This window comes from Microtus ochrogaster, unplaced genomic scaffold (assembly GCF_000317375.1).
Source record: "Microtus ochrogaster isolate Prairie Vole_2 unplaced genomic scaffold, MicOch1.0 UNK3, whole genome shotgun sequence".
NCBI lineage: Eukaryota > Metazoa > Chordata > Mammalia > Rodentia > Cricetidae > Microtus > Microtus ochrogaster.
Genome location: NW_004949101.1, coordinates 17,701,080 through 17,755,745, shown reverse-complemented (window position 1 = coordinate 17,755,745; position 54,666 = coordinate 17,701,080). Strand labels below are relative to the sequence as shown.

Below are 54,666 nucleotides of genomic sequence, written 5' to 3'. Positions count from 1 at the left end.
GGTGAGGATGCAGCCATATGGCAGGAAGGCGAGCTTTAGAGCGAGACTGTAGAAGCCCAAAGTACCAGAAAAAGCATACTTAGGCTCTGTCCAACATCTGAAAGAGACAAAAAAGAAGAAGAAATAGTTAACGCCTTTCTGAGTCAAGACTCAGCAATGCAAACAGACACTGAAGAACTTATGGCAGCTAAAGCGACTATCCCATCTCTCCACCCTTGTCCCAGCATGTCAGCTTTAATTTGTGCTTTCCCAGCAGCAAGTCCCACCCATCTGAGACCTCAGCGTATGGAGCATAATGTCAGAGAACATACGGCCAGTAAGTGGACAAAGACGGGGGCACCGAGAAGCATCTGGAGATTGACAGCCTGTGACTAGATGGCCTCTCCAGTGGAACATGGATAGAAATTTGGAGCTGGAGGAAAGCTCAAATCCAACTTCCTCCCTCTTATAGTAAGGACACAGACCCAGAGATGGAGAGTGACCTCCCTAAGACCGCACGGTTACCTACGTCTATGCAGAAGGATTTTTGACATTCCAATCCAGATGGTTGAGGTGTCACACTGAACATAAACGGCAGGCTAGCGAGTACAGCAGGTTCACCAACCAGAACGGGTCTCCACAGCAAGGCCTGCTCCTCCAGTGTTCCTTGTTCATTTACAGCTTGGGTTTTTGTATTGCTGAGTCACCAAGATCTCTTTCCGCCTAACATTCTGTGCCGGTTCTGGAGTTAGGTGCTCCAGGAATCATGGCGTCCCCTTATCCAGAGTCATCCAGACTCATCCAGGGTCAACAGAAGTCAAAGGGATACACTCATACATGTCAACTGCTTCTTGTACGAGCAGAAGGGTAAGAATTTTGAGGATGTACTTGGAACTAGACAATGGCTTGCTGTTAGTGATGGATGGATTAGTAACAAGAGGTATCTCAGATTCCCAAAAGGCACGCTGGCACCTCGCAGGGCCGGAAAACAATCTCCTCACTCCTCCCCACAGAGGGTTTCCCTAACCCCAGGCCATGGTCTTGTCCATGCAAACTGTGCTCTGCTGTGAGGTTGCTACCATGGCTTGTTTACCCTGGCACCTGGCAGGTGTACTTTCTTAATGACCAACAAACTGAGCATCATCTGTGGAAATAGGCAAACAGAACAGGGGTGAGGAGCCATGTGCGTGAAGCACCTCGCTTTGGGTTACCTTGCTACTTGAGCACACCTCCTCTTTCCTTTTTATACCCAAGGGGATGTGAAAGATGAGAAATTTCCAAATTATTCTGTAAAGCACTGTGTGTGTATGTGTATGTGTATGTGTGTGTGTGTGCATGTGTGTGTGCTTGTGTGTGTGTGTGCGCGTGTGTGTGTGTGTGTGTCTTGTTTCACATAGAAATAATCTCCTCGGGTGACGTGGCGCATGAGACACGCTACACTTTTGGAGACTCACATGGACTTCATAAAGACTCAGAGATCCTACAGTGGAGACCTGATTGCATTTAATCAGCGTCCTCCAACCCTCATTGGCCCTTCCTCTTCAGATCTAAGAAACTGGTGTTCTGGAACCACTGGATTCAATAACTCTGAGTTGGTTTTGTAAACCATTCTCTCTCATCTAGAGGTAATGGAGAGTGTGGACTTTAGAGTTAGATAGATCCAGGTTCAAACCCTCACTCTGCTCGGTTAATAGCCATGTGGCCTTGGGCATGGCCCTAAAGTTCCTCCCTGGGGTTTTATCTGTAAGGTGGGTTTGGTGATGCCTACCTGTTGGGACTGCAAGCTATTGATGGTGTTAAATGAGGTAACAGACTCAGGTATCCATAGCAGCGGTTGACATGCTCTAGGCCCACAGTAAACACCTGCTGCCCTGCTCATTACTCATGCTCCTCTATGCCCATCCCTACCTCTGAAGCTTCAGCCCCAGCTGCTGTCAGGGGAGACAACAGCGGGGAGGTAAGTCAGGGCCAGGCCCTCACGTGACCCTTTGATGTTCGCTGGGTTTCATGGACCAGGTGCTTGGTGGGGAGACCTAGGTGAAGGGGCCAAAGGGCAGGTGGCAGAGAACCCTGCTTTTGTTTATCAACCAAGTGAGTCATCTGTGCTAGGCAACTAGGCACTGTTGGCTATGAAGAGAGGTTACAAGAATGCTATCCATTTGTTCCATAATGAGTGCCCACAGCCTACTACTGTGATAACAAGCTGATTCTCGGAGCCCGATGTAAGGCAAAGTCTTGTGTTTGCCCAGGCAAAGAGCAAACATTGGGGAGGAGCTGGATTAGGGCTCTGAAAGGGTGAGATTAAGAAGGCTACTAGCGACTCTGAACAGACAAGAGTCATAGTGGGAGACACTGGGATACAAAGCCACCGTTTGACAAAGGCATCAAAGCCTTGGCTTGGTGGCAGGCATGACTATTGAGGGGACAGACACTAGGAGTTTGTCTACAAGGGGGGAAGGACAGATGTTGGAGCTTGGGTCTTTGTGAGTACGGAACAAGGCCCGGCAGACCGATTCTGCTTTTGTAGGCCTCTTCTTCCACTCCCTCCCCATCACAGGGCAAACTGAAATAAAAGAGCATGGGTTTTGAGGACAATAGTGGCTTTGAGTCTTCCTCTGTCTCCCATGCCTTTGTATTCCTGGGAAAGTTGCTTAATCTCTCAAAGAAATGTAGCTTCTTCCTGCGTGAGATGATAGTGGCGATCCCTACCTTAGAGAACAGTTGCAGGGATTGGAGGAATCCTAGCCAATGGGTCCTGAATTGTGTGAGCTTTCAGATGGGAATACCTTTCTGTTCCAGACATGTTTGTTTTCATATGCCTTAGCAAATCACTAACAAAGCAAACTCTCTTGTGTTGTAAATAACTGGTATGGGTTTAAAGTAGATATACAAGTTGAAAAAAGAAAAAAATATCCAAAGGAAAGTATTTAATAAATAAGGACACAGCAGGTGTGGACATAAGGGGACACTCAGGCAAATGGCTTAAGCCTGGGAAGCTCAGAATTCACAGGAAGGCAAGTGGGGGCTGGAATACGGCAGGAAGTCATATCCCCTCCTGTGCTTTCATGGCCTCGAAAGGGAGAGAAGCTGGGGAGAAAATGGAAGTGCTTACATCTTCAGTGTGCAAGACCTTGCTTTCCTGGCTGAAGCTATCATGTGTATAAATTGCCCCATTACTTCCATTTTCTCCCATCTATAGGTCCTAGGTTCCCATCAGGACACTCCCGCCCCAAGTCCTCTTACCTTAACGGGGGTACACTCTAACAGCTTGTACCAAGTGAAACTCTCCGTCTCCGACATGTCTCCTGGAGTTTCAGGTGGGAAATACTCTCCACAGGAAAAGGGAGGGAGAGAAAGAGAGATCTGGAGAGAACAAGAGAAAGGAGGAGAAAACGGAGTAGGAGAAGGAGAGAGAGGAGAGGTCTAGGGCCAGCAGGTCAGATCACGGCTCTCGGCAGTGGAGATGTCTCTATTTGCTAGGGTTCTCTGTCTCTCTCTGTTTCTCTGTCTCTCTCTGCCTCTGTCTCTGTCTGTCTGTCTGTCTGTCTCCCCTTACCCCCTGTGAAGGAATGGACATCCAGAGAGGGGCAGCAATCTCTAGAAGCCGGGAAAATAACAGTGCACCTCAACTCAGATGCCTCAGTCTCCTGTCCTGTTGTTTTCTGTTGTGGCAGGAATTCCCAGCCCTCGAAGGACCAAGTAGTTTCCTTTAAAGTGGGTACATCTGTGAGAACAAAAGTAAAGCAAAAGCCATGGGCCAGAGAGCTCCAAACCCCAGATTCTGTTCCCTGGAGGCCCAGCCCTCGCAGGATGCAGAGTAGTGAACAGTGGAGGAGTCTGCTACCTGGACTGGGACTTTGCTACCTGAGCAGAGAGAGAACAGGACAGGACATGACTAAAAGGTACAGCTCCTGCTGTTCCCTCCAAGGCTTAGAACATTTCCTTAGGTCCTTAGATACATGTGTTTTGTTCTCACCCGCATTATGGCCTGAGAAGACATTTCAGGTTATTTCCTGGTCATTGTGGTGGGAGCCAGGTGAGTTTTCCACTTGGTTGTTCCCATGGTCACCTCTTACGCTGTGACTTCTGTTCTCAAAGCTTTCTTCCACCTGCATTATTGTTTGAGAAGATAATGCATGGGCTATAGACACTGTGGACCCCCAGGTCTGTACCCCATCTCTCCATTATTACTAATAAGAGCCTAGTTTTCACTGCCAATGCGTGACGTGCATGGCAGCAATCTAAGAGGACAGCTCTCTTTCCCAGCCCCTCACACCTGAGGGGGAGCAGTGACATGAGGCTGCAGCAGAGCTGCAGTTTCGCCAGAAGTGGCCGAGGCATCCTTCCAGCATAGCTCGTTATATAACCAGCTGGCAATGTTCTCTGCCCTTCCGCCTTCCTGCCAGAAGCGCAGGGTGTCACCCAGAGGTGCGCTAACCATAAGCTTGAGGCCAGGTAAAGCCAGATAGAACTGGAAGCAATCCTCTTATAACCATGTGCCAGCTCTGGGTAGCCTGTCTAAACGGTTCATTTAGAAGGAAGATAAAACACTTGTGTGATTAAGATCAATTCTTTGTGACTCTGTGGTATGCAGTAAAATGAAACTCCCCAAGCGCTCTGGGCACGGTGGCATGTACCTATACTCTATCTTGGTAAGCTGAAGTAGGCAGATCAAAAGTCCTACTCCAGCTGGGCCACATGGTGAAACGCTACTTCAAATATTGGAGAATTAGCAATATATCTCAATGGGAAAGTACTTGCCTAGCGTGTGTAAAGTCCTGGGCTCAGCCCCCACTACCACAAAAGCAAATGGCGAAACCAGTGGCTGTAGTCTTCTTCATCATCAGGTTCCTAGATCCTGTCTCCAGAGGAAACTACAATTAGCATCTTCCTGTAAGTCTTTCCAGGTATTGCTAAATAGTACACAAGGGTAACTACATCGATGTCCGTTTTTTCAAGGCTCTTATTTGAATGTAGAATCCTAAAACTTAGGAGTGGGGTTGAGTGAGGATACAAACTACATTCTGATCATCTTGTTCAGAGAGCCTCACTGGGAATCAGGCATGGGGAGGGGTGGCCGTGTCTGCTGGCGATTCCCTGAGTCTGATGAGAGATGCCGCTGTGGGTTTGCAGACGAGATGATGTAATGGCCGAGGAAAAGGTTAACCCCTCCCAATTAAAACCAAACCTGCATACCCCGTGGTCTCCAGGTGTGTTAAAGATAAGTCTTGACTAGACCCCAAGTCCCCAGTTAACTAATGCACAAGGCTTCTGTGTTCCCTAACTGTTGGGGACATAGAATCTGAGCCAGAGAGAGGACTGGGAAAATCAAGAAAATGCTGGGGTCTTGCTAGAAGAAGACAGGAGATTATTTATTCTGAGTTGTAATAGACTTAAATTAATAATTCCATTTCCTTTCTTGTTCCCTCAGCAGAGGCCCTGAGAGTATTGCCATATTGCAAGGAGCAAACCTCATTTGGATTTTCTAGACCTTTCTTTTATGTCAGAGAAGTGGACAAAGCCATTTCTAGAACCATCTCCTTTCTTCCTGCAGTCTAGTCTGGTAGACAAGGTTGTGGCCTCACCTACATTACTTCTCCGGTTTAAAGTTGTTGGCATCCTGCCATGGAGATCCTTGTTGTAGCAGAAAAAGCTATCAGCCCTCTAAATTCTACGACTCCCCTATTTTATGGCTGTCTTTACCAATACATGAAACCTAAGACCTAAATATGCCTGGGAATTCCTGCTTTGCCCCTGCGGAGTAAAGAACCTTTAGTATTGAGTCAGTCTGATGAAGACGAGGACTCCTGGTTAAACGCATCCAACGGACAATAGATTTCCCAACCATAACATAATGCACTGTCTGGCAAATCAGCTCAGTGAGAGAACTTGTCTAGTGAGGCAAGCACCGTTCCTAGCACCAAATTCATTGCCGAAATTTCTTTAGTGCTAAATTCTTTAAAGACATTAATGGCAAATATTGTAGAAAATAATGGATCCTGCCATGACATTTTGTATATGTGCACAATGTATGTACTTTGATCTTCTTCCTTTTTGTCCTTTCTGTCTCCCTCCCACTTCTCTGTCCTTCCTCCCAATAGGCCCACTTCTACATTTTTGTATTTCTTAAAAAAAAAAAATCTAGATTCTGCATATGAGAAAAATATGCTGTATTTGTATTTGGACTCTGGTTTATTGCATCTAACTTGTTTTTTTCATCCATTCTTTTGCAAATAAGATACCTCATTCTAATTTATGGCGACCTAGAATTTACATATATGATATGCGTCACCTTTGCTCTACTGAGAATCAGGTACCGAGGCTGCTTCTGCGATGCGGCTACTGTGAGTAGCGTTGGGAGGACGAGTGCGCAGGTGTCTCTACTGTGTGCCCACTTTGGTGTCTTCAGCTGTGTACCCGAGAGTGGTGCAGTGGAGGAACCAACTTTGATTTAACTCATTCAGTGGATGATGAGACCAACTGAGAACAGGCCTTGTGCCTTCTGTACTGGTTCACGGTGCCTTATTTCAAAAGCTACAGAAAAGTATTATGGCATGCTAGGTCCGGAGAGGGGCTGAGAGAAGAGCTGATCACGTGCCATCAGGCCCCTGATCACGTGCTTTTGGGCCCTGATCCCACCCTCTCAGGTTCTGATCATGTGCGGTCAGGCCCCTTCCCTATGTCATCCCATGGGTGCCCTCAGACTTGTCTTCCTACCTCTGTGTTAACGAGAACGCCCTTCCGATTCCTGTTAGCTTATATCTTTTATGCCATGGTGAAATGTTCTTCCTTGTGACTCCTTGCTACATTCAGTAGGCAAACCTTTCTGAGCCCTGTTGTGTATCTGTGTTCTATGCGTTCTCCTCTTGTATGTAGGTCATCATTTCAGTAAAGGCAGGACCCTATTTCACTAATCATTCCTCCGAAAAAGAAGAATAAAACCTTACTTTTCTCTCATGTGCGTAATTTCCGTGTATTTCTTGTAGACACTAGAAACATTGTAGACACAGCACAACAACAGGGAATATAAAATATTTATAACTTGTCACACACATTCTAGACTCTAAACTTTTCTCTGTTTGTTAAAGATATGTCAAAATCAAATCACTCCAAATCCATGGTCACACAGACTGTCTTAGTCAAACTTGGTGGCTTTCGAAACAAAACCAGGAGACACAAATATGGGAGGTGAGTTGCAGGGAGGAGAGAGGAGGTGGGGGGTCAGGAGCTAAGAGAGGGTAGAGTGAGGGTCATCAGATTGCTCTATCCACATGCGTGAAGCTGCCGAAGAACAAACTTAATAAGAACATGTTTCGAATCATACTACATATATGAAGGCGTCGGGGGGCGGGGGTTCTGGACTGAAGCAGGAGGTGACTGAGGGGCAGAGCAGAAGCAGCCCTTGCAGCTGGGCGGTCCAGGTGCACTGGCCTTGGTGTCCGTGGCTATAGTGAAATGAGAGTCACCAAAGGAGACGGCCGGGCATCCCTCTCACTCTGCCAGTCTGGCCAGCATTCTGTGATCTTAGGCAGATCATTTATCTGCACGCTGGGTCCTTCATCAGAAAAGTGAAAGGAATTTGATGACCTCCGGTCTGGTTTTTTCCTGCCAATCGACATAAGCCAGTGAGCCCCTTGTCATCATCAATTTATGGTGTATGGTATACAAATTTTCTTTTCTTTTCTTTTCTTTTTTTCTTTATTTCTTCTTTTAATTGGTACAGGCAGGGAGTGGTTTTGCCTTGGTTTGGTTTTTTGAGACAAGGTTTTACTAAGTAGCCCTGGCTGTCTTGTAGATCAGGCTGGCCTGGATCTCAGAGATCTGCCTGTCTCTGCCTCCCGAGTACTGGAATTAAAGGCATGCACCACCACTGCCTGACTTTCCTGGTGTGCTCTTAAGATACAACTTGGTTCTCCATTTGTGGCATCAGCAACCAAGTGGTGGCTTGTAGTTTCTTTTCTGTGTTTGATTGTCCTGCCCGTGCTCACAAATGGCCAACACACAGTTTGGCAGAGAAGCCAATCTTTCCGACAGAGATTTGCAGTGAGCTGCTTTTCCCTCTAGGTCTAAGAACTTAGGGTGACCATTGGGACTAACGGTGGAGCCAAGCCTTTCCAGCCTTCCCCACTGACCCCAGACGCTGTGTGCTCCACACAAAGCCATGTGCAGCCAGGAGAGTGTGGATGCTCCCTCAGTGTTCTGGCATGAATGCCTCTCCATGACCTTCACCTTCGTGGTTTGTCTCAAACGCATCCTCATTAATAAACACATCTCCCATCTCTCCACAACTGGTTTCTATCACTCCTTCAGGAAGCAGATCCTGGTGGGCCCACATTACCTTATCAAAGCAGTTAGCTTCTGCAAGTCTTTGCTTTCTTAGCTATGAAAGGGATCAGCGCTTCCCAGGGAGCACTGGAAGTTAGCAGGTATGGAACGCTTAGCACAGAACTTGACATCAGGAATAGCAACGTGTAAATGGACCACATTTTCCTCCTCCATTCTTCGGTTGAGGGGCATTTAGGTTGTTCCCAGGCTCTGGCTATGACAAACAATGCTGCTATGAACATAGTTAAGTACGTGTCCTTGTGGCCTCCTTTGATTATATACCCAAAAGTGGTATTACTGAGTCTTGAGGAAGGTTCTTTCCTAATTTTCTGAGAAATTGCCACACTGACATCCAAAGGGGCTGAACCAGTTTGCATTCCCACCAACAATGCAGAAATGTTCCCTTTTCCCCACAACCTCTCCAGCATAGGTTGTCATCAGTGTTTTTGATCTTGGCCATTCTTACAGTTGTAAGATGGAATCTTTGACTTGTTTTGATTTTCATTTCTCTGATGACTAAGGATGTTGAGCATTTCCTTAGTGTCTTTCAGCCATTTTAAATTCCTCTGTTGAGAGTTCTCTGTTTAGGTCTGTACCCCATTTTTTTTTTACTGAATTATTTTCTCTTTTGATAACCAATTTCTTGAGGTTTTTTTTTAATATATATATTTTGGAGATCAATCCTTTGTCTGATGTGGGGTTGGTGACGATCTTTTTTCATTCTGTAAGCTGCTGTTTTGTCTTGTTGACCATGTCCTTTGCTTTACAGAAGCTTCTCAGTTTAAGGAGGTCCCATTTATTAATTGTTTCTCTCAGTGTCTGTGATACTGGGGTTATATTTAGGAAGTGATCTCCTGTGCCAATGCATTCAAGTGTACTTCCCACTTTCTCTTCTATAAGGTTCAGTGTGGTTGGTCTTATGTTGAGGTCTTTGATCCATTTGGACTTGAGTCTTGTGCATGACAATAGATATGGGTCTATTCTTCTAAGTGTTTATATCCAGTTATGCCAGCACCAATGGAATACTACACAGTAGAAAAAAATAATGACATCTTGAGATTTGCAGGCAAATGGATGGATCTAGAAAACATCATATTGAGTGAGGTAACTCAGACCCAGAAAGACAATTATCATCTGTACTCACTCATAAGTGTCTTTTAGAAATTAAAAAAAAAAAACAGCATACAATTCACAATCCTAGAGAACCTAGACAATAAAGAGGACCCTAAAAGAAACATACATGGATCTAATCTACATGGGAAGTAGAAAAAGACAAGGTCTCCTGAGTAAATTGGGAGCTTGGGGACCATGGAAAAGTGTAGAAGGGGAGGGGAGAGGAAAAGAGGGGAGCAGAGAAAAATGTAGCACTCAATAAAATCAATTAAAAAGTTAAAAAATTAAAAATTAAAAAAAAGAAATGAGAAAAAAGAGAATGAAAGAGTTGGTCATTTGCAGCAGCAGCAGCAGCAGGAGCAGCAGCAGATCTTACCTACTGTGAAGGATCAGTGCGGCGTAGACACCAGTCCTCAGGGAGCTAGCTCTGCAGAGATGTCGGGTCAGCCCTGGAACCACTCCGGAGACTCGCTACATAGACGGCTTTCAAAGGAGTGAGGACCAAGACTAGACTTGTCATGGGATATACAGTAGGGCAGGGCAGTGTGCTGGGGGACCATTGGACCGGACAGCTTCTTTTTCTTTTTGGTCAGTCAGTGCTCAATCTTAAAAGGAAGCATGAAGAATCCGTGTGCTTTATGTTTTTAGGAAAGAAAGGTTTATGCTTGTGTGTGATGACCTGAACTCTGCAGTCCTTATATAAATCTCATCTCTGCTGAGTTTGTTAGGCAATTAAAATAAAGGTTAAGTCCACTGGCTCTGTGTGATAGCCATTACCATTGTTCAAATAGGTACCGTGCGGCAACATAACTTCGAGCATGGGGTGTCTCCAGGACAACTTTAATCTTTGTCTGTCTTAGCTCCCGATGTAAGATTCTGATCAATGAGTGGGGGCCCCGAGCTTCTTCAGGAAAACAGCTTTTAATTGTGCTGGCAAATTCAGCTAAGCTTCTATTTCAAAGAACCAAGCCCCAAATACCCTGAGATGGAGCCTTTTAGAGTTTTGCTTCTTTGTCTCCCATATATGGTAATGTATGATTTCACCGGCTATTTTAAACCACAGGGTGGGATTCTAATTCGAGGGGAGAGGAAGGAAGAGGCTGCAGGAGAGATGTGAGGGAATGCCACGTTCACCAGGGATCACAGATCTGTTTGTGCACCCACTTGCTATTTGGCTTTTCCTTGATTTTCAGGACCCTAAACTGTGGTATGGAGCCGCTTGTTTGTTCCCGGCTGCTCAGCCCCGAAATAACCACGCAGAAACTGTATTAATTCAATCACTGCTTGAGCCATTAGCTCTAGCTTCTTACTTGTTAGCTCTTACATCCTAAACTAACCCATTTCCATTCATCTGTGCATCGCCAAATGGCTGTGGCTTACAGGTAAAGTTCCGACCGAGGCGTCTCTCTCTAGCAGGGCTACTTGGCACCTCCTGACTCCACCTTCTTTCTCCCAGCATTCAGTTTAGTTTTCCCAGCCTACCTCTATTCTGCCCTGCCAGGCCCATTATTAACCAATGGTATTCACATCATACAGAGGGGAATCCCACATCACCCCCCTGAGTGACATGGTGGCAGAACAGGTGTGGATCCCGGTGGTAGCCACGGCAGCCACAGGGGAATTCGCTGGTCTAGTCATCCTCACTCTGTTATCCCTCATCATGGGGAGGGAAACTAGTCAGCCCATGATATCCCCAAGACTGTGGGTGACGGCTCCTGCACTGTGTATTCATGCATGTGAATTCACATGGTCAGCATCCTGGATGTGGCAATGGGTCCACAGGGAACTCACAGGGCAACAGAAGCACCGTCAGTCCCACCACGTCCCAGCAGAGAGAGAAGCAGCCAAACTCTGAGTGAAAGGGGTTTGAAAGCATGGGTAATAATAATGTTCTCCAGAATTTTTCTTTTCTTTAAAATTTTTTATAAATATATATTGTATTTATATAACTTTTCTCCATCTTCTCCTCCCATTTCCCCACCCTATGCTCCTTCTCAAATGCTTGTACACACACACACACACACACACACACACACACACACACACACACACTCACACATACAAACTTAAACTCAGCAAGTTGAATTTATATACTTATTCATTGTGTGTGTGTGTGTGTGTGTGTGTGTGTGTGTGTGTGTGTTTAGGTTTGACCGCCTGTCCTGGATAAACAATTAGGGAGCACATCCCTGGGGAGAACTAATTCCCCTTCTCATCAGGCATAAATTGCCTCTAGCTCTTCTTCTAGGGGTATGGCCCACGAAAGCTCTCCCATTCATGCCAGCCGACTGATGCCGCTGTGATTCAGGTCTTGTTTGGGCAGCCATATTACTGAGATTTCATGGGTGCAGCTCCCCTATTTATAGAGAAAATACATAGATTATGTCCAGGTCTTGTAGCTGTTCATGTCTTTCCGTCCATTGTGATATTCCCTAAGCCTTGGGTGTGGGGTTTGCATTGAAGATCTATCCAGGCTGGACAACTTCTCAGAATCTGTGCTTTGCGTGTTGTGACATCCTCAGCACCCTAAATCCCTTAATTAGAGGGAGAAAAAAGGCAAGTGATCAATGAGCTCCTCTTTTAAAAGCCTGCATTTGCGTGCCCCATCTTCCCTGGTGTCTGAGCTGCCGAGTGTGGTCAAGCAGGAATTTCATCCTGCGTATAGCTGGCTGACTCAACTCTGAATTGAAAATCATTTAGCTGAAATTGTGACACAGCTAGCAATTATAGTTGGCCTGCAGGTTGGGGCTGTGGCGGTGGCCATGATGCAATCCTCCAACAGCTAGCAGTAGGTTCAGGCAGACTCCCTGCTGCAGCCTGCTGCTGGTGAGTTAACAGGCTGCTGGCCAGTCTAGCTGGCCAGCAGCAAAGGGGGCAAGGGAAACTGGCCCAAACAATGTCTCAGGGAAGATTCCTAGCAATGACTAAGGCGGTTCTGGGTATCGCTGCTGCTTGGCAGGATGTATGGTTGGGCTGCAGAGGCCAGGTGTGAAAGTATTCCATGGCCACCCAGTGGGAAAGCTCTAGAGCCTAGATTTGCATTTGGGTCTCCCAGTCCAGTGTCTGTATTTATCTAGGCACTGGGGTAAAGGCTGATCCAAAGGAAGGCCTCATGGCCGGACATCAGAATAGACAGTCGGAACTGTGCAACCCTTTAAGGACAATAGTAATTCTAATACTCTCAGTGCTGACTTCTTGCACTGGGCTGTGCCAAAGGACATGTAATTAAGCTCTTTATGACTCCTTTAATTCTCCCAACAATTCCGCCTCAATTTTACAGACAAGGAAACAGAAGGTCTGAATGGCAGCAAGGTGACTTGACAAAAACCAGAATATGGACCCAGGTCTGTATGACCTCAGGCTCCTCCCCTAGAGCAGTGCCACCGGCTTATTGTCTTTGCAGGTTGCTTCATCATATGACTCAAAGGAATACCTGGGGTCCAGTTCCTCCTGGTTCTCGGGGCCAACAAAAATACCAGTACTAATAAGTAAACTCCTCCTTCTCCTTGTACCACACTCAGGAGGAGTACGTGAGTGCCTCCACAGCCGCTCATCGCAGCAACCTTTGGGGCTCCTGGCAGTATGGACCCTGAATAAGTAAGTCCTCTCCCAGAGTCACAGCTTGTGCCACGGCAGGGGCCAAGACCACCCTCAGACCTCCGCATGGGGTTCAAGGCTCTTTGCCAAGATAGCTCGGAAACCTTTGCTTTCTTCTTGGCTGTCCACCAGGAATAGGTGCCAAGTTAGCTCTCCAAAAACCATCAGAACCCTAAAGCGACCAAGCTCCCTCATCATTGAGGCAGCGACCTCTGAGGCTCAGCACACTGGATCTGAAGTCACTTCAGTTCTACAGTTCCATAGCCTCGAGTTCATATGTTTGTCCCCTCTCTTCTCTAGCAATAGTAATAGAACATATGTCGGGTATGTATGTGGAGATGGGAAAAGGTAAAACATATGAAAGCATTGGCCAGTTCTTGGCCACAGGAACCACTACAAGGATGGTACTTGTTATCATCCTCTTAGTGATTGATTGATTGATTGATTGATTGATTGATTGACTGATTGACTGGTGTATTCAAACAGAGGACAGTGAAATGACTCAGTAGATAAGAATGCTTGGCACAACAGCCTGACATCCAGAGTTAGATCCCTGGAACCTATATCAAAGGCTGGACATGGAGGCACATAGCTGCAGTCCCAGGGAGATGGGAGGCAGAGGCCAGAGAATTGCCCAGAACCTGGAGGGCCCGCTAGCCTAGAGTAGCAGCATGGCGGAAACAAGAGAGACCCTACTTCATTTAGCAAGGCAGGAGGAGAGAACGGGCTCCCCCAAGTTGTTTTCTGATCTCCACGTATGGATGCACATACATGCGTGCACACATACCCAAGGCACATACACTGATAAAAATAATATGGTTTATGTTTATTAAAACAAGTATGTGCTCTCACCATGTTTCAAGTAACAAGTACTCATCTAGGTTTTGAGGAGAAGACTAATAATATACAGCCCGTACCTCCAGTCTGGGGGTGGAGACACATTTAGTAGATAGTTAAAGGACAGGGCAGTGTATAACTGCTGTATCTTAAACACTTAATTCTTCCTTCCTTCCTTCCTTCCTTCCTTCCTTCCTTCCTTCCTTCCTTCCTTTCTTTCTTCCTTCCTTTCTTTCTTTTTCTTTTTCTTCTTTTTATTTTTACATTGCTAGGAATTGAACCCAGGCCCTCTGTGTTGATGCCTGATCAATGAGCTTTACTCCCAACACACATCTTTTCCCAAGCTAGCCAATCACTTGTGATCCTCCTGCCTCAGCGTCTTAAGAACTGTGATTAGAGCTGTGTCCCCACACAGCCAACTACCTCTGGAGGTGGTTGTGAGCCACTTGATGTGGGTGATGGGAACAAAACCCTGGTCTTCTAGAAGAGCAGCAAAAGCTCTTAGCCACTAAGCCCTTAATCTCCTTGTTAAAACTGATGCACGAGCTTGGGCTGAAGAGCAGATCAATGACTCCTCCTACGGTCCTAGAGAGAGCATGTGGCAGAACTGGGAAGTCAGTTGTTATTTCTGGTGCTCCATGAAGAAAAAAAGACTGTGGTTCTCCTCACCCGCCTTCTGCTTCCAAAAGACCTTTGGTTTAGTTCATGGTGAGACACGTGTATTCACTTTCCACTTGAATAATCATGCTAAATTAATCCTTCATCCTTGTGAGGTGAGAGTGTAGGTATGATTAGCCTCAAACCTAAACAAAGCTTCCAAGCTTCAAATTTGAAGGATGATCCAGGCCCAGATAGCGCTGGAACTGAGAGGGCTTTCCACCTCAAGATGTGCTTCCTGTTATACTCAACCCTGAGCCCGTGAACTGTGGCATGTGGAAGCAGACAGCCCTAATAATATATGTGTGCAGCTAGAAAGGATGTGGCTAAGCTCTAGATATGTCCTTAACATACAAGACTTCCTGGCCTCAGCTCCAGACAAGTTGCCTAAGCGCGGTGGTCCAGGAAGCCACTCACCTTTATGAATGAAAGAAAGACTCAGAAGAGCAAACCTTTCGACTTTCATCTCCTTTCTTCTTTCCAAGCCAGTCTTGCATAAGCTTGATGACCTTCCATTGGGTGATGGGTATGTTGTAAGTGAAACGCTTACAGGCACCACAGGAATGACCTGGTGCCTCGCCCACCTCATTAGAATCCTAATTGGGGTGTGTAGGAGAGGCTCCTATAAATGGTAAGGCAAATCCTCGGCGCCTGTCTCCCCACACCATCTCTGTCATTCCCAGAGGAGCCCCAGGAAAGGCAGAAGCCCAACATGAGTGGTGAGTGCCGTGTCTCTCTGGCAGGTCCCTGTGGGAAACCCATACTGCCCTCAGGCTCTGGCAGAGTAGCCAGTTGGGACAGCTGTCTGTCGTGGGGGAAAGCTGGGCTTCCGAGTTGTAGAGTTATGTTCTGGAGAATCTGCTGGGTTCCCCTGGCGTGTCCCAGTGGTGTAATACGACCAGAATGTATAGAGCAGTGAGCAGGATGTCCGGCGCAGCGGGGGAGGGTCGCGTTCCCTTTGAGGGCAAGCTTTGTCTTAGGAGTGCGCTGCTTTCACACATTGGTTGCTCCCTAGAAAGTCAAGCCAGGTAGCATTCTGTGTTTCTCAGCACACGTTTTACCATCTGTCAGTGGCAGGGACAAAGAAAAGCAAATTTCACAGTGATACAGGGAGGAGAGACACACGTGGAAGCTGAGCATTGAGAAACCCTCAGCTGGAATGCTCCCAAGTAAACTACAGCTCCCTGACTTGACTAGCTGTGCGGAGGCCCAGTAGCAGACACAGCAAAGTGAGCATATCCTGGCTATCCCTCCAGACAGCACCGGGGAAGGCGACTGAAAAGGAACAAGAAATGCAGGTTTTTTGACTCTGTGGTTACTGTCGAGGATTTGGGCCCTCTTAATTACTGCCTGTCATGGTGATCGGCCTCGGACCTTGAAGGCAGCAATGCCAAACCCAAACAAGGCATGAGTCAAACCTGTAAAATCTGGCGAATGGTGGTTAGGAGCACAGGAAAGCACCAATCCAGATGTGAATGGTGGATGTGGCCACTTGAGAAAACTCTCCAGATGAAGAGAGAACAGGGAATGCTCACTTCTTACCGCCCATGGCTGGAATGCTAACCAAAGGAGATCTGGGGACTGAAAAACTTGACCAAAAGGGAAGGGTAGCTGTCACCTAGTGCATGGATTTTCTGCCAGGAAGAGACTGAGGCCTGGGAATGGGTAGAGCCTACCTAGGTCAAGCAGCAAGCTGGTAGCAAAAATGAAGCAAATCCCCAGCACCAACGGTGCCTTTCTCCCATGTCTGTGTCCGAATCTAGGCTCAGATATAACTCTCAGCAGGTGAGCCCAGACCCTTTTCTTGAACTAGGACTTGGGTCACTTTTTCTCCAGGGAAAAGTCAGAAATTCCTCCTGGGCTCCTAACTTCCTTGGATACATCTACAACTTCCCAAGACTTTTATTTTTCACAGCCTTCCTTCAGTTACTTGGGCCAGAGAAATAGTTATGCTCCCTGAAAAGCAGACCGTCTCTCTGGACTCCCTCTCTGGAGACTGCAGCCAGCCCAGTGTGTGCAGGGAAGACCAGCTGCCACGCCCCTGCCCTGGCTCAGTGCCCTCCCTCACCTCTCTCTCTCCCTCCTCATCGGAGGCAGAACTCACTTGGCCTCTGGGCTGCTGCTCAGGCTGTAGCTGCCATTTCAGAGTCTATCCAGGAGGAAGGCTGTGGAAGGGACTGGCTTTCAGCCCTGTCCCTTCTAGTGACCTCAGACAGGTCCTCTACCCCACGAGTCTCTTTCCATGCCCCTAAAATGGATTTTTCTCACCTAGGGAGTGTTCATTAGCACAACCTGTTAGTACTTGGGAGTTTCTTTAGTGAGCCTCTTTGCCTCTTGCCTTGGGATCTTCAGAAAACTTTAGGAGAAAGGGAGACCTGTTGGGGGTGCCAAGGGAGAGTGGGAGAGGACACTGGGTATGCATATGACGAAGACAGATTCTTTCCATGTATGGAGTCATCAAAGAATAAATAAAGGGTATTCTGTGGTTGTTTTTTTTTTTTAAAGAAACCCCATGAGATGCTATCCACTTTCTACTCCCAGCTGATTCCCAGAGGACCCATTCTGTTAGGCGCCTCCCTAGCACGCATCACCCCAGCCTCCTCCCCAGCTCCCTGTCGCATGTTCCCAGCCTTCCTGGGGTCCATGCATCCTTCTTCATCGCCTATCGTGGCTTCTCTACATTGCGTCTACCCTGCAGGGCTGTGATGTGGATATGGGGCGGTCATTCTCCTCCCTGGGGCCCACATGCCAGGCTGGGGTGTGTGCTGGAGTTTCAGAGATCCTTTATCACGTGGGAGGAAAGGAGGAAGGCTGGGTCTCTTGAGCTTGAGAGATGGGCTGCACAAGAAACCACGTTCCCGTTGCTGAGCCTCCCTCCCCCGGGAGACGACAGTGGCTTCTCCGCTGCCTCCCCTGCGGAGCAGCTGCCCCCCCTCCCCCCGTTAGTGTGAAGGAGCTTTGACGAGTATGAAGTGTAGGTCTAAGGTAACTATTCCCAGCTACACATTTAGAATCAGCAAGGAGGCTGCTTTTAAATGCCAGGGATGCTACTAATCCGGAGATCCTGGCTCGGTGGGTTTGGGAAACTCTTGGATCGAGATATCACTCTCCTGGTGACTCCCCTGTGTTGTGCCAAGGCTTGATGTTCCTGTCAGGAGAGATTACAAGCTCGCTTTTGGAAAGGAAGAGTGAGGAGTCCTTCCTCGCTTCCTGTCAGCCTGACGCCTGGGCGTGGAGTGGGATGCGGTTCGTGGTTGGGGCTTTTTCTCCTCCAGCACCATGGTGGTTGGCTGCAGCTAGCAGCTTGAAGTCAGATTTTTGTCAAGTAAAATTGGATTCCAGCTTGGACTTGGGTCTGGGTTCTGCCTGAGCTTGTGATATGGGAGAAATGAGTTCAGCCAGCTGAATTTACAAATCCCCACCTGTAAACTGCGGTAACGCCGCAGGCTCTTGTGGTAAAAGATGCAAACGCCGTGCTTAGTGCTTGGCACGGAGGCTGCTGAAGCCGTCCTGACCCTGCGCTGTTTTGCTGTTACAGGTGAAGGAGAAAGGCACCTGTGCTCTACAACCTTTAGAGGTACCCTTAGAAGAAAGGGTGTTGGGGTCTCACGGTTCCTTTTGTACTGTTGAGGCACTCACAATTCAGAGACATTGAGGTCCTTCCCCAAGGCCCCTTGGCTTGTCTGGAGTTTATTGCTTTTTACCCCAGGGAACTTTACCAGCCCTTCCTTGAGTGCCAGGGAATGCCACCAGGTGTGCTGCTGCGGACTTGAGGGTCGGGAGAAGCTAAAAGTACCTGACACAGACTGGGAAGAAATGGGGAGAGTGTGGCTGGCTGGGCAGTAGTCCTAGGAGCCAGGGGTGGGGCTGCCAGGACCTGGAGGCTGGGGTAGTGGCACCCAGAAGACTCAGTGTTCCAGTGACCTGTTTCTGAGACCTGGCTTCTAGGACTAGCCCTGCTTCTAGACTACTCTGTGATTTCAGTAGGTCACTTCTGCTATGTGGGGTTGGGGGTGGAGGGCTCAGTTTTTTGAAAACATACTATGAGAATTGTGTTGGATTATATCACTGTTTTCCAAGATGTCCGCTACAATCCAATTCAGGTTGTGAATTGTCAGCTTAGTGGGTTGTGATCGGCATGTTTCTGTCAGGTGAAGTAAGATCAGAGTACGATATGGTATTCAGTTACAGATCAATGTATGAGCACCCTAGTATATATTTCTTAATGCGGTTCATATACTGAGATCTAATTTCAGAATTTCCGTTCATTGAGGCTGCAGACCTGGCTCCGTAGGTTCAGAGCACTTGTTCTTGCAGAGGACCCAGGGTCAGTTCCTCCAGCTCACATGATGTCCCATCCATTCATAGCTCCAGTTCCTGGGGACCCGATGACCTCTTCGGGTCTCTGAGGGTGCCAGGCGCACAAGTGGTATACAGGCACACACACTGGCAGATCACTCATACACATAAAAAAGAAGTAAAATAAAATTTTCATTAACTCTAGAAATCTATAGTAGAAAGATACCTCCTTGTCTAAAGAGGACATAATAGGGAGTTGAGTCCAGACAAGTGCGTGTGGGAGCCCAGCCCCATAACTGTCTGTCCTGCCACGTTGGCATCCTGCCAGCTCCCTTTCTCAGCCCAATGCTTAGCAACCAAGCCATTGTCACCTGTCTGCTGCCAGCAATTCCCTTAGAGCAAGGCTGACAAGGGTTGGGTCAGTTGATAGTAATCTTTCCACAGTCTGCCATCCTCTCCTGCTGCCCTGCCAAGTGTGAGCCACAGAATAGATGGGAAGGGATCTAATCATGGGGTCAGACTAACTTGTAAATGGTAGTGAGCCCCCCAAAACAACAACTTCGAAAAATAAACAACACAGAAGTTCATTTCCTCTTTACAGAATATTTGAATGCAGGTAGACCCAGGAAGGGACAGGAACTACACAGTTCTCAGTGGGCAGACTCTGCCCGGCCTCCCAGCTTACCATCCCTCATGTATGGCCCTGTGTACACTCTACACCCCAGACAGCAGGGTGGAAGAAAGGAGGAGGAAAATAGGCCAAGCACGTTTGCCAAGTACTGTTAAAGAGGTGTTGTAGCTGGGTGTGATGGCAATGGTGAGGTGATGTCACCTCCGTACTGGGAGGCTGAGGCAGGGGGATCAAAAGTTCAGGCGCAATTGGATGTATTCAAAGTGCTATGAATGTAGAATAGGGTTGTGCCTTCAAGGCCCTCTTGGGCTCTATAGTGAGACTATCTCAGAACCCAATATCTTCTTTAGAAGAATTGAAGACAGAATTTCAAAGAAATACTTGCTTCATAAATAGCACTTTTCACGACAGCCAAAATGTAGAACCAACCCATGTCCATGAGCTGAGGAAAAGAGAAACAAAATGTGGTACGTTCATAGAATGTGGTTCAGCCATAAGAGTAAGCTGCCCGTGCACCCTATGAATGAGCCTGGGAAGTACTGTAACAGGCAAGGGAAGGCGGACCTAAACCTGTCACGTACTGTGAGATTCCATTTATATCAGATTCCAAAACAGACAAAACCCTAGAGGGGGAAACAGACAGGTGGTCAGGGGACAGCAGGGAGTGAGGAGAGACTATAACACCACAGGCCGCCTTCGGAAGCGGGATAGAGTTCACACAACGTACAGATATACTAAAACATACCTTAAAATGCTTATCATGTTAGCTTTTATGTTATGTACATATTGTTGCAATTAAAATATTTTTGAAAAACTCATTGGAACTTCTGGCCGACAAGCCACTGGCCAGACACGATTCGTGTCTATCCAGCTGAGGTGACCTGTGCTTAGGGGTTTTGTTATAGGAAAGGGGAGCAAGTGAACATTGGGATAGAACTTAGCAGCTCCCCATTTGAATGCTGGTGACACTGATTTTTCGGGCTGTGGGTGTTGAGACATCTTCATCCTGACACTGGAGCCAAGCCGTAACTCAGCCTAGTGCAGATTGGGGCACCAAGGGCTTTTGCTTGGAGGCAGCTGCTTCCCCCTGCCCTCCCCTTCTTCCTGTAGCTCGGAAGCTTGTGAGTTGTTTCTGGGGTCTTTTCCCTTTGTTTTCCAGTACTGGGGCTCAAACCCGGATGTCTGCATTCTAGTCCAGTGCCCTGAACCGCACTCTACCGCCAGCCTTTCTTTTTCCTCCCATGATTTTGAAGTGTCTGACTTGATGTGTCAGCCTCAGGCAAGTGAGGCCTTCCCTTCATCTCTTCCTTCCACCCAGACTGGTGGAGAAAACAGCCCTGAGGCTAAAATATATTCATGAGCTTCCAACTCGAGGAGACCCTGAGATGGCTGACTCCTTCTTTCCCCTTTCTCTCCCTGCTCCTCTGGAAAAATCGACAAAGTGCTGTTGAGAGCAATGAGGTGGGCTTAGCCAAAGGTCCGTGGCACCCGCGATTCAGAGGTTCATGGCTGGGACAAGGCCTGAGGGAGGCAGCTGGGGGGGGGGCTGCTTTTTGAACACATAGCTTCCCCTGCAGCTCCCTCAGGGACAGAAAGGCAGAGGGCTCCTGTTCCCTCAGCTCACCCTAAAGGTTGTCCTTGAAGAACAGGTTTCTTCCCCTGCAGGTACTTACTGTCGCCTATGTGTTTGGGATACAATGTCAGGGTAGACAGTGCATCTTGAGGACCTCTTACCCCCCCTGCCCCCGCACACAGTTGCTTCTGGATTCTGAGCCTCACATGGGATCTATTTCCAATAGAAGAAGCGGGGGACACAGTGACAGAGTAGAGCCAGTAAGATCTGGTGGAGAGGAAACCCTGCTTCCTTCTAGACCGCTTATGGTGCTTCCAGCTACCAAATGGACAGCATTTCCACACAAGCCAGTTCTTCAGAGCACCACCTAGATGCCCTATGGCTAGACTCAAGCTTAACACTGTTTAGAGTCAGCACGGACACTGTGGGTTAAGGACTCAGTTTCACAGGCCTGTGTGGATCCCACAGACTTCAGGAGAAAGACCACCTACCCAAATTATGGCCAAATAAAGAAAGCTTTATGCATGTACACATCAGAGCTGAGTCAGCGGCTGTCTCTCCATAAGGTGGGGTTCGTGAGACCAGCCCCGAGCCAATTTCCCAAGCCCCCTTTCTAGGGCCTACCAGAAAGGTGGGAGATTTTGCAAATAAACGTGGTTCCACAGGAGAGACCAGGCAGTTAGGATTTTATGAAGCAGGTAAGGAAATCTTTCTGGAGACCTTGTCGTAGAACATTTCATGGTTACAGCATAGGGTGCAGCCCAACTCTGAAAAACAGACACTTAACCTGGCTACAGACTCAAAATGTCTCCTAGGAACAAAATGGAGACTAGCTGGTTTCTCGGCTGCCCCTACTACCTTGCTTTTGACCAACCAGCTATAAAATTGGGAGGGGGTTGTTCACTCATGATCAAAGATCTGCTGGAATATTTCATAGAACTTGGGAAAACAGTGTGTTTTCTAGATTGCCTGTTTATTGTCAAAGGACACAACGCAGGACCAGGCAGATAGAGAGACGTGAAGGGCAGCGTACGTCCTCCTGCCCCAGCAGCTCTGACATTCTCCAGCATAAAAGCTTTCCGAGCCCTCTTTCCAATTTTATGAAGGCTTTGTTACAAAGGCATGCTTGATTGATTACAAAGTTAATTAATGATTAATGGTAACTATAGTCATCGATGATTGAATCAGTGTTCCTTCCCTGAAGATCAGTGTCACGGCACTGAAAGCTCTAGCCCTCGGACCACGTGGTTGGTTTCCTAGGCAACCAGCCACTATCCTGAAGCTCTTGGAAACTCCCAGTCATCTTATTAGTTTAAAAAGACGTCCACCCTTTTGAGGATTCTAAATGTCTTAGAAGGCCTATGCCGGGAAAAGGCAGAGACCAAATCTCCTTTCTTGACTGTGTCAGACAGCACAGCCCGGGTGCTGCTGACTTCTAGGCGCAGGGTAAGATGTGGGTCTCCTGAGCTGGTTTTCAGTTGTCAGGTTTCGTCAATAGTATACATCACGGGTTCTGTGTGCTGTCACCAGCTGACATACTGCATGTAGGTGACAAGTGTGAGTCCACCTGTCCTCCTTCCTTCAGCTCAGGGAAGCCTTCCAGTCTCTCACACACACCCCTAGGGAGCAGATACTTGGTGTCAAGACAGGCAGAGAGAATGACTCTCGTGACTGTACCCCACTCAGGGATGAAGTAACTATGACCAAGGCTTCCCCACGTCTTGGCTCTTTCATCTGTAAAGCAGGTGACTCTGAATGCAACTCCCAGAATTAATGGGCTAAGGCATGTAAAGACTTGGCATGATGACAAGCGCATCAAAGTCCAGTAAACCTCAGCTAAGGTTCTGGTCATCAACCCCACAGTCACTCTGAGCCTGACCCATCTGCCGCTTCCCTGGTCCTTACAGCCTAGGAACCCTGAAGTTCAGTGTCATCTTGACCTAGGAGGAATGAAAAAGACCCAGCTATCGCAGAGCACATAACTGTTAGTAAAACAAAGAAGGGGGTAGACATGTTGGAGGGGAAAAGATGCCAACCGTAAATGTGGGTCTCCCCACCCTTCTGTCCTTGGCCCTGTCTTCAGCCAAGGGCCATCTGGAATATGCTTTCTGCTCCCAAACAGCTAATGGTTTAGCAGAGTGAGTCTTACTTTCTGGTCATGCATCATTTGGGGAATCAAGAAGCCCAGGGAGGCTCAAGAGGTCTGATCACCTATCCCATAAAGACCTTCTTTCCTTCTCTTTTCCTTTCCTTTATTTTTTTTAAAATTTTTTTGTTTGTTTTTGTTTTGTTTTTAGAGGCAGGATTCCTTTGTATATGTAGCCTTGGCTGTCCCGGAACTTGTTTTGTAGACAGACTGGCCTCAGGCTTGGAGATCCACTTGCCTCTCCCTCCCTGGTGCTAGGATGCACCACCATCACCTGACAAAGCCTTTCTTTTCTTTGAAACAAGACAAAAAGCAAAGTGCTACCATTTCTCCACATCTGGAATGCTCAGAAGGTGGTGAGCAAAATTGTAGGAGGTAGGGTTTTTAAAAATCAGCCCCCAGAAAACCGAGATGGGAAGGTCATGAGTTTGAGATTAGCCTGGGATATATGGCGAGCTCCAAGCCAGCCTGGTCTACAGAGCAAGATCCTGCCTCCTCCATCCTCCAAAATAAAATAAACATGGAACTAGAGATTTCTTTTTACTTATTTCATTTCCTTTGATACATACCCATGGGGCAGTTCAATTTTTAATTGGTTTTGAAGGACCCCCATATTGTTTTCCATGATGGCTGTGCTGTAATCATTTCCTTTTGGAGGGGTAGAGTTTTCAAAACAGGGTTTTCTTTGGGCAGTGCTAGCTGTCCTGGAACTCACCCTGTAGACCAGGCTGACCTCATACTCAGAGATCCGCCTGCCTCTGCCTCCCAAGTGTTGAGATTAAAGGCGTGCAGCACCAGCAGGGCACAAGGGCTCCTCTCCTATCTTCTCATATCACTTCTCTTGGTAGTAACGATTCCTACCAGGGTAAGAGCATCTGTTTTGATTCACAGTTCCTGGTGATTAGAGATGCTGAGGACCACATACCTTCATGTACCTTTCTGACATTTTTATGTTTTCTTTTAAGGGCAAGCATTTTCAGGAAAGCCTTTTCTGACCTCTACAGACAAAAACCAAAATGCTCCTCTCTTGACTGCATTTCCCCTGCACCTCTAGTTGAAAGAGATGGATTCTTCCCACGCCATGGTTCACTGCATCTTTCTCTTGTCTCACTTCTTCACTACTGAAGACCTTTGAAAAGTCAAACTTCTTGTCACATTTTCTACTCCAATGTGTCTAACAGTGCTTTACAAATAATTTGTCACACACACACAAACTTTGAATACCCCAAATTTACCTTGTTGTTTGGATTGCATTTTGAGCTGTATTTAAAACAGGATTATTGGGTTTGTTTGGGTTTTTGTATTTGTTTATTTTTGTTTTATGTATGTGGATGTTTCGCTTGTGTGCACGTATGTGCATCATCTGTGTGCCCAGTGCCTGCAGAAGCCACAGAAGGGTGTAGGATCCCCTGGAACTAGAATCTCAGACAGTTCTTGGCCTTCATGTGGGTTCTGGGGCTCAAACTTGAGTCTTCTGAAAGAACAGCCATGCTCTTAACCACTGAGACATCTCTCCAGGCCCCAAGACAATTATTTTTTATGTGGACACCAGATGCTGGTGTTGGGATACCGTCCTCAATGCCCCCTTCCACATTTCTCAAGGTAGGCCTTTCCCTGAACCTGGAGATTCCTGTTTCATCTAGGTTGCCTGGTAATCAAGCCCTGGAGATCTGCCTGTTTCCATCCCTAGTGCTGAGGTTACAGCTGCACCGTTTCTGGGGGTGCTAGGGGTCTGGACCCAGGTCCTCACACTTTCACAGCAAGGGCTTCACCCACCACACTGTCTTCTCAGTCTCTTCTGACACTCCTCTTCTAGCTGGTTGGGTGCTGTTTTCCTGAGTGCTCTGCTGCTCCTCAAGGCCTGATGACAAGGCACCAGGAGGATGGAGAGATTCTGAGCAGAAGGGATAGTGTGTGGAATGGTCTGGAAAGGCCACACGCTCGTGTGATCTTGGGTCCTGTGCATTGGAGTATTTGAATACAGAAAGATTGGATGGGAACAAGTGGTAACCATCCTGCTAGGCAGAGTCAAAGCTTTTGTGCTTTAATGTGACTCCTTCTAGAAGCTCAGCTCTGCCCTGTCTCCTCACCCATGGCTGTCCTTGGTATGCTGCACACTGTGTAAGGACCCCTCAAGACTTCAGGTTCTGCTTTCTGTCTCATAGCTTTAGAAGTCCAAAATGTCAACTGGCAGATGCCTGTGAACCGGAGGGCACATCACACAGACAAGTACTCCAGCCGGGATTTCATTGTTCGGAGAGGACAGCCCTGGGAGATGGTAATATCCTGCAACCGAAGTCTCGCGTCTGGAGAAGATCTGAGCTTTGTTGTTTCTACAGGTACCCAGTCTGTTTCTTCTACACATGCACAGCTGAGTTGCCCTTGAGGGGTCATTGGGCTTTGGGTTATGTCACTGATTGGTTGACTTTGGTGGCTCTGTATCTCTGAGCATGAGACTTATCATCTTCAAATCAAGAAGGATGTGGCCTACATGTTCCCGCAAGCCCTGTGATGAGATGCTTTACTGAATGAAATCCTAGATCCGTGGTTCTCACCATTCCAAATGCTGCAGCCCTATAATACAGTTCCTCACGTTGTGGTGACCCTCAACCACAAAATTATTTTATTTTATTTTATTTTACTTCATAACTATAATTTTGCTACTGTTACCAATCATAATGTAAATATCTATGTTTTCTGATGGTCTTAGGTGACCCATGACCATAGAGTGAGAACCATTGACCTAAAGGAGCTCACAGTGTCATCAGAGCCTGATTACTCCTCAGGACCTATCCAGCACCCTTTGGTTTCCTTCATTTCCTATTTCCTTGACAGGTCCCCAACCTTCAGAGTCAGCCAGGACAAAGGCTGTGTTTTCCATCTCTGGGAGAAGTACAGGTGGCTGGAACGCAGCCCTCAAAGCCAACAACAACAATAATCTGACCATTGCTGTCGCCAGTCCTGCCAATGCACCCATCGGGTGGTACACAATGAATGTTGAGATCTCCTCCCAGGGCAGGGCCTCTTCTCAGAAACTCGGAATGTTTATACTGCTCTTCAACCCATGGCTGCAAGGTAGGTCTCTGATCACAGCATCCCCCCTCCCTCCACGGCCCTGATAGAAGCAATGAGTGTGGAAAATAAGGAGGATTGAGGTGTGCTCCTTACAGGCCTAGACCTGATTATAGAAAGTTTCTGGACTGTAGGAGGAGCAGAAAAGCTAACCCAGCCATGTGATTCTAGGCAATTACACCATCTCACCCTCAAATTTGTTCCCACTGAGTGTACATCAGGCTCCCATAGGAATTCTATAAGCTTTTATATACACGTTATATATAACGTGATAAATTATAAGAGATAATGATGACAGTAAAATTCTGCAGTGAGGCGGTACCCTAGTACCTTTCTATCTCATTCTTGGGTCCGAGTTTTCGGCTTTTATTCTAGCTTAGCTTCTCTTTCCAGCCTGAGCCCCCCACAGTGAGAGCTGCAAGCATCATAGCTCAAGACTTCATTCTTCAGTCAGATTGTAGGATAGGTGGTGGGGGGTGCAGGCTTTTAATCCTAGGACTCAGTAGGCAGAGGTAGGCGGATCTCTGTGAGTTTGAGGCCAGCCTGGTCTACAGAGCTGGTTCTAGCACAGCAAGGGCTGTTGCCCAGTGAAACACTGTCTTGGGGGGAAAAAAAGAAGAAAAGAAAAGGAAAAAAGAAAGAAAATTAGTCAGACTGTGGTATGGGCCCAAGTGACTCTTGCTCTAACCCCAACACCAGTCCTTAGGAATGGGAAGAAAGCATATTTCATTGGTTCACTACAGGATCTATTTTTGTTTCTGTTTTTTTTCCCTTGTGTGTGTGTGTGTGTGTGTGTGTGTGTGTGTGTGTGTGTGTGTGTGTGTATCAAACAGCGGATGATGTTTTCATGAGTAACTCCGCCGAAAGACAAGAGTATGTTGAGGAAGACTCTGGCATCATCTACGTGGGCAGCACAAACCGAATTGGCATGGTTGGCTGGAACTTTGGACAGGTAAAAGGACCATAAAGGGCTAGGGCTATGTCCCTAACACAAGATGCTCAGGGCTTCTAGCAGATTTGCTCACTTTCCTGCCTTTCATTTCCTGTTCATTCATTTGGAACACATTTGTTGACCGTCTACTCTGCTCTAGACCCTAAGCTGAACCCTAAGGATACAGATGAATAAATTTTCTGCTTCAAGTGAGTCACAGTCTAGTAGGCGAGATGGACTCATTACTGAATCGATGAGGTGAAATATTTCTGATGCCTGACACACAAATAAATAACAGGCCCAGCAAAGAATCTCAGGACAATAATGCAGCTTCTGGCTTTCATGTCACATGAAAACTTGGTAAAGCTTCATCTCTGTGTGGCGTTGGCCTTTCAAAGTCATAGCTTTTGTGTCCTTGCCACCGGAGTTCATCAAGTTCCCGGGGTTTTCTCAGCTTAGAAAATGTTTAGGAGTGTTTTTTTCACTTTTAGTTTTTCCAGGTGGTAAACAAAGGAATTAGAATGAAGGACCTTGGGCAGCCAGGCTACCTAGATGCCCAGAAGTTGGTGGGGAGGTGCATTCCTGCCAACTCCAGGTTCTATTATGGAGCCAACTCCAGCAAGTTCCTCAGTTGAGTGTATGTGTTGACTTGGTTAAAAGGAAGAAGATGAGGATAAGAGTATATAGTACACCCAAGGCTGGGAGCAGGGCTCTCTTGGTGGGATGGCTTGGGAAAGCCTTTCTAAGAAGGGTCTGCTGAACCAGACAAGGTAAGGAAGTCTGCTAGCTGTCTTGGAGAAGAACATTCCAGGAAGAAGGAGACACAAATGCGAAGACTTAAGGCAACAAGAGCTAGCGTGTGAAACAATCCCGTGTGTGTCTTACTTTGTAAAAATAGCTTTAGCTATGTCTTCAGCCACACATTTTATCTGTAGACCTAGTTTTCCAGGAATCTAAGTGACGCACTCACGATAACAGTCAGAGCCACCAAGGAACTTTGAGATGCATTTCGCTTGACCCATCATTAAATAGATGGAGAAACCAAGGCTAGAAAGGCTGACTTGTTCTTGAGTTCATGACAAGCTAAGAATGAACGGTTCCCTGTTGTCTCCCATTCACGTTAGTGGGGTGGGTTCTGGCTCATGTAGAGTGAGGGGCCTGGTGAGCTTGCTAGGGAAAGGCTGGGTGCAGTGGCTCTTCCTCAGCAGCTGTTAGCTCTGAAGGCCACCGAGTAAAAGGGCCAAAGGAGCCCTGTGCTCTTCACCATTGTGCTTCTTGTTCCCTTAACTAACAACAATAACAACAAAATGGGTCGTTTCTCCCCTCTTACCATGTGGTCCCATTATGAACAGTTTGAAGAAGACATTCTGAGCATCAGCCTCTCCATTTTGGATAGGAGTCTGAATTTCCGTCGTGACCCTGTTACTGATGTGGCCCGCAGAAATGATCCCAAATATGTTTGCCGGGTGCTGAGTGCCATGGTAAGTAACAGGAAATGGTAGTAAGTATTGCTTACCAGGCTGCCATGTGACTACACATCAGATCCATGCACTCTGTGTTTGGTAGTTATGACCCTGCCCATTTTGCCAATAGAGACCATGGAACTCCTGTAAGTTTAGTAACTGAGAAGCAATGACAGAACCAGACCCAAGCATGGCTAGTTTCAAATCTCTTTCTGCCATATGGCCAGGCCTGTCTTAGATGGGATGGGAACACAACCTTCAGTTGTTCACCTGGATGTGATGAAAATCTAAGCTTCTGCTCCATCACCAGGCCTCCTGGGAAGGGAAGCATGTACCCCCTGAGACAGGAATGTACACCTCTTTGGCAGCATGGAACCCTCAAGTGTCACAACAGGAAGAGAGCAGATTGTCCTACTCAGTATCTAGACAGAGATAGAGGCTCAGTGGGCTAATGTGACCTTTCCATGGTGTGCCCTGTGAGTCAAGCAAGATTTTGAGTTGGCTCAGGTACTCTTTCCAGTCTCATGGACCCATACATGAGAAACCTATCCCACTATAGTACACACGCGTGCACACACACACACACACACACACACACACAATCCTGGAAGAATCCATGGCTCTGTACTCAGTGTGCACAGGATGTCTCCATCAAAAAGTGACCAGAGGATCTCCCTGCTTAGAAATGAAAAGCTCACTGGATGTGATGGCCCTTGGGAGCCTGAGGAGGCCAGAGGATCAGGAGTTCCCAGTCATCCCGAGCTTCACAGTGGGGCCCTGTCTCCAAAGAAGGCTCACAATCAAAGTCAGTTCTTTCACTCTTACTTTCTTGATCTAAATAATAATCCAGAAATACCTTTTGTGTCTTTTTATGTTGGCGCATGGTTTAGGCACATCTTGGACTATTCCCAAGCTGCCCAGTTACTTTGTAAGAAATCGGAACAGGCTTTGGGCGGCATGGGCTGATGCCTTGGCTTAATTGGGGAGGACTCTCAAAACAATGGGATCCAGAACAAAGACTTACAGGAAAGAAATGAGGCGGACCCAGAGATGCTCAGAACCAGATCTGTAAGACCCAGAATAGCCAGGACAGAGAATGGACTAAAGGCATTGTGGGCAGAACCTCACAAAGCAAGGAGCTTGGATAAAGGGGTGGTCAATGAAAACAGATTAAGTAAAACCCGCGTTCAGGGTCACTTAAGAAGCCAAGTTTCCTGCCAGCACTTGGAGTACGTGAGGAAGCCAGCCAGCTCCCTCAGTGCTGACTCACTCCCAGCCTGGGGCCAACCCACTCTATCTCAGAGCCGATTTCCTCAGACGTGCCTCCCTGATGCTCTCTCCAGACCCTACTGTTGGGCTGGGTTAGGCCAGGAGCTAATTATGGCTTATGCAGAGCTTTGAAGTGCTGGGCTTTGAGCCAGCAGGAACCTACCCTGAAGCACCTGTGACCCAGGAGCCTGTGAGCTGCCGCTCTTCCACATTCAGGCCACCCTAGCTGGCGTGGCACCACTAGAAGTGAGACAGAGCTCACCTCTGTGCTGGGGCTTCGGGAAGGCTGGTGGCTTGTCCTGGTTTTTCTGTGTCTGCTGTCCACTCTCGTAAGCCTGGTACACCCACGTGCTCCAAAGAGAAGGGGCGGATCCGATGGGTGAGAAATCTATGAGGTCTCAGTCTAGCCTGTATGGTTGAGATAAAGGGTAAAGTTCAATGGAGTCTGAAAACTGGACGGCCGGGAAGGTTCCTCTGGGGCTTCTAGCTTTCACTACCCCTGTACTGGAATGGGAAGGCCTGGTGGTCAGGGAGACAAACTGACTCCCAAGATCACCAAGGAAACAGGCGACAGGTAGTGCTTCTGAACGCTCCCTCCTGTCTCATCTGGAGAGATGAGAATATCTAAAGAGGCATGTGAATCTGTACTGCTTGCACTGGGGATCGAATCCAGGGCTGCTCACAGGCTAGGCAAGTACCCTACTACTGAGTTACCACAGGCTAGACAAGTACCCTACTATTGAGTTACCACAGGCTAGACAAGTACCCTACTACTGAACTACATCCCCAACTCTCTTTTGTAATTTTTATTATGAAGAAATCCAGGCCTATAGAAAAGTAGAGAGGAACACACAAGTCCCTCCACATCTGCCGTCACTTCCAACAATTGTTCACCGAAGGCTGGTCTCACTTCCTCTCTGACCCCTTCCCCACAGACGACTTGATGGATCCAGCATCCCATCCGTCGAGATGGTTTCATCTATAAGAACTTCATGTTTGTCTCTAAAAAAATGGAGAAGGAGACTGAGGTCCCCTGAGTCCTCGCCCAGGGTCCTATCCGTGTCCTATCACAGATGTGTCCCTTACACAAGCACCATGCTTAAGTTGAGTGGATCAATGAACAAATTGATGAATGAATGAAGAAGAAAGGAACAGCAATATTCTGTCTTTATTTTTTTCTAAGAAGTTATATGTTAAAGTTCTAATGTAATTTCGGGTTCATACACACACACACACACATACACACACACACACACACACACACACACACCAGACACACACACTTCAAACCACAGGCACCACCCACACCCCCCAAGCAGACAGCCATTGTCTCTTGCAAAGAGGACTTCTGGGCCCAGTCTTGTTGCTGACAAACTGTGGAGTCCCCTACTTCTGTATCGTCCTGCAGTATAGAATCGATGTCATTCAAGAGCAATCAAACATGACTCATTAAACTAAGTACTTCTAAATTCATGAGCTCTACTCCCCCTGAGAGATTTGTTACAGTTTTTGTGACAGAAAAGTGCACTCAAAACCCATGGCGTCCCCATCTCCCACCCAGTGTTCTGAATCCTGGAAGTCACTCCTATGGGAAAGACATGGTATTGATTCACTTGGATGTGGGGGTGTTTCTACACAGATCAATAGCAATGATGACAACGGGGTTCTTGCTGGGAACTGGAGTGGCAATTACGCCGGTGGTCTGGACCCCAGGACCTGGAATGGCAGTGTGGAGATCCTCAAGAACTGGAAAAAATCTGGCTACAGACCAGTTCAATATGGCCAGTGCTGGGTCTTTGCTGGGACCCTCAACACAGGTATGTGGGTGGGGTGTGGCTTTTATGGGTGGTAATGGGGCACGTTAACATGCTATCGGCATCACGGCCAGCATCCTCACACTGACCTTGGTTTGCAGTGCTGCGGTGCTTGGGGGTTCCCTCCCGGGTGATCACCAACTTCAACTCAGCTCACGACACAGATCGCAACCTCAGTGTGGATGTGTACTACGACGCCATGGGAAATCCCCTGGAGAAAGGCAGCGACAGTGTGTGGTAAGCCATCAACCACCATTTCCCTGGGCATAGAGCACCAAGTTTGAGCAACCCCCCTCCCCAACCTTCCCCACCTTGCCCCAGAGCCCAGCTACACGCTAGGATTGGAAGGAAAGTAACTGCGAGGCAGGCATGGTTGAGAGCAGAAATGCAGCCGGTGCTAATCCTGTCCCTCGTGAGACCCGTAGAAGGGTCTGATGCCGGCAGAGGACAGAGCCAGAAATCCAGACCATCCTGGCTTGTAGAGTCCATTAGTCCTGGCAGAGGACAGAGCCAGAAATCCAGACCATCCTGGCTTTGTAGAGTCCATTGGTCCTGTTCCCACTTGAGAAGTTAAAATCTTGTAGCTACTGATTTTCCTACAACAGCAACCAAACACCAATTTATCTCTATTCAAGCAACCAGATGACTTAAGGTGACTTAAGAATATTTTTTTCCTTCTCCAGGGGTCACTTTGTCTTGTTGTTGTTGTTGTTGTTAGAGCTGTTGTTCCTTGTATTTCCTTTTTTTTTTTGAGACAGAGAATGACTCCGTAGCCCAGGATAACCTCAACTCATGATCTTCCTGCCTCAGCTCCTGAGTGCCGAGATTCCAGGTGTGCACCATCACGCACAGCTTATCTTCTTAAACACGACAAAAACAAAGCAATGCATTTTTTTTATAGCTTATATATATTTACTATGCATCTTAGTTGACAGAATGAAGACATTTTATTCTGGGTTGCAGGTGAAAATAAGAAAACTTTTATGTTTAGGTATCATATATTTCTAATTATAAATAAGCCATTGTCACAGGTAGCCATATGCACACATATATAATTTATAATAGATGCCGACTAGAAGAAGGTTATATAAGACTTAGAAATGTATAACTACTTATAGCAATGTGTGTTCTATATATGCATATTATTACAACCATTTAAGGTTATACCATATGATAGATTATTATCAGTTGTTATCAGTTGGAAATGGTGTATATGTGTAGATCGCTGAGAGTCTCTATAGCCCCACACTCGTAGTCAAGAATCCATTGCTTGAATCAGTTTCAAAGGACACATATGCACAACTGCTCACGAGGGTCCACGTAGCTAGGTGAATTTTAGAGCTGAAAGCACTTTTGTTCAACTTTGAGACTCTTTATATAACATATTATTATTTCCGGAATAAGAAGATCCACCTTTTCTGAGCTGTGTTTAGTCTGATAGAATAAAATGAAGTGAAAATAGAAAAAGTGGGGAAAGCTGTTAATGCAAATAAATAACCCCGTGTCATCAACTGAATTAACAGAAACATCCCCTCCGCTCTACAGGAGAGTGAGCTCGCATAATCCACCCACAGTCACAGGGCTTGAGGATGTTTCCCAGTGTTAGGATGTTCCCCCTTGCTTTGCAGATATACAGCCTTCTCTCTAGAGATGTCAATACTTAGAACAAGGGTTTTATTTTCCAGCTTCCCACAAATGAGTATTTTTCTCTTCTTCCCTAGTTTTGCTTTGTTATTGTGTCTGAAATCTCCTCACAGTCAGTCCCGAATATTGGGGGATCAGCACTCCACTATTGGAGGAAGACAACTGGCTACCCAAGGCAGCCTTCTGTTTAGCCCATCCATGATGACCCTGCACACCAGGAACTGCAAGGAGATCAGAGAGCTTAAGCCCGGGTTCCTCTACTGAAAGAATTCACAGCAGTGTTGGGGACAAGGGACTGGGGCATTGAGTGTAGCTACTTAGCAAGGCAGCATAGCATTTGATGTCCAGGCCAGTGATTCAGAGTAAGCCCTGGGAGAACCCAGGGAAGGAATCCTCTAGAGAACCTTCAACAAAACAGAAAGGTAGGGCTTTTAAATTGCATTTATTTTCTTGCCAGCTTAGTAATATATTCGAAATATAATCACCTGTAAGACAAATAGGGCCTGATAGAGACAGGCCTGGGTTGCCCCACTGTCATTTTAGAATCAGGCGATTCCTGTCCCTTGTGCCCTCATCCCTTCTCAGAAGGCAACAGGAATGGCATCCTCTCCCCACCCTACTCCCTAACAGCTGGGTGTGGAGAACCAGGTCTAGATGGTGTTAGAACAGAGAGCCCTGAGCCTTGTTTTCAGATCTGCTACCCACCTGCTATAGATGTGTGCAAGCCTCCTAGTCCTTCTCTTCCCGTTTCTCCTCCAGGGAAGCATAAGAGCTGGTCTAGGACTCGATTAACATTCAGACCTCTTGCCAGCTCTTCTGAGTCGCAACAGCATTGTTATTCTGAGACCATGTGTTTGGTATGAGATCTAGCTGCTCCCTCCAGAGACCCACACATCAGCACACCAACAAGGGCAGAGTTACTTCCCTGTTATAAAAAGCACGGCTTAATTTTAGGCAGAAAGTTCTTGGGTCTAAATCTTTGTATCATGAATATTGGAAGCTTTCAACTCCTATCCACATGAGCCCTAAGTTATGGAAAGTGAGGATCAATTTGAGTTGCTTAGCAACAGTAACGACAGTCAGTACACGGTGGCGTGCCAACGAGTGTGCTCGGTGCTAACGTTTACACTTCACAAATCATGAGATAGGTGTTATTATTTTATTATTTTAAGGCCCAACTTGCAGTTGAGGGGCTGAGGCACAGAAGAGTTGAATACTTTTCCCAAAAGACATAACTAGAAGGTAGAGATGGAATTTGAACTCAGTCAGGTTTGAAAACTACAAAGCACCAGAGAACGCTGTTGCTATTATCCCTGACTAAAGCCTCCTAAACCCAACACGCCTATCCTGGTATTTTCCAAAGGGGGGCAGCCACCGTGGTGTGGTGGGTGGGATCTGCTTGGGCTGGATGCTGTCTGACCCACTTGGATGGAAGAGCTGGCTTCCTTGCTCACATTAAACACTAAGTGGCACTTCCTAATAAGACCAAGCATGTCTCGGGGCTGTCACAAAGAAAAATGACTTGCCCAAAGTCACACTGTAAATTTGTGACTAATCTAGAAATAGATTATAATAGGTCTCTACTACCAGAAAACACATGAGGTCTAGAATCTGAGGGCGGGTCCTGGGCATCTTACAGAGGGGAGACAGCCAGCTCTCTGTGAATGAATGATTTCCACACCCACAGACTCAAGCGACTGTGAACCGCAAGTGTGTTTAGGTTTTTGGTGATTTTGTCTGTCTGAACACAATAGGCCTTTCCTTTTCATTATTTTCTAAATATTATATTTAGAAATATACCACATTTATATTATATTAGGCATTATAAGTCATCTAGAGATGATGTCAAGAATATGATGCTACACATAAATTATGTTGAATGTTATGTCTCTTTATGGAAGGGATTTGAGCACTGCAGAGTTTGGTACCCGAGGGAATCCTGGAACCAGCCCCTTATGGGCTGTAACTTCTCTAAAGATGGGCAGCTAGAGACAGATGCTCTCACTATCTACAGTGGCTTAATTACTTGTTGCTGTTTCTATTGTCTGGTTGTTGTTTTTTTTTTTAAAAAAAAAAAAAAAAAAGAACCCACAAAAACTTAGTTTCCCACCTATAAACTGAAGGACTAGGTCAGGAATCCTCTGCAATTTCTTCCAGGCTTCCTTTTAATCCCATGCCCAGCCTTCTATGGAGCACACCCTTGCCCACTGGTGCTGCTGGGCCTCTTCCTTGGTGAGGACTAGCCAATCTTATGGACCATTTGAAAATGGACTTCCTGGATCTTTCTGGGGATAATTTTTATGATTTTTTTCTCTAGTTATAGGAATTTTCAAAACCTAAGAGAAGCAAAACTCATCTATGACCATATTGCTCACACATTTTAACATTTGATAGTTTCCTATCCATTCTTTAGTGTCTTTTTATTGATTATAAAATGAATACATTTTGCAAAGTTCAAGATAGAACATGTGACAGATGCTGTCTGTTACTTCTCATATTTGGAAGCCAGTCTCTTCATGACCTCAGTCATAGGATTTGTTTGTTTTTTAGGATAGGTACTTAGCCTAGAGCCTTTAATTTGTTTACATCTATTATTTGTCTAAACAGCCTGTGTCTATGTATGGATGGATGAATGTTTATATGTGAGGGCATATGTGTGCCCCAGTGAGCCTGTGAACGTCAAAGGACAACCTGTGGGAATCAGATCTGTCACCATGTGGCTTCCAGGGATGGAACTCAGGTCATCAGGCTTGGCAGAAATCACCTTCGCCCACGGAGTCATCTCTCCAGCCCTGAGCCCAGGATCTTGCCCATCCTAGGCAAGCACTCTACCATTGAGCTCCAACCCTAAACATACTCTCCTGCCATTGAATGTCCTCCAAAATGAAATTATTTTAAGTGTAACATAACTCATCATATATTTAAACCATTTCACTTTCCCTACTAATATTATGATATTTCCATTTTCTCTCCCTTATATTTGAATTAAAATTCACTCCATGTAAGATGCTGGATCATTTCTCTTGGTGCCATAGTTTATAAATTGTCAAAAAAAGGGATGGTAACCATTTCCATTTTATAGAGTCACAGATTTAATGCAGAGGCAGGGCTGTATATCAATGGTAGAGTGCTCACCTAACATACACAAGGTCCTGAGTTTGATCCCTACCACCACACACAAAAAGAGTAAATATACTGAAGGCAGAGGACTAAATGTTCTATGTTCACACTATTCTGACTTTTGTTTTTTTATATGTACATAATCTTTTAAATACTCATTTGTTTTTTAGTCATGCAAGTAATGAACAATTTTCCTGATTAAAAAAATGAAACACTACAAAAATAATATAAAATTTGTTTTATAGGTACTGTATATATCATAAACTGTTAATTTAGCTAATACAATTGAATCATTAGAGACTAACTCGGTTCAATCTTTTCCAATGATGGAGACCAAACCTAGACCCCAAGCTTCTGAGGCAAGTGTTCCACCTCTGAGCTAAGTTCCTAACTCCTCTACAATTGTTTTTAGTGATTTTATTATTACCCTGTGTGTGTTCACGAGGGGTGGGCTGGGTGGCACTGAGCATACGGGTAGGACGGTGACGTGGAGCTGACTCTTTCTCCTTCCGCCTTTACATTCTTCCAAAGATCCGATCCAGGTTGGCAGCGTTGCACGGCAAATACCTTTGCCCACTGAGACATCTCGCCAGCCCCAAGGGATTTTAACTGAAAAGGATTCATACACACACGTGTACACGTGGAGATGTGCACACTGTTTCCTAACCTGATTTTTAATTAGGTTTCTGCTTTCATTGTAGAACACCTAATTGCCAGCTGATTTGTTTGTTTGTTCGGTTGGTTGGTTTTGTTTGGTTTGGCTGAATTGGGATTTCTTAAGGGGGTTGTTTGTTTGTTGCTAGTTTTTTGTGGGGTCTGTTTTGGTTTTGAGATGTGTGTCACTGCATAGCCCAGTCTGGCCTGGAGTTTACAGTCTCCTGATTTGGCCTCTCGGGATTACAGTGCGCACCACGCACACACAGCTTGCGCTTGTTTTTCTTACTTTATGCGGTACTTTAGAGAACCCCTCCTTGTTAAATGTTAGCTTTTGCTTGTCATTTATTTTACAGCGGTGTGATATTCCATTTATAGCTGTGCAGCATTTTTTCTGGTTATTCTTTTGTTGGCCAGTTTTTCCTCCGGCGTTCCTGCTCTCACGAGCAATGCTGGACTGAAGCTCTCTAGCCTAGATGACTGTGCATATTCATAAAAATTCCCCCTGGAGAAATCCCTCATGGTGGAAATACTGGCTTAGTGAATATGCAAATTTTTTTAGAGATCTTAATACTCATTGCCAAATTGCCCTCTGCAAAGGTCATAGCAATTTAAATCCTCGGTAGTATGCAGTAACACTTGCTTTCTTAACTGAAAGTGCACAAGGCCCCCAGCCTAGACTTTAACCTCTGCTAGGCTAGCAGGTAGAATCTGCATGGCTGTCGCGGTTTCTCTTTGTCATTTTAATTTTCCTTTAATAGCAGTGAGGTTAAAACTATTGTCATATACCCAGTCATCATTTATACTGCTTAATAAAACCGTCTTTATTGGCATGTTTTTCTTTTCTTTTTGTTTTTATTAATATGTAAGTCTCTGTCTGGCATCTATGTCGTGCCTGTTTCTCTACTTGATTGGTTTGGTGTTTTTTTTTTTTCCCGTCTCTTTTCCCTCTCCCATTTCCAGACTAGATAATCCAAGTGATCTGCAGATCTCTCTTCGAGTGTGTTCATCCTTCCCCTGTTACAGCTCTTCCCCTAATAAACTCCCCCAGTCAATTATCCAATTTCAGATATCAGGGAGGCTGCACTTAAAAGTTTCCATTTGGTTCTTCAAAAATATTTCTATCTATCCACCAGAAGTTTCTCTTTTCGTTCTCTGTGGATCTATTTCCCTTTTTGTCATCGATTCTGGCACGGTAGCTGCTGTGAGCGCCTTGCCTGACAACTCCAACACGTGACCGATTTCTCTCTTGAGGCCAAACTAATGTAGTCGCTGGTCCTTTGTATGTTGCGTGACCTTGGTTTACCCTAGGTGGGACAAATGACTGTATCCCTTTGCTGTGTAGCAGCAAGATCCTTGGGAGACCCAGATCTGAAACCCCCAGCATAGTGGGGGCAGCTCAGTTCCATCATTTTCGCTGGGCTACTTGGTCTGCCTCGTGAATACAAGGTTCACCCAGACATGTGAGCAGCTTATAGGTGAATTTGGGGTCCTTTTCCTTGAATCTTACTTTTCAGAGCAGACCCCTCACTCCCCTCCATTGACCCGAGCTGTGGCTCCTGTGTCTCAGAGCCTCAGTTCACAGCCCTCGGAGGAGGATTTCCGGGCGAAGATGCCCAGCAAGGCCAGCAGGATCTCTGGCACAGCGTCCGCACCTTCAGGGAGGAACTGGGCGCTGCATTGTTTGGTGGGAAATGTATTGTTGCCACTCACTAGTTTCGTGGGCTTCTGTCTGCAGGAATTTCCATGTCTGGAATGAAGGCTGGTTCGTGCGGACTGACCTAGGCCCCTCGTACAATGGATGGCAGGTGCTGGATGCCACCCCGCAGGAGAGAAGCCAAGGTAATCCCCGCTGGAGCTTGGCTCTGTTATTTACAGGAGGGAGTAACCCAAAGCCCTCTCTAGCTCCCCAATGCACAGTAGGATGAAGGACTTTTTTTAAACTTATGTTGTATTGCCCGTGCTGCTGTTTAAATAGGCACCTCCTCTGCAGCTCCTCCAGCTGCTGCTACCACTGAAGAACCCTAGCATATATATGGCAGGCAACGGGGAAAAGATACCCGCCCTTGTCAATAATTACTTCCTACCACTGCCACCGAAAGCATGGTCCGCCCAGGGCAGAGGCCCTGTGGATTCAGTCCTGTTATTCTTTCTGGGACAGGCCTGCCCAAGGCAATAGCTGCAGCTTCTGCTCCTGTATGCCTTCTGGCAGGCTAGCCTCCCCTTTAGACCCTGTGCCTTGTCTTTCCCAAGGGCCCATGCACTCACTTTCGTCTCTTACCTCTCTGGAGTTTTTCATCCTCTGCCTCTAACCTCTAGAGAAGCCTGTCTTGACTGTTAATTTCATTTTGAGTTGTTCCTTTCAAACAATAAAAATGTATAAATTAATATATACTATGTATATAAATAATATACATAAATAATTGAAAGTATCAGAGCAGCTCAGAAGTTATGAAAAAATTTAGAATAAAAATTCAGTCTTATTGTCACGTTAATGTCCCTACCCTGACCTTGCTAACAGACACCCTTTTGTAAACTTGGGGCTATAGGGGAACCTTTTGAATATTTTCTAGCTACTACTTTTTAGACTTTTCAGTGCAACTTGTGAGAGGTCATAAAATAAAGTTAATGAATTGTAACCATGCCAAGAAGTGAAAACAAAATGGAATAGAAAGGAGAATAAAGTATCAGAACCAAGACTAACTACTGACCCACTAATGCCTTGCGTGTGCCAAGATATCAGATTTACTTTCTGTGATTTATGGTTTAAAAAATCTGGGTCACTCTTTCCCCCGAGTATAAAAAATTATGTGTTAGTTTTGTTAGTTTTATAAACATATGGGTGGGTGCGTGTGTGTGTGTCCATATAATCTACCTGTGCTGAATACTGGAAGAGAAAATGAAGGTTGGGTTAGGACGCAGAGGCACGAGGAACTCCATGCACTAGATGTTCAGGAAAGACTTCTAGAAATGGGTGGACAGTGCATCTCTGGGCCACGGTGAGTTCAGAGGCAGAAAGGCAGCGCTTCACAGCAAGACCAGACTGGCATCAGAGCGCCAGCCCAGATGACACACATGTAGGACATACAGTTCAGCCTGTCTTAAGTGGAGCTGGACCTGGGACTTGGTACAGAGTGGGTCACGGTCTGGGCTGCAGTTTGGCTGAGGGAAAGGTGGAAGGCTGACATGCTGGCAGAAGGCCCTCGGAAGCAGTGCCTAGGCAGGCTGGAAGTGGATGAGCTTAACCATGGTTTGCACGCATCCAAACTCTGTGTCTTGGCCGCCAGGTGTGTTCCAGTGTGGTCCCGCTTCCGTCAATGGAATACGAGACGGTGATATAAACCTGAATTTTGACATGGTCTTCATCTTCGCGGAGGTCAATGCCGATCGCATCACTTGGATCTATAATAGTAGCAATGGCAGCCAGAAGCAGAATTCTTTGGACACTTACTCCATTGGCAAATACATCAGCACCAAGGCCGTGGGCAGCAACTCTCGCTTGGATGTCACAGACAAGTATAAGTATCCAGAAGGTAAGATTGGTGCTGACAGAGTGATGTCACAAGGAACTTTAGTGGTGGGCGGACAGCTCTGGGAATAACACGACAAAAGTCCTTTACCCAATACCTCTACAGTTCAGTCTGTTCTGTACAACTGGTAGGGTGTGTCTCTCTACCATCGAGTGCTCAACTGCTTTTTTCCAGTGGGGACAGAAACACCAAGAGCAGCTAAAACACAAGCTACACAGCCACAGAGCACAGACAGCTGTCAGCCCAGCCCACCTCCAGAGGTGATCCTTTCTCAATTGCACAACTGAACGAATGTCACTATGATTGAACATCACAGGGAGAGGCGTGGTTCTCAGGGCTTTGGGACACATTTTTCTATCAGTCCATTTTGCCTCCCAGAACATAAACAGAAAATGCCATTTTGACAAAAAATAGACGAAGAAATCCAGGAATGTGGGCTTATGCCATATACATTCATAGTTCCCATCCCCTAAGAAGCCCAGAGGTATGGTCACCTGAAGAGGTGAATGCCATGGTCCCTGAAATCTCCATCCTCTGTGCTGCTGCCAGCACCCTACAGTCGCCATGGAAGGCCATGTGCTGTGAAGCTACCTTATCTCTAGTAGAGTTGCTTTGGGAACCTGGAGCACCATAGTTCTCAATGATGGCAGGAGTTCTCCATTTGAAGGTGGAGTTCGACTTTAGAAATAGCCCAGGGGCATTTGGCAGTGGCTCTAGCAGGCCACAGGCACTATTCAGTGGGTTGATACTTCACTCTTTCCAAAAGACCTGGAAGTAGTTGGCTCACTTGATCCGCAAAGTCAATTTCTAGGAAGGGAGCAAAAAAGCGCCCTTCTAAATGTGCCCGCAGTGCCCCTAAAATCAGACGAAATCTCTGACAACTAGTGGCTGCTGCTGTTGGCTGGAGTTCACAGAAGGAGAAAACCGGCTCCAGGAGGTAGAGTCTGGCTCCAAGGACAGGGGCATCCACACCAGGTACCAGTGGATGGACATTTTGCAGGTTGTCCTCAGCCAATATATACTCCTGAGTCTGTCAATATGAAAAAAAAAACCAAAAAAAAAAAAATCCCAGTGAAATTGTCTATAACTGAAACCCACTTGTTTGAGAATGGTAGCACATTGGAAGAACACACGCACCGTAGAAAACCACCGGTCTCTTCAAAGGGGTTGAGATGAAGAGAATGCTTTCAGAGGCAGAAATGAAGACGATGTCATCAGATGTTTTGAGATGGTCCTTTTTGGCCAAGGTGGTAGCCGTGCAAGGTTGAGCAGACAATTGCGGGGCAGATGTCCTTGTGGTTCTTTTGGGTCGAGTTACATTTGTGACCTCTGAAGAAGCTCGTGGTTCTGGTAGTCTTTTTGCCAAAGCAGCTATCAGGCGTTTGTGAAAAGGACTCTTCCCTTTGTAACCTCTCGGCTTCAAGTATTTGTTTATCTTTGTTACGATTGGCACAAGTGATTCTATTTCGATTCCGACGACTTTCTGAATGCCTACTGTCTGAATGCCTCCTCCAGGTACCTTGTAGATAAAACACAGCAGATGCTATCACTGGAGAGGCAGGTGCCAGACTGGCATTTTCAGTGTCATGATGTAAAGCAAGTGTAGAAAACAGGAAACAAATAAACCAGGACGGAAGGCGACTCTCAGTCCCATCTCCCACTTATAACAAGCTTGTAGGATCTCCGGTTCTCTTGTCCCTTTGCCGGTAAAACGAGAATAGCCATGCCTCCCTAGGGTTGGTTCTCAACACAAACATGTACATAAAGTGCAAAATGCAGTGCTTGGCACGCAGCAAGGACTTAGTGACTAGGGATGGTGGTCTTCCATCACTGGATGTCTGTGCTCTCCCTGGAATGAGGCCTTTCCATAGCCTGTTTTGCTCAGGTACCTTTTACCTGGTTGTCTGAGCCTGTGAAAGTCCCTATTACTCTCACACTTTGGTCCTGCCTCTCCAGAATTCTAGCAGCTTCCTAAGCAATAAAGAGGGGCCCACAGGACTCCTGGCAGCACCTCAGCTCCTGCACGACAAGATGGAGCAGCTGTGTGATGTATCCAGATCTTCTTGCCTAATGATGCCAGTTGGTCTCAGAGGGCCCCAGGCAGGAAAAGCTCATAAAATGGGTTGCTAAGCATTTACACAATAGCAATGCTGTGCTGGGAAAATAGCAGCAGGAAGCATAGTCTTGAGTAAGCCCAGCGGGTGACCTATATAGGCTCTGGAACCTCCTTGTGCAAATGCCTGCTCCAAGGTCTCAGGCGCAGAGGCTCAGAAGCTCAGCACAGCCTTCAGCCCTGGGTGTGGACCGAGAACTCAGCAAGAATGGAAGGGCATCCAGAGGAACCTGGCCCTCCGGGAGCTGTCAAGCCTGGTAATCCAGCTCCCTTCTTGCAGCAGGGGATAGGGGAGGATCCTTGGACCAGGCTGCGGATCCCTGGAGATGAGGCCATCCCTTCCTTCATCCAAATTCCAGAATAGTCTAAACCAGCAGCTTCTCTTAGCATGAGCCTCTGAAGTCCCTGCCAGGAAATATACATAATTCATGGAAAGGACTCGCTAACTTGGAGAGCACCCATCGTAAGCCTTCTGGTTTACCTTGAAATGTTCACAATGGTTGGAAAAAGCCTAGGGGCCGCCAACATGGCCCACAAATGCCAACACGGTTACTCTTCTGTCTTCTTGGGAAGCCGGGATCTTCTTCTGTATGGTACTTATGTCTTCAGGTCAAGGCAGGGAACCAGAAGGGAACTGCTTAGTCAGCTGGGCTTGAAGTAGTCTGCTCTGTTCTCAGTGTGCCACAAGCCTTTTTAGGGTGTCACCAGGGTTCTCCACGCACTGCTCCTGCTGCCAGAGTCAGCAGCACCTACAGCATGGGTCTGAGTCGGGAAAGGCACCCTCCTAGATTAGCCCTTGCTGTTTGGAGAGTCCAAATTTCTCAGCAATTTGGAATTTCTAACTAGTCATGACTTGGGACCTTATCAGTCACAGGAATATCTTGTTGACTTGTACAGACAAAAGTGTCACCTTCTGACTCCCATAGTTCCTATAGACACAAGGCAGGAGGCACAGGGGAAGGGTTTTGAAGTTCTCTCTCGTAACTTTGATTTTGCTTATGGATTCATTCTAAGACTCCTTGGCTCACTTTGTCGCTTGTTTATAAATGATTGTCCTTCAAGGCTCACAAAAGACTTTTCATCCAAAGAAAGAGAAAAGAAGTGAGAAAGAGATGGAAGGAAGGAGGAGGGAAAGGAAGGGAGGGAGGGGAAGAGGAAAGGAGGGAGGCAGAAAATGAAAAAAAAATCTAACTTAAAGCAAAGAAAGGATGATACCCCAAAGTGCTTATTTATAGGAACTGACCCAGCTTTCCCTGTGGTTTCCTAACAGTGTAGACTTGATGGGGAAAGGACCAGGGACTGGTTGGTCTAGAAGCCTTATACTAGGAAGTGTTAATGGAGACCTTACAAAATCAGACACTTGCTGGGAGCAACTTGGACCCACAAAAGGGGTGTCAATGTTAGTTCTAAGTCACTTTCGGGTGTGGGGTTGGACACACCATCCATTGTCTGAATAGCGGTCACATCCCTGGGGTGTCCTTGTTTTGTTTTTGTTTCTTTTACCAACTCACAGGTTCCAGTGAGGAGAGACAAGTGCACCAGAAGGCTTTGAGTAAACTGAAACCTGATGCATCCTTTGGCCCCACGTCTGCGAGAGATTTGGCAGGGGAGGAAGGGGCTCCCAGCATTTCTGGGAGGTTCAGGGTCGTTGGAGCACTGGCAGTGGGCAAAGAAGTCAGTCTGGCCCTGATGCTCAAAAACCTGACAAGAGATAGGAAGACAGTGACAGTGAACATGACAGCCTGGACCATCGTCTACAATGGCACCCTTGTCCACGAAGTTTGGAAGGACTCCGCCACAATATCCTTGGATCCCGAGGAAGGTAACTCATCCTGTTGTTGTTGGGACTCAATAAGCCTGAGGAGCTGATTACAGAAGGGCTCCTGCTGGGCTTTGGGTGAGTCAGTTCACTACGGGTGGAGTAATGAATGGCCTCCATGGGGAAGCCTTAGTTCTGATGCTCTGGACGTTGCTGTCCTGTGAGCAAGGCCCGTCATTGTGGTGCTAACCTCATATTATGACACCCTAGCAAGGGGAGAAGGGAGGCTTTGGTAGCTCATAGCCACGGCACAACATTCTGTACAGGTCTGTGCTACCCTGCATGATTTTCATAGTAAATGTGACCTCATCTGACCTTCTAGATGAGGTGGACTTCAAGTCCTATGTTACAGAGTCCGACATAAGGCTTCAGAGACTTGTGACTTGCTTTGCCATAGTGATTATGGGTTGAGGTCTTGTTCCTTGGTTTCCTGATGTTAAACCCAATGTCACCTCTTATTTTTGTTGCTGCCACCCTGCTCTCATCCCCCAGTCCTATTGTACTTTTGGCCTTGGGTGGCCTGCAATAGATTCCAGGATCTTAAACCCTTGCCCCATGTTGCCCATAGCTCCCAAGGTCTGAGTGCCATTTCTTGACTCCTGATGACAGTGACAGATTTTCTTGGAGATCTAAGTTTTTGGGAGGTTCACTGCTGCTTCAGGGCAGCAGAGATGGGACGGGAACAAGGTGGAGCAGAGGGAGGTTGGTTCCGTGGGATTAGAGCGCAGGTGTGCCCACATTGGCAAAATCCTTGAGCTGTTATGAAAAGTTTAGGCTGACAAAGCAGATCAGCAAGGGTGGGGTGGCTCTTTGCCTCACACCAAGAATTAATGGAAACCGATTAATTATACGGCCCGTCTTGGAAGAGTGCCAAGAGAAAGTGAGCTCTGTTACCTTCACCGAAAGGTACACACATTACAGTTTGTCTTCCAGCAGAAATTTCAATATCAGAAACAACTGTTGCTATTATTTGCCTCTGACACTTAAAAAAAAAAAAGGAGCCTTTTTGTTTTGGGGGTGGTGGTGGGGAAACCTAGGGATGGAACTCGGGATCCCCTGAATGGTAGACAAGAACTCTATGAAGATACAGCTCTCATCCATGAAGACCTATTTCTGTAGGCCAGAAATATTCCGTACGAAGGAAAAAGTATTTTAATCCTCTGTAAAGACAGCAGAAAGGAATGAAAGCAGGGAGGAGGCAGGTGAAGCAGTCCTGGAGTCCCAGGGCTCGCGGACTTTCTGGGTAAGCCTGGGTGAGTCTCCTTCCTTTCTGAGCCTCAGAGTTGGACCACTGAGAAGCGGGGATCAACAGACCCAAGGAGGTCTTCTCCAGCTCCTGCCAGTTCTTCTCATCTAAAAGCTGAAGGAGCTTTCTCCTAATTAGCTGTCTTACCCCCAGGCCACCAAGAGCAACTGTGGGAAGGGAGAGCAGTGTGCAGACCGTCTGAAGGAGGAAATCCCTGCCGTCTACAGTGGTGGGAAAGTGGGGTGGAATGTAGCTTGCTGATAGGGTGTGAGCTTAGAGTGCACAAGGCCTTGGATCCTGTTCCCAGCGCCACAGAGAGAGTCCTCAGGGCCTAGAGAGATGCCAGAGGAGGGCGGTCCAATGAGGGAAAACCCACAAGGCAAAGTGTGGTGGAAACATGCCTGATTTGCATACAAAATGATAAGAAGGTGCGGGGTGGCTTTTTAGGGAATCGGTGCCTTTTGGACAGTTGGGGCAGGGACAAGTTAAGAGTCTGGACTTGCTCCCTAAGGCAGCAGGGAACCATGGGAGTTGTTTGCCATGAAGCACAGGAGGTTCACCGTGACTTAGAAGAGACTGCAGTCTTTAAAGTGTGCCTTGCTAGTATGTGTGCAGCTTCAGTGAGGGGGAGCCAGAGAGAGGAAGGAAGTCGGGGGCCCTGTCGCACTGGAACCACAGCTTATTGGATGTCTGGGAGGACTGAAGCATTGATTTGGCCGAGGCCTTGGCTTCCCTTCCCAGTCATTCCTGGGTTGTCATCCTTATCGCTGTGGCCATTAGGCAATCGGTTAGCATCCTTGTTCTTACCCTGTCCCTTAGAAGGAAACACATTCTCTAACATTCCCCAGGCCTGGGAGGGGCATCTGTACTTCAGCTCAGCAAGTCCCCCCTTTTTGGAGTCTGCTTGTTGGCTTGAATCCTGGCACTTCCTCGATCCCTATTCTGGAACACATACACATACTGCTAAAACACATAACTGCTAAAAATCCAAACCAAAACCAACACACACACACACACCCCACAAGACCTGAGCAATGAAAGTAAATAGGCTACCTACTGATCCTCCTACCAGCCCACCCTAATTCAGTTCTAAAGACGATCTCAGAGCCCATCTTCACCCTCAGATCGCCCACTCCCTGCTCCTCCTTTCAGAAATACAGCATCCTGTGAAGATCGCGTACTCTCGGTACGATAGATACCTGAAGGCGGACAACATGATCCGAACCACAGCCATATGCAAGGTGACAGATGAGGCTGAGGTGGTGGTGGAGAGGGACGTCATCCTAGACAACCCCACCCTGACCCTGGAGGTAAGAGGATGTGGAGAGTGCCTCCCCCAGACACCAGGAAGTGAGCAGAAAAAGCTGATTTTCCCTAGGGGCGTACACAAGACTCTCTTGTGGATCAGGCCACATCTTCACCTACTGTATCTATACATAGCGTTTGTCTCTTCCTGTACAATCCCACTTCCGGTTTCCCATGCGCCCATTGTGTAGGATCCAGGTGATTGTGTCCACCTTGGTCCCACCTCTTCTAAGCTGCCCATAGCTCCCAGGGTTCCCAGTATCAAGAGGGAACCCAGGGTGTCCACTTTGATGCAGGCTTCTCTTTCTCTGTGCAGCTAACCTTTTGCTGTCCTGTTTGGTCCAGCTGTGTTTCAGGACAGCAGGCAGTCCCACCTCAGGGGCCAGACAGTCACCGTGGGGCAGTAGTCCCAACCGTGGGCCTTGCACCAAAGTGACTTGGCTTTATAGCTGGGCTCCAGTATTTATCAGTGTGGAAAGTGAGCAGGTCCTTTAGCCAAGTCCGCAGCTCCAACTCTGTCAGAGAGAGAAGACACTCCCCTGGCAGGGTGTCACTTCCTCAGGGCTAGCATCTCTGGAGAGCTCTTCACAGTCAGGCCTGGTCACCAGTGACACAGCCTCAGAATGTTCTAAGCATTTGTCCCAGCTAAAAACAGACCTTTGTATGACAATTCGTCCCCTTATCTGTTAGTCAATGCCACCCTGCCACACAAACTTCATAAAACAGAAGCAGCGCCCTCTGTGGGTCCCAGCCACAGCAGAGCTAGTCGCCTGCCCTTCCTCCCTTCCCAGAGGGAAGCTGTTGGCCATCCCTGCATGACCCCTGCATGGTGCAGCCCCTCTTGCTTCACAAGGCATTTCAAAGACGCGATGGACAGTTGAATGTTGTCTTCCACTCCCTAAGCTGGGGAACAACGCTGGGCAGTGACCAGCTCGGCTGTAAAAACATCTTGCCCAAAAACCATGAGCGTTTAAATTAAGTCAGTTTTCCCCATTTTACTCCCTAATCCTCAGATATCCTTGGGGTCATCTTTTATTCATATATTCAATTTTGTTCAACATTTTTTAGATTTCCACATGATGTCTAATTTATCTTTAAAGATACTATAATGTCTTTATCACTGCACCCAGTCAAAAAGTAGGCTGTACTGAACTTCCTTGGGTTTTTTTATACAAGACACCCAATTTTCCACATTTTCCCCTCTTTTGGAGCTTCTAGAAAACAGGGATATTTTTGTCCACTAAACATGTCAACATGTGGTTCACTCAGAGCAGTCAGAGTTCTAAAATCTTAAAGAAAGTCTATAAAAAGATAGTAAGCTGGGTGAAACTCTGTTGGCTCCTCTAATGCTGATTGGTGGTTAACACAGGTTAACACGGGGACCTTAGACAATGAGATCGGAAATAAAATCTGAGTATTTTCCCAAAGGGGTGCGAATCTGCAAGTTCATGGCTAGTGGTCCATATCCATCCAGTCTGATGGATGCATTTATAGAGCCGGATTATACATAACCATAAAGATAAAGAAACAGATATTTGAACACAGAGAAACCCTGTCTCAAGAAAAAAAAAGAAACAGATATTTGAAAATGTAAATGAGTGTGTTTATAGACTTGGCTAATAAACAACAATTAAGATAGCAAAATATACAGATGTATAAATTTAATGTCAGCAAGAAGAATCTGGTACTACTTATGGAGCGTTGTCATACATTAATAGCATAAAACTATGCTTTCCTCTTCAAATTATTACAAATACCTTGAGTTCCAGGAGAGAAATTATAGTAATCGTGGCATTTAATATGCCTCACTTATTCACAATGTGCTGCTCTGTGTTAAAGCCTGTCAAAAAAAATAGCCTAGGCTTTGGGGCAGGAAAGTCCTTTTTCCCAGTGTGTGAGTTTCCCAAGCTGTCAAATCAGTCTGAGCTTGGCCTTTGACACTGTACAATGGCAGCCATGAGCACTTGTGACAAGGGAAAGAAACTCACAAGCCCAGCAATCTCCAGCGTTTCTCAAAGGAAGAAAAGAGAGAAATCTGCCAGTCACACAATTTCAACATGTATTTCCAAAACGCTCGCTTCCTTTTTCCATGACATCATTTGTTCCTAGCTAGAAGGGGAGAGATAAGTAATTATCCCTCTTGCCGGCTATGTCTGCCCAGATTCGAAGCTGATGCTTATCGGAAAAATGACAGTCTCCACCTTTTGGGGTGAATAAGCAGTTTGTGTTGCTTAAATGACCCCAAATCAAGACAACATCCCCTGTGACTCCAGCCGGGTCAGTGTTGGAGCCCTGCCAAGACCGCAGCGTGACACATAGGAATTGTCTGGCCTCCAGAAGCTGGGAAGGAAATTGGCAGCCTGTGTGTCACCACAGAAAAATAGCCTGTTTGCCCCAATTCTTGTGATCAAACGCAGAAGGGACCATAGCTGTGAACCTCTACCTGAGTCACCTTGGGAGTCTTTGGTGTATCCTCAGTAGCTGGCATCTCCCAGGAATGACTTTAAGGGTAAAAAAAGAAAGACAACCACTAAAGGGGCTGGAGAGATGGCTATTTAAGCAAGTACTATTCTTGCCCATGTTTGGTGCCCAGAACCATGGTCACAATGGCCTTTAATTCAGCTCCAGGGAGCCGAGGTTCTCTTCTAGCCTCTTGAAAGGCCAGGTTCAGGAAAAGTAACTGGCAGTGGGCTGTCTTTGGAAGGAGGAGCTGCCCTTTCCGGAGGAGCTGAGGCCGTGAGTTGTCATATTATTGCTTCCAGACACAGAGGACAGTACAGGTCCCCCTCTGAATCTGTCTCCCACCCCAGCGTAGGGATAATAGTGATGTCTTGCTGCCACACGTGGGTTAGGAGAGCACCTGATAGTTGTGGCTGAATGAAACGCCCTTCCCTCCTACATCCTAGGCCTTGTTCCTCTTTCACCCCATCACCATGCTCAGCTCTCCCAGGGCAGCAAGCAGGGGCCACACAGGTAGCACCCTGACTCATGGACCCCCCCTACAGGTGCTGGAGGAGGCTCACGTGCGGAAGCCCGTGAACGTGCAGATGCTTTTCTCCAACCCCCTGGATGAGCCAGTGAGGGACTGCGTGCTGATGGTGGAGGGCAGTGGCCTGCTACGTGGCAACCTCAAAATCGAGTAAGTCCTGGGTCTAAGCAGCTTTGTAGGGATGGCCGGATGTGGGACAGGCAGGCCTGCCCTAGGCCTTTAAGTAGGACAGGGAGAGCACCCCATGGCCTCAAATCTTCATTCTTTGTGGGGCTTGGTACCCAAGGATCTTCATTTGCATTTTGTTTGGAGCTCATCAAACTTGAAGTCCTAATTGCCAGTGCTAGAATCTGATCTTTAGGGCTTAGCATATTAGGGAGATGGGAAGACTTCCTGCCTCCCCACCGACTGGAAGTTACAGAACTGAAGGAACCCAGGTTAGCAGAGGCAGTTAGAGAGAGAGGTGAAGAAGTGGTTGCTTGGCCTGACACCGCTAGAGCCAAACTTGGAGCCCTCCGGCTTTCACATCCACACTTAAACCGTATCCTTCTCCATCAGTGTGCCAGCCCTGCGTCCCAAGGAGAAGTCCCGGATCCGATTTGAGATTCTTCCCACCCGGAGTGGCACCAAGCAACTGGTCGCCGACTTCTCCTGCAACAAATTCCCAGCCATCAAGGCCATGCTCTCCATTGATGTGGCAGAGTGAAGGACCTGGCGGCGCTCCCACAGACTTGGGAAACACAGACCAGACAGGGCTCTCCTGGGGAGTGAAACTGCTGTCTATGCTGTCCAGCTTGAGAAGCCTTCTGTGTCCCCATGGCTGCCAGACATGGACTTCTAGCGAGCCCCCACCCAACCCCTCTCACCTCAAGCTAGGCCAGGTCCACCCTGGTCTAGGACTTGATCATTTTTGCACATGTCCTCCTTGCTTCCCTTGGAGCCCTTGGCCCTGCTGATCTCTCGCCCCCATCAATGCTGCGGACAGAGCAGCGGCGCCTCCCCTAGGGACTCAACGCACCTTGGGAAGAAGCCAGCCTGGACTGTTTGCTGATCCTGAGCCTGCAGTTGGGATATCCGTTCCTCCCTCAGCCTCCATGGAAGGCAAGGAGTAGTTGAGTTAATCACATAACACAGCACTCACACCCTTACCGTCAAAATAAATGCTAAACGATGCAATCACACAACACCGATTCCACCGTATAGTCAAAATAAATGTTAAGTGCAGGCAATCATACCACGCCGGTTCCATCCTTACAGTCAAAATAAATGTTAAATGCGTGCAGTGATACAATGTCAATTCCATCAGACTGCACTGCCTAGGGTGGTGAAGGTGGGGAGGGACTGGGGTCACCTCGTCTAGAGACGGACTGGATGAGGTGGCCTTGTCTCCTGTGTATCTGTGTCCATAGGGAATGTACTTGTCTTTGTGGCTTCAAGAGACAAAACAGGAATGCTGTAAGCCAGTTCAAACTTCCTAATGTAATGTCCTTATATGAGGTTGCCTTGGCAGGGAGTTCCTTGTAAAGGCAGGTCCAACACTGTGCACGCTCAGGGAATTCCTTCAGGACCCGTGCGTGCGTGAGCACCTGGGAGAGGATTTCAAGGTCTCCTGCTTTGCGGCGTTAGTCTGTGCCCTGTTGCTCTAACAAAATGCCTGAGGCCGGGCAATAGCCAGATAAGAGGATTAGTCTGCTCACAGTTGGGAGGGCTAAAAGTCCAAACAGCACCGTTAGTAGCTCAGGTAGGGATGTCATTGTGGGTGGCAAATGTATATACAAGAAGAAAAGTCATCTAACACGAAAGGAAGTCAGAGCAGGGCAAGGCCAGTCCCTCTGTCTTGTAACAATTCAGTCTTACAATTCAGGGTCCCTCCGGGAAGCAGCACCCCTAATGGCTGCCCACTTGCCCTTTCCCAAAGCTTCCTATTGCCTCTTAACATAGCCAAACTGAGGACTGGGCTTCTGGCTCATGAGCCTCCAGGAAAAACTCAAACTGCATCAGAACTATAGCTCCCTCCTGGCTAGCCTCAGTCAGGAGTCTGTTGTCAGAGAGCCACATGACTGGCTTATGCAAACGCTTGTGCAAACTCAAATGACTCCCCAGCATTTGCCCATTGAAATATCCCCAACAACTAAGCACATGCCTGCATTCCCAGCTCTTGGGAGGTGTGATAGGGAGATCGTGAGTTCAAGGCCAGCCTGAGCTATAGAGTAAAACCCTGTCTCAAATAACAAAAATGGCTTCAAGCAGACCCCATAATTCTCCTGTCATTGTTCTGACTAATCCCATTCAGGAAATTATGTTTTATCTTTCCAAATTTCAGTAACCGGTCCATTCTAGATAGAAACTGCCACGTCACGTCTAGTTCAGAGCCGGCTCCCCTTACCCTCAGCTCAGGCCTCCCCCATGCTTGTGAAGGAGAAGCTATCCTCTCCTTCCTCCTTCTCCTTCCTGTTGTTCCACCTACAGAGTTAGAGCAGGCCGGAAGTCATAGAAAAATAACAAAAGTCTACTTTCACTGCCACATGGCCAAGGACCTCATTTGTGAGCTGGTGTTGAAGCACAGGTTTTGTCTCCGGCGCGCTCCCTAACGCAGGCAGTGTGGCCTTGGTCCAAGAGGTGCTCCTGCTGTCCCTAGCTTCCCTAGAAGAGGCCAGAAGCACTTTTGTGATGGCTGCAGCCCAGGTCCGCTGGCCCAGGAGGCTCACATCCCCTTGCCCCACTAGTGAGTAAGCGTCACCAAGCACACTGGCCTCACCAAGCACGCTGGCCTCTTTCCCCTAGTCAAGCTGCTCCCACACCCCGATTCCTGGGTGGCAGGGTGGCGGTGGGGGCCGAGGAGACCAACAACAGAATCTGTATCCACACTCGCTCCCTATGCCAAGCTCTCCCCAGGACCCCCACCTGGCCATGACTCTGATGACCGAGGGCAGCTGAGCCCTAAGTCCCTGCTGCAGAGCAGGTCCCCAGCTGTGCAGGATAAGTTTCCGTCTCTGGCTGCAAACTCCACAACTCCCTCTCTTTCTCTTCTGGCCACTCCTGGGACCTGCCCTTCGCCTTGAGTTAAGTACAGGGATATCCATTGTGTCTCAGGCCCAGTGAAGGCCGAAGTAAAATAGACAGCCAACTGCTCTGGTCTCTGCAAGGAAAAGCCAGAGATTTCCATGACCTCCCACTCATAGGAGGCTTGTCTAGACTGGTTCCTCAAGCACCAGGTGAGCTGCGCTTTCCAGTTACCCACTTTAAGCCTGACTCTGTCAGGGGTCAGACAGCAAAACCAGCACCAGCGTGATGACTGCCTATGGCTCCCTGCCTTCAGGGAGGGATGTAGCATTAAAAAAAATAATAATCATAATCTATGCCAGGTGTCTATCCAACTCAGCCACGGGTGTCCTGAGAAATGAATCTACTAAACTTCTCGCCCTACCTGAGCTCTAAACAGTTTTGGAAATATAATAGATCTGGAGAGGTGGCTCTGTGGTCAGGTCTGCTCTTCTACCTGGGTTTGATTTCAGGCCATGTGGTGGCTCACAACTACCCGCAACTCCAGTTCCAGGGGATCCGATGCCCTCTTCCGGCCTCCACAGGCACCAGGCCCACATGTGGTGCACAGACAGACACACGGCAAAACATCCATAAACCCAAGATTAAACTTTTATAGTAAACAGTATATCAGACAGGTGATATCTGAGATTATGTATTTTTATGTCTGTTCTGTCCCACTGGCTAGAACTTAGTAACATGGTCACAGTTAACTACCAGGTCAGCCGGGAAGTGTGGCCATCAGTTAGAGGGACTTTCACTAAGCTAATACATATAGTTTCTACCACTATAGCACTAGCCACCATGACTCTATTCCCTGACACATGGGCCATGTGGGACAAGGACATGCAGGAAACTCAGAGAAGCCAGGGGCACCAAAAGAAAACGGAATCCTTGTACCTGATTGTTCCAAATTACCCACCAAGCAATTCTCCACCCCCTGTCCCTGCACGGGCAGAGACAAGCTTCACACTTGCAAAGGACAGATTGTCCCTTGTAGAGAAGAGGCCTTTTCCCTTGACAGATGCTGCTTCCCTTTTTTAATTAATTAATTAATTAATTTTTCAAAAAAAACTATCTTTTCCCATTATACATACCAATCCAAGTTCCCACCCCCTCCCCTCCTCCCAAATCCTCCACAAACCCTCTCACCCTATCCCCATCTGGTCCTCAGAGAGGGTAAGGCACATTGCTTTGGGGAAGGCCCAAAGCCCTTGGTACTATATATAGGCTGAGCAATGTATCATCAAAGAGGACAGGTTCTCAAAAGGCCAGTACATGCAGTAGGGCTAAATCCTTGTGCCAGTGTCAGTGTCTCCCCCTCCCCCTGAGTCTACTCCAGCCATGCATCTGTCTACCACGTTCAGAGGGACTAGTTTGGTCCTATGTTTGTTCCTTTCCAGGTCAGCTGGAGTTGGTAAACTCCCATTAGATCAGGTAGACAGCTTCAGGGGGTGTGCCTCTCATGTTCTTGACTCCCTTGCTCATATTCCCATTC

At 47.1% G+C, this 54,666-nt stretch overlaps 1 protein-coding gene across 1 annotated transcript; it reads left to right on the top strand.

Annotated features, from left to right (window-relative positions):
• The first annotated feature begins 17,970 nt into the window (after positions 1–17,970).
• Positions 17,971–51,155, top strand: Tgm3 (transglutaminase 3). Its single transcript, XM_026788455.1, has 13 exons — positions 17,971–18,046; positions 25,302–25,496; positions 25,993–26,232; positions 27,063–27,181; positions 28,513–28,641; positions 31,532–31,709; positions 31,808–31,943; positions 38,863–38,966; positions 40,412–40,657; positions 44,281–44,589; positions 46,985–47,142; positions 50,143–50,276; positions 50,685–51,155. Exons 1-13 carry the CDS (start codon positions 17,971–17,973, stop codon positions 50,830–50,832), a joined length of 2,172 nt encoding a protein of 723 aa, XP_026644256.1. The 3' UTR covers positions 50,833–51,155.
• The last annotated feature ends 3,511 nt before the right edge of the window (positions 51,156–54,666 follow it).

Coding starts and splice junctions, on each gene's coding strand:
- Tgm3 (XM_026788455.1), top strand. CDS start 17,971: ATGCAAACGCCGTGCTTAGTGCTTGGCACGGAGGCTGCTGAAGCCGTC. Junction 47,143..50,142: donor ACCCCACCCTGACCCTGGAG/GTAAGAGGATGT, acceptor CCCCCCCTACAG/GTGCTGGAGGAGGCTCACGT. Junction 50,277..50,684: donor CGTGGCAACCTCAAAATCGA/GTAAGTCCTGGG, acceptor CTTCTCCATCAG/TGTGCCAGCCCTGCGTCCCA.